Source organism: Archocentrus centrarchus, unplaced genomic scaffold, assembly GCF_007364275.1.
Source record: "Archocentrus centrarchus isolate MPI-CPG fArcCen1 unplaced genomic scaffold, fArcCen1 scaffold_141_ctg1, whole genome shotgun sequence".
NCBI lineage: Eukaryota > Metazoa > Chordata > Actinopteri > Cichliformes > Cichlidae > Archocentrus > Archocentrus centrarchus.
In genome coordinates this window covers 1-51,414 of record NW_022060186.1, presented here as the reverse complement: position 1 = coordinate 51,414, position 51,414 = coordinate 1, and the positions used below count along the sequence as shown (strand labels likewise).

The window sequence follows — 51,414 nt, the reverse complement described above, 5'->3', positions numbered from 1 at the left end:
AATGGCATTTTTTTTGTTTTTGTTTTTGTTTGTTTCGGTGTTTTGTTCTTTGTGTATTTCTTCAGTGATGTAATTTTTATTGTATTTTTCTTTGATGCAATTTTTACTGTAAAGTGCTTTGGTCACCTTAGTTGGTTGTTGTTGAGCGCTATATAAATAAATCAATCAATCAATCAATCAATCAATATGAACATGTGAGTCCCACTGGACTTCTGGATCATTCCTCATCTGCACACCTGTTCCTGAATCAGCACAAACTGAAAACTGTGTTGCCATCTAATGGTAATACTGGTGTATTACAGCACAGCTGGAGATTTATGCAACAAAAAGAGACTTAGAAAATATTAACATGTCTAAAATGTTTTGTAGTTTCATATTACATTATTTACCAATAACTGACTCAGTATTGATCCTCATTCTAATCTTATACAAACAATTAAAATTGAACAACATTGTTTTCTACTCTGTTCTTTAAAACCACCTCACTTAAACCTCCTGCAGAAAACTTTTGGGGAATAAAGTCCAAATGCTATTTTGAGATTAAAGTTGTTAATTCAAGTCAAACATCTGCCACAGCTGCTACACCCTTTACAAAATTCCCCGGGTAGATGAGTCAGTGAACTAACTGGATCAGCTGTATTACTGTGTTTTATGACTCAGCGTATCCCCTCTGTACTGCACGAAGGTGCGGCTGTCAATATCATTGCATCTGAACAGTGCCTGTTTGTGTGGTTTGTCCTTCTAACCAGATGTAACTTTCTGCACCGTTTCTTTAACATCCTCATACTGATCAGTACATCGTGTTTGTGTGCCAAAAGAGAAATAATTTCCTTGTTACTAAAACTGATTCTAAAGTGTAGTTTCACTATCTCATCTACACAAGACCGTTTGGAGGGGGTACAGCAGACGTGGCAGTTGTTTGACTTGAAATAACAACTTGCTCAAAATAGTATTTTGGCTTTATTCTGAAAATGCACACTTGACTTTTTTTTTCTTCTTAATGTGGAGCAAATAATCCTTCGTAAGGTTCTGTAAATGTTTTCAATAAAATAAAAGTTTCCCCAAATGTTCAGAAGACATTTAAAGGATGTTTCTCATTGCATAAAAAGTACCTGTAAGGTTCAAAGTTTAGCTTAGCTCGGCCTGGACTGCATGATATTATTCCTAAATAAGCAGTTTTCATAAAAGCAGAATGTGTGTGTCTGATATTTCTTTTTTCTTTAAATGTCTGAGCTCAGTTATTTTTTCTTCCTGATCTGAGCTGCAGGACTTTTCCCTCCACTCTTCGACTCTCATGTTATGGAGGATTCGCCCTCATAATAACCACATACTCCAGCTGCTGTTGGTCTTTATTGTCTGATTATTACTGAGCAGCTATTAAAACCCTGTCAAGGTCACAGTTCCCTGAATCAACAGCCTAATGCTTATTCAGACTTCACTAATGAGGAAAATGACAGACTGATCTGTCTATTTGAATCCATCTGTGAGGAAACAGAAGCTCAGCTTGCACGGCTTCTCTGACATTTTACTTTAAGCACTTTTTCTCCTGTGAAGCTACCTTCACATCTGACTAGGATGCCTCCTGGGCGCCTCTTGGGTGAGGTGTTCTGGGCATGTCCCACCAGGAGGAGGCCCCGGGGCAGACCCAGGACACACTGTAGAGATTATCTCTCTCAACTGGCCTGGGAACGCCTTGGAGTCCTCCCGGATGAGCTGGTGGTGGTAGCTGGGGAGAGGGAAGCCTGGGCTTCTCTACTTAGGCTGCTGCCCCCTGCGACCCCGGAAAAGCAACAACTTTCAAATGAACAAAAGGAAATTATAGGATTAGAATTTCAGCACTTTTATCATCACTAGAGAAGTCCCTCAGTCTTTGCCAGATTGTTGTGTCTGCTAAGGTGCAGTACTCTGGCTCCCATCCTGGTAACAATCTCTCTGTTCATTCCTTGCATAACCCTTATTTCTATGCAGACTTGAGCTCCAAGGAAGTGTGTGTGTGTTTCTTGTAAGCAGAAATGTGATATGTATGCATGTTATCTACAGATGCATCTTTTTACTGTCTCCCTTAGATCCAGTCATGTCTGGACTTGAGCTGAATTTTTCCATGGTGTTTATCCTGATCAGCATGGACCCTACAAACCTGCTTTCCATTCAACACTATAGTTTTGTTTAATGTTATATTTTTTGCTTAGTTTATGCTTTGCTCTTTAGAGTTTTGTATTCTAACTTTACTTCCTGTTTTGCTTAGCTTGATTTTATTTTTTATCATCAATCTGTATGAACTGCGATTGCTGTTTGGCACAGTGTTTGTGTATTTGTGTGTTTGTGTAGCCTGTTCATTTTCTCTCTGTTGTGCTGTTTAATGTCTGGGCGGAGCGTCTCTGTGATATAATCAGGTGGGTTTCTTTGTCTTTCTCATTCACTCATCTGCCTATTCTAGATTTGGTGCCATTGTTCATGACAAGCTTTCAGTGCAATTTAAGGTGGTTTTCAGGCAAGATTTCAAAGAAGAGATAAGGTAGGCTGCATGTCTTGTTCTCCTCATGTTCTGCTCGTACAGTGTGATGGTAGATTTACATTTGTTGGTACTCATGATTGCAGTTTGATGGCTGTTTTCAGACAATATCAGACAGAGAAGATGCCCTGCTACAAGCTTTAGTTGTGATAAAACATCCCTTTATTTCTGAGGTAGGCTGACTTTGACTGTGCTTCACTGAATTTGTTATATTTGACTAAAACAAAATTAAATCTTAAGTCTGTGCCTGCCAGCACAGCTAAACCTCAGATATTCAGTGACATGCTCTGGTTGGGCCCATTCAGCAGGAACATGTCTAAAGTATGGGCTGATAAATTTCTGTTCTCTTCCAGTCTATTGGAAAAATGCCAATAGAAGAGATAGCCTGAAGTGCACTAAATGGGGCAATCGCAGTTGTAAACTGTGTCAACGTGATCTGTAGATTTCTAGGGATGTTACTTTGGAAGGTTTTTGAGGGGTTTGTGGTTACAAGGTAACTACGACATTGATTTAACCTGACCTCCCTTGTCATGGATTCTTTTCAGAAACCTTTTATTGCAAAGCAGGGAACGTCAACTGGTGGCACGCGGACCACATCTGGCCACAGGTACTATACGACAATCAATTATGTTGCATCATAACCCATTAAATACCCATCTCTGACTAGTCTGAATTATCAAAAGCCTCCAAACACGATGTCAGATTGTAAACACAGCTGAAAGTGAGTGTTTGTTTTATGTAGTAAAAATGTAGTAAAAATGTGTCTCAAGGAAGTAAAAGTTACAAGATTTCCATCAGTAAACCTGTAGAAGGATCGTTACTGGCTGCTGAGCGTACTGTCTGTGTGGGGCTCCGTCTCTTTTGCTGTCAGGGTCTATCACATGGTCTGCTCGGAGGGGGACCAGACGGGTTGGTGGCTCGACGGCTTGGCATGCACCCGAATGCATTCACCCTCATATACACATACACACATACACCTCAGCTGTGCATGTGTGTATGATCCAATACACATTCCATGGATCTTACTGCTCCATTCCTGTTTCTTACTCTTGCTTGACTCAGAGGCAGGGCATAGGTATATACAAGGGTTGGACAATGAAACTGAAACACCTGGTTTTAGACCACAACATCCCTTTCAGACAGCTTCCTCTTGCATCCACAGTTAATCCTGTTGATGTGGTTCGTCCTTCTTGGTGGTATGCTGACATTACCCTGGATACTGTGGCTCTTGATACATCACAGAGACTTGCTGTCTTGGTCACAGATGTGCCAGCAAGACGTGCACCAACAATCTGTCCTCTTTTGAACTCTGGTATGTCACCCATAATGTTGTGTACATTGCAATATTTTGAGCAAAACTGTGCTCTTACCCTGCTAATTGGACCTTCACACTCTGCTCTTACTGGTGCAATGTGCAATTGATGAAGATTGGCCACCAGGCTGGTCCGATTTAGCCATGAAACCTCCCACACTAAAATGACAGGTGTTTCAGTTTCATTGTCCAATCCCTGTAGTATATATGTGCATATAAAAAAAAAAACTTTGACAATTCTAATGAGCTTGAAAGTCAGTTTTTAGTATGACCACCTTTATTCTGAACTCTCTTCTTTCGTTTCTTTAAGTAGTCATCAGGAAATGTTCCATGCTTCTTAAAGGACGTTCAAATTAATGTCAAGATATTTAAATAAATTTGGTCCATTTTTTTTTATTATTCCATTTTGTCAATTAATTTCCTTCAATTAACCATAAAAATATGTATAATGTTTTACTTACATTAGTTAATTAAAAAAAAAAGTAGACAAGACAATAGACAATAAACAAATGGACAAGACATAAGAGAAGTGACATGACACCAGTGAAAGCTTACCCTTACATCCTTTATTTAAACAGGTAGTCTCATTGAGATCAAGGTCTCTTTTTCATAAGAGACCTGTGTACAAAAATCAAATATAAACATATAAAAAACTTATTAAAACAGTAAGAATACAAACACATTGGGACAATGAAACATTTCTTTATATTCCACTTAGCATTACATACCCTTTCACTAAGTCTTTATTCCCTAAAGGACTTAAATTCTTGATTCCTAACTTTAGATAATAAAAATTAACACATTTCCACATTTCTTGCTTTGATTGTTCATCCTTAAGATGAAAGCAATAGTCCATGTATTTTGTTATAACTATCTGAGGAAATGGATGAATTCAATAGAAGAACTATGGAAAAAACGTTGACATAATGTACAATCCAGCATTTTTGACCTTGACTATCAGATACTATCAGCATACAGCAACAGTTGCAGGTCAAAACATATTGTGAACAAAAAAAGTTAATACTGCTGTCGGTGCGTTTCAGTTGTCTCGATAGCACGATAGAAAGTCGCGTATCACATGACTTTTGGAACAAACTTACTGCGGAACTGTTTCGCATGAGAGGAAAAGCTGTTTTGTATTTGAGGAGAGATCATTTTGTGCTCAAGGACAGTTTGTAAAGTATGTTTTGTGTGTGTGAGATGTCTGAGTACAGTTTGTAAAATGTTTTCTTTGCATGCAACAGGTTTTATTTGTGTTCAGCGTGTGTTTCTTGTGTGTGCAGCATGTGTTCTCTGCGTGCGATCTTTTGGCAGGAAATGAACTCCATAGGCCATCCTTTAAAGTGTGAATAGAATAGAATAGAATAGAATAGAATAGAATAGAATAGACCTTTATTGTCATTATACATACGAGAGGGTCAGGGCATTATGGAGCCAGATCCCAGCTCACTAGCTCTTCCTAGCCAAAACAGTTCACTGATAGTGATGGATGTTTGTCAGCGGCTTTTGTACACCAGATCCAGATCACACAAATCACAGAGAGGGTTGTGGGGAAGAGCATCAGTCACACAGTGTCCCAGAGAGATATGATTACCAGCTCAAGGCCAGCTAGGGAGCCGAATTCCTGATAATGCAGATGTTGTTTTGGAGCAGGGTGCTTGTTATTTTTTCAACAGCCTTCAGTTTCACTGGGGAACCCATTCAGTAAATCCAATGAATCCAAATTGTTCAGTTGCTGTCCTCACTGTGCAGAACCGAACCTTGTCTCCAGATCTACTCCCTTTCGCCTGCGAGCACGTTCTAAGCTGGACTACGCATCTATCTTGGGGCTCAGGTCCAACAGGCTCTGAGTCTGAACGGCTCTGCACAGCCCATCCATCTGGTTGTGCAGACTTAGCAGATGTCGAACTGCTGCCCCGATTTTCTTAATTTCCTGGTAAATCAGGTATCCTCCAAGCCCAGACAGAAGAAGAGAAGACAGAAGAGATCCCGTTACCAAAATGCCGAATATGTATATGTCTTCCACGTCCTCAACCGACAGAGCTGAGAGACACACCGGTCTCCATGTACTCATGGAATCAATGACGTAGCCAACCAGGTCAGTTCCACTAAGACAAGCAGGCTCCCCTTTCCCTGATCTCATAGTGGAGAAAATACGTTCAATGGCATTAAGGGCCGAGTTTGCCAGATCCATGTTGCTTCTTAAGCTTATTCTTGTTCGATCGATGTGTAAGAGACGCACTTACAGTGAGCGGCAAGCAGGAAAGATGGGGGAGGGCACAGACAGGCAGGACAGAGATAAAATGCGACCGTCTCCATCAGAGAGCAAGAGGGAAATGCTACAATGCTACAATGCTCTCTGGTCACCATGGTAATGTTTAAACATACCTTCAAAATAAGATACACCTCAAAAACATGCATACAGTAAAAATTTGCTCAGTCAGGTTCAAATGCCCCATGGAATTTCATCTATTTAAAAAAACAAAAAACAAAAATACGTTATAAGTGTAACTCAGATAAAATCAGTTTCTTCAAAATATCCGACAGTTTGGGGTCTAATATCGAATTTCGCTGCAATTATTTCTGCTTAATCTTTGGATTTGCTTCTGCAATCTCATATTTTTACTTATAAGTATTAGTTTGTAGCTTACGCTTGCCTCCTGCTGCCATGATTGTCTCCGGTGAAATGAATTGATAGAGACACTAAAGCGTCTCCAGACGTTCTTAGTGTGTAGTTGTGCATGACTGAGCCGATGTATGGAAGTGGCCGGACGGGAGATGAGGAAGGCTTTAGCACCAAACTCATCCGACTTATGGATCACAAATAATACGAAATGTATTACAATGGGAGCAGGTTTTTTCATCCAACTGATTTTAGGTGATAATTTTATTGGAATTAATGTCAGGAAAAATCAGAACCCGCAGATGCCATCTGACTAGAGCGAAAATCCGATTTGCGCAACTTCAATTGAGGCGATTTTTACTGTATAAAGTGCAGTGGTGGAAAGTAACGAAGTACAAATACTTCATTACTGTACTTAAGTCGATTTTTCAGGTATCTGTACTTTACTTGAGTATTCATTTTTCTGACTACCTTTTACTATTTGTATCTGCACCTTCTACTTCTTACATTTTCAAAACAAGCTCGTTACTTCAGGTTTAACGCGTGTGAGAAACGTTTGCATTTCCGGTCAGTGTGGGAGTCGGCTTTTGATTGTGAGCGTTTTTTCTTGGAAGTCGGAACAACAGGGTGGGAGGGAACAGACACCCCACACGGTAGAGGGAGAGGCTCCTGCAACGCTCGCTCGGAGACCGGAAAGAGCCAGAGGAAGTTGCGCTTTACATAGAGGCTGCACGCCAGAACGGTGAGGAAAATAAATGACTGAAAACATAAAGGACAAAAAAAGTGTGCAGTTTGCCACACAGTGTGTCTGCTAGCTAAAAGAACAGCTGCTGTATTTTAAGGGAGAGCAAAGAATGAGCGATAACTTCACTCAGATGGAGGAAGATGTAAGAAAGAGGTAGAAACGTCCTCCAAGGAGCTACTTTTACTTTCTTTGAGTAGATTTCAGAGCCTGTACTTTTTTACTTTTACTTGAGTACAGAAGTTGAACCAGTACTTCAACCTTTAACAGAGTAGTTTTTAACAAAAGTACTTGTACTTCTACTTAAGTACAGAATGTCAGTACTTTGGCCACCACTGATAAAGTGCATGAAAAATTCAACTCACCATAATGCTGAATTAGTGCGATTAGTTCTCTGCTACTCATTTTTGCTAGCTTGTGGGTTGGCTGGGTTCGGCCGGCACACACCTATACATGCTTTGATGGAGAGTGGCTGCAGAGCCGCAGTGTTGAGCACCGGAGAGAGTCATCTTGATGGCTGGGTCCGCCTCACGGCTATCCCCATGTTACTAAATAAAAATGGTAAATGGACTAGTTCTTATATGGTGCCTTTCTGCTCTAGTTGAGCACTCAAATATTTAAATGAGTGTAATGTAGGTCAACCAACCTGTTTCATTGCACTGGTATGGGAACCAGCGAAGCTTGTGGGTTTAATTTTAGCAGTGACTATCACGTGCCCAATACAAGCGTCTTGACACATGTCAAGAGAGAGTCATAGACAGATGTATCTCAGACAATCCGCCAAATCTTCAAAGTAAAACATCATTCAGACTAAGTAAAACAGAAATAATTTAAGTTATTTAGTCTTTAAGTGTGACCTGGTACCAAATGACCCATGGTCTGGTAATGGTCTGGGGCTCGGGGGGTTGGGGACCTCTGTTGTAGAGGGTGCAGCCGTGGAAGTTCTTGGCAGTATTGCCAACTTAGCAACTTAGCTAGATTTAGTGGCCTTTCAGATCCTCCTAGCTACTCTTTTTCCAAAAAGCGACTAGCGACAAATTTAGCGAGTTTTCGCGGTGACGTCAGTGACTTTTGGAGAGTTTTTTGTTAACCTGAAATCCTCCGCTATCGCCTTGTTTTGTGTACATACAGCCTTCGTACTGCATTCGTTCAGATGCTTTGGCATCATCCGGACCCCCAAGAGTACCTGGCTGCTGGTATGTACCGTAAGTTACGTGACCTTAATAGTGGAAGTGGGTCTGTTCGTGTCCTCGTGATGCAGCCGGTGGATATGACGGGTGCATCGCGATATTGAGCAGGTGAGCCTGTTGCTGTGATATGTCAGCACATATGTCTATGGATTTACTGAGTTGGCTGAAATTCTGCTGAGTGAAGGATGGAAGTTTGCTCATTCACTCTGTTTACATGTTTTGTTATCTTACACAGGAGGAAGGACTTTGGTGAAGTCTACTTCACTGCAGACTGGCTTTTTAAGAAATCAGTCAGCCTTTTGCTATTTTTGCTCTGTATCTTTTCTGTTTACATTTTAATAGCACAGCTGTGAGTCTTTTGTTATGGAGGAAAACAGCATTATTTTATTTGAGGAGCATTAAGAAGAAGAAGAAGAAGAAGAAACAGCCTTTATTGTCCCACAGAGGGGAAATTTGGGTGTAACAGCAGCCGCAGTTATTATAAATATAAATAAAGATATAATAATTCACACTATTAAGAAAAGAATATATATAAAATCAACAAACAATATTAACCTTAATACTACTAATAATAATAACACTATATACAATGTGCATGATGTGCCGGACTATTTACAGTATATTATATATTATCCTACATTGTGTAGGTTATTGTGGTTTTTCAGAGTGATGGTTATAAAGTCTTACAGCTGCTGGGAGGAAGGATCTGCGGTAACGCTCCTTTGTGCATTTAGGATGCAGCAGTCTGTCACTGAAGGAGCTCTCCAGCTCAGCAACAGTTTCATGCATGGGATTATTATTTAAATATGGCGGTGGTTTATTTTTGAGCAATTTCTCATATACATTTACAGCTGAATGTTAATAAAAGTGTCTGTGTGACATTTGGGACATGTCGCTTTGACTCAGAAGTGCCTTTTTCTTTATATCTTTGGGAAGAAAAAATATCAAGATATGTCTGTGTAGATTCTCAGTCATCCAGGTCATAGTAGTCTCTGGAGCTTGAAAAAGGCGACTGGACTTCTTTTTGTTTCTTGAACAAAAGAAGTCCAGTCGCCTTTTTCAAGCTCCAGAGAATATCAAGATATATTTCATATATTGCCATTCAGGTAAAAAATATTAATATATTATTTGGTCCATATCGCCCAGCCCTAGTAATTCTAAACATATTTAGGGTGTTTTTTCTTCACTTTTTGTCTCACCAAAGATGTTATTCTTCTCTCCTGCAGCATGGATTGCAACTACATGCAAATAACCAATTATGCAAATTAGACGATAACGTCATATGGTGACTTCTAGTGACTTTTAGGGCAGCCAGTAGCTACTTTCCTTACTGAGGAGTTGGCAACAGTGGCTGTTGGACTTGAAATGATGACTTTAATCTAAGTTCTTTAAGAGCAATTTTTCGGTGAGTTGTCTGTTATGTGTAGACAACGATTTTTCATTCCGTGACTTATGTGCTTTTTATGTTTGCATTATTCAAAGGCCAGTGTTGAGTGGACTAAAAATGAGTGAAAAAGTCAGTCCGTTAATTTCCTGGCAATGTGATGTTGTTGTCATTAATTAATTCATCCCCATTAGCATCCCACCACAGGAAAAGTACTGGAAGTGTAAACATCTCACAAAACTGCTGCAATTATCATTGTCTCCATGATGCAGTCAAAGCTAAAAGGGCTGTCCATTCAATAAGACAAACTCTTCTATAATTTTGTACAAATTGTTATTTTTATATGCAACATAATTCAATCTTAGCACACATACCTTCTGAATGTCTTACCACTGTATTAGTACACATAACTAACTGCACTTTATATTCTGACTACACTCTATCCTTCCTCTTTATATTGTACTTGATTTATTTATTTTTATGCTTATTATTCTTTCATTTTAGTTTAGCTTTTTTATTGTAATTGTGCGTGGGGGAAACTCGCAATGTAAGAATTTCATTGCCCAGCTTAATTTTGATTTTTTTTTTAAATAGCTGTGGATCAGAGGCAGCAATGCTGTATATGAGGATGAGACACACTTGGCTGCGATTGTTCTGTAAGTATTTGACAGATTTTTCTCTGAATGGAAAATGGTTCTCTACTCTGAGAATAACATTTAAACAATTTCCCTGAGATCTTGTGTGACGCTCACTTCAGAGCTATTTATTTTATTATTATTTTAATTTTATCAATGTCATGGGGTTTTCTCACGGAAAAAACTCCTAATAACATAAATAAACAGCGAAATGTGTGAATGCTAGTGTATGGATGCGTATCCATGTCCGCTGCCCATAATCAGTGACCACAGCGCTCCGTGACATCATCCCCCTCCTCCTGGAGGTTGAAAAGATGCAGCAACCTGGAAAGGTAATCGGCCACCACGTTAGACTTGCCAGGCCAATGTTGAATGGTAAATCGGAAAGGCTGCAGTGAAAGGTAACACCGGGTCACGTGACTATTGTTATCCTTCATGGAATTGATCCAAGTGAGTGCTCGGTGATCAGTCTCCAGGTCAAACTCTTGTCTAAGCAAATAATACTGTAGCTTCTCCAATGCCCACTTAATAACTGAGGCTTTCTTCTTTGTGGTGGAGTACCTGGTTTCACGTGGCAGCAGCTTACAGCTTAGGTATAGGATGGGATGCTCCTCTCTAGGGTCTCTCTGGGACAGCACTGCTCCAAGGCCGACCACGGAAGCATCCACTTGAACCAGGAATTTCTTGCTGAAGTCAGGGCTCTTGAGGACTGGGGAAGTGTAGAGGCTTACTTTCAGGGTAGCAAAGGCCATTTCACATTTCCTCGTCCAGGTTACCGGGTTTCTCTGGTCCTTCTTGGTCAGTGCGGTAAGAGGGGCGGCAATTGTTGCAAACTGGGGCACACAGTTTCTGTCCCACCCAACCAGTCCTAGGAAGGATCGTACCTCCTTCTTGGTGTGAGGCTGAGGGCACTTCTGGATAGCCTTGATCTTGTTCACCTGGGGTTGGACCTTCCCTTGTCCTATTTGGTAGCCAAGGTAGCATGTCTCCTGCTGTGCCCACTGATATTTAGAGGGGTTGAGTGTCAATCCTGCTCTTTGAATCCTTCCAAGGACCTCTGTCAAATGTTACATTTGCTCTTCCCAGGTGTTGCTGAAAATCACCACGTCATCCAGGTAGGTGGCACTGCAATGTTCACACTCCTGCAGTACTCTGTCCATCAGCCTCTGGAAGGTAGCCGGTGCTCCATGTAGCCCAAACGGCATCACAGTGAACTGGAACAGTCCAGCTGGTGTTCGGAAGGCTGTGTATGGTCGAGAGGACTTTTCCAGGGGCATTTGCCAGTATCCTTTACACAAATCCAGGTTGGTGATGTACCTGGCAGCTCCGATCTTCTCCAACAAATCCTAGATTTGTAGCACGGGGTATCCATCAAACTCGGAAATGGAGATGAGTTTCCTGAAATCAATACATATGCGCATGGAGCCATCCTTCTTGAAGATGATAACCACTGGACTACACCACTCTGAGCAAGAAGGCTCAATCACCCCAAGCTCCGACATCTTCTCCACTTCCTGTCACAGCTTTCCCACCAGCTGTTGTGGAACCTGGTAAGGACGCTGGCATATGGTCCATCCATCTTTTAGGCGTGTGATGTGTTTGACGAGGATGGTTCTGCTGGGGTTGTAAGAGAACAACAATGGCACCTCCTGGAACACCTGGAGTAGCAGGGCCACCTGTTGCGGTGCCAGGTGCGCCAGCACAGGGAATAGCTGGGATGTTTCCTGCTCTGGCCCCACTTCTGGCTTTAGGGTCACCTCCCTTACCAGTAACGCTTTTCCTGCAGGCTGGCTTGGATGCTCCTCCCACTCCCTAAACAGCTCTGCTTCGGCTTCTTCTTTTTGGGGTGATGGATCTCATATTTCACTGGCCCCATCCTGTGGATAACCGTGTATGGCCCTTGCCATTTCCCCAGCAGTTTGCTGTTTGCCATGGGGGAAGGAGTCTCCCAGCATCTCCGGAGCAGATCCAAAGGGCCCTGTACACCCCAGCCATAGAGCAACTGAAAAGGAGAGAAGCCAGTGGAGGCTTGAGGAACCTCTCTATAGGCAAACAGCAGAAAGGGCAGCCACCATTCCCAGTCTTTGCCTGTGTCTGCCATAAATTTCTGCAACATCCTCTTCAGAATCTGGTTGAACCTTTCCACCAAGCCATCTGTTTGCAGGTGGTAAGGTGATGTCTTGATTGCTGAGATGCCTAATTGGTTGTGGAAGAGCTGCATCAACTTGGAGGTAAAGTTTATCCCCTGGTCTGTGAAATCTCATCCGGTATTCCGACCCTGGAGAACAACTCTAACAGCGCACGTAGAATGTTGGGTGCAGTGATGGTCCAGTTGGAAAGCCTCTGGGAAGTGAGTTGCATAGTCACACACAACCAAGATGTACTGATGACCACTGCAGTTTTTCACTAGAGGTCCCACAGTGTCCATAGCTATCCTGCGAAATGGAATGAGGTTGACGGAGAGTGGTTTCAGAATTCCACGGTTTGACAGGGCATGTTTTCTGACATGTCGGGCAGGTACTACAATATTTCTGTATGTCTGTGTACATGGATGGCCAAAAGAAACGTGGACTAACCCGCATGTAGGTTCTTTGCCAATCGAGGTGAATGTGTGAGCTACGTGCATGATAAGGTTTCTACAGCTAGTTGAGATCATGAGGTGTTGGTGGTCACTGTCAACTGTATACAGCACATCTTTATCAACAATGAACTTCTCATTTCCCAGGACACTTCCTATTTCCCTGTCATTAACCTTAGCAAAATAGCTTTTCAGTGTGTCATCATCCCTCTGTAACACTGAGATATTATCTGGTGCTCCCCACGTGGAAGTTTTTCTGTCAGGTCCCATCATCCATAATTGCTTTTCAAAGCAGCGTTGGTGTTATGTAGCGACTCCAAAACCTTCTGCCACTACACTATTGAGCAGGGAGATCTGCACTGCTGACTCGCTCTTGGTTAACCAACAAGTAATTCAGTTCCAACATTGCACTTCAGGTTGTTTATTTGCATGTTTTAACATTCACACAGCAGTCAACCCGAGCACATGCAGGCTACTTCATGGCACTCCATACAAAGCAAGGCATTGACAAGCACATAGAAAACGTGAAGAAAGTCCTTGAAAAGCGGTCAACAAAAATACATTCTCCCTACTCACGATACTCCATGCTGACACACCAGTGACCAGGTGATTATATTTCCTACCCATTAACCAAACACCTCCCACGTGACCTACGTGCCTACCGTAATCCCAGGCATAAACATGCAACACTGTATGTTCACCATAACACCACTAAGTTGTATATGGCTCTTACAGTTGGCAATGGAATTTTCTAGGCCACTTGGTGCCACCCTCACACACACTACTGTCAAGATCTAGAAGGGGCTGGCCGCAAGCTTTTGCCTGGGCTTGAGTCATCACTGGGCCAGTAACATTCACTTCAACATTCCCCCACTTCCCCAAATCAGTTTCTTTTCGCAGTTCTTGTTCTTCCTGCAAGTCCAGGATAATAAACAATAATAATAAACAATATCCTTACCAGAAGCTGGTAGGTTTGGCACTGGTCTGGTGTTTTCTGATGGACCGGGGTTACTCTCTCTCTCTTTGCCGGACCTGGCTTAGCCATCTGAAGCTACACTCAAGGTGCGGCACCCATGGAACATGCAGATGGAGCTCCTTTATGTGCGTTGAGGTGCTGTAGTGCCAATTTAGCAGCTGTTAGTCCATCTGCTGGCTCATGCTGCTTCACCCAGGTCCTCACCTCTCCTGGAAACACTTAAAGTCGCTGCTCCAAGATGATTGCCTCCCCAATCTCCTCCTTGGTGTGCTGCTCTGGCTGCATCCAGTGCCTGTAGAGTCCCTTAAGGTGGTAGTACGTTTCCATGGGGTTCTCACCTGGTGGGACTGGAACTTCTGTTGGTAGATCTCAGGTGAAATGTCAAACTTTGTTAGCAGTGCCCGTTTAAGTCATCAATGTAATGGGCTATCTCCTCATCTATTGCAGTGTAGGTCTCCAGCACCTTCCCAGAAAGCAATGGAACTAGTCGACAAGCCCACTCACTCTCTGGCCATCTCCAGGTTTTGGCAATACGTTCAAAACGTAGCAAATAGTTCTCAATGTCCTCTCCTGTCTGGTAGGGGAGAATCTTTGGCCCCGTATAGTGCCTACCCTCTGACACCGGTTGGTCCAGTCGGTTGCTCAGCTCTTGGGATTAACGAGAGGGGGACTCTGCTGCAGGATTCCAGGGTAGTCTTTGAAGCACCGGTGTAGGCAGGGCTAGTCTGGGACGGCTTGCCATCTCTGTGGTTGGGGTCACCATTTCAGCTGCCCTGTCCTCCCCAGTTTTGGATGAACAGGACTTCCATGCACCTGTTGCAGCTGGTCAGACAGAGGTTCTCAGTCCTCTGAGTTCTGCCAAAAAAACCCTCCTCCCTTCTCTGCTGATCTGCCAGGAAATCCCTCATCATGGCCAGCAGTTCCCCACCAGTTCCACCTGGCATGGACGATGTCCTAGGTGCTGCAAGCCCTGACCTGCCTGGCTTCATGTTATCCTCCTCTGCTGATGAAGCTGAAATGGGTGCTGACTCCCATGCTGGAGGAGGGCTTCTCCTCATGGAGTTCTCCCCGTTGAGACCTCAGTCCTGTGCGCTGAAGTGAAAGGCGGGTTCTCCTCATCCAACTAGCCATCCCACTCCTGACAACATCTGTCACGGGGTTCTCTCACGGAAAAAACTCCTCCCAAAAAATGATGGCGTAGCTGGGATGTACTAAAAGTAGAATTTTATTCAGCCGGCCTCCCAAAGTGCACAAAAACTATTTACAACGGTGCAACGATTACAACCATCACCAGACTGACCATTTGCATTACAGCAGTACTCTTTTAAACCTGCAGCCCCTCCCATTAAGCATCAAGATCACACTTTTCCCACTAGACAGTATGTCTTCACATTTATGATGCAAAATAATTAAACAAAGGAAACATATTTATGTCAATATTTACCTGTAAATCAAACAGGCGAGTTTAAGGGAAGAAAAGAAAAAATAAACAAACAAAATAATGCAATTCATGTGACCCCAAATGTGCATGCAAACCTACTATTTCACCACTGAATATTCTGAGCCTCATCTTGAGCTTCAAACTCCCCAAACAGAGGCACGTGGCAGACCACGCACATCATCCTGAAGACATGTAAAAAAAAAGAAAGAAAAAGGCTCACTGTCGGGTTCTGTAGCATGGAATGTAGACGTTCTTACTCTGACAATTCACTAGCAACCTACCTCTATGATAACGGTGATCTCTAGTCCCTGATGTAAATAAACAGTGAAATGTGTGAATGCTAGTGTGTGGATGCGCATCCATGTCCGCTGCCCATAATCAGTGACCGCGGCGCTCTGTCGCAATCAAAATAACTGTTTAAATAAAATATTGGCCCCCTCATTGCAAAGCAAATGTTGATGAACAGTTCACCTTTTTGTCTATTATTTTGATTTTCTGTCAGTTTGACAATATCCTCATTTGATCTTTTTTCTAGTGCTTATAGCGCTCTTCTCTGGCAGTGTTGGAGGTAAAAAAAAAAAAAAACTGTCTTTTTAAATACATAAACTATCTCTCATTTCCTCACTCTAAATAACATTTTCTCTGTGTTTATATTTTACATGTGTATGAATTAATTCCATGTATCTGCACTGGATTTTAAAATGACAAGCTTATCCCCAAGATTGTGGCCACATGAGCCTTTATGCAGAATAGTGTTGTTTTTGCACATTTATACAAAACAAGTAACAATCACCCCCTCCCCCTTTCCTCTTTTCTCTAAACCCTACTGGAAACTGGAAAAGCTTGCTACTCTTTTGGAGTACCCCGTGCCATACTGACACCAAGAAAGTATGAGATACCATTAGGAGGAAGTGTGACACTGAGCTGCTTTGTGGAGGACTATCCTAACTGGATGATTTCCTGGTACAAAGGTGCTTCATACACTTCTGAACTGGAGCTTATGAAAGAAAATGAAGGGAAAAAAGCTATTAATGTCTCACATGGCGGTATCTACTACTGCAAAGGAAAAAGTGATTCAGGTTCATCCTCATGCCAAAGTGATCAAGCCATCATTGAAGAAATACGTGAGTTTAGCAATTTATCCAACACTGTTCTTTTATAGGTTAAAGTTCAGTCATTTACATTATGTTATACTCAGAATTATAAACAGTTTGCCTGAGAATCATCTGGCTGTTTTACTTTTTACTCTTCTCTTTTCTTATGCTTCTGTTTTTCTCCGAATTTCATATTTCATTGTGAATAGTTCCTATTGAGGCCACTGTGACTCTGCAGCCCAATTGGACTCAGATATACATATATGAATCATTCACCATTACATGTGAGATCCCAGGAAGTGAAGAAACTTACTGGAGCTATAAATGGAGACCAGAAAGGTTTAGAACATATTACACAACCAATGAAAAGAAAATCACCAGAGCTGTGTGGTCTGACGGTGGAGAATACCAATGTAGGGGGAGCAGGGGGGTTTTCGTCACACAGTGGAGTAATATCATCACCGTGACTTTGTCAGGTAAGTTGGACATCTTTTATCTATGTAAACTGTAGCATCAAAATCCGTAAAAGAAAACAAAGCTCTTTTCTGAAACTTTATAGTCATTTGTCCTGTGCAGTATATTTTGTGCATCTGTGTTTTTACTCTAGCAACAACACAATATATGGGTAGAAATCTTGTGTTTGTGTGTGCTTTTTTTTTAACAGAAAGATACTCAGTAACATGTTAAGTATCAAACAAAACATACACTCCTGATCAAAATCTTAAGACCAGTTAAAAAATTGCAAGAATTTGCATTTTGCACTATTGGATCTTAAGAAGGTTGTAAGTAGAGCTTCACAATGCTAAAAGAAGAAATCGACACAAGAGACAAAAACTTTTGAGCAGGGAATTTATTGAAAACTGCATTTACACTCAAACATGATTTTTTCAGCTGATCAAAAGTTTAAGACCATAGCCTTTAAAAGCCAAAAGCTGTACAAAAATTTGGATTCCAAATGTCATTTTCTGTCAAGTCTTTACACTGTCAAGACCTCCTAATGGCAAAAGCAAAAAAGCTCACTGACTTTGAACATGGTAGGATTGTTGAGCTGCATAAGCAAGGCCTCTCACAACGTTCCATTGCTGCTGAGGTTGGACGCAGTAAGACAGTCATTTTGCATTTTTTAAATGATCCTGAGGGTTACGGAACAAAAAGTCAAGTGGTAGACCCAAAAAAATTTCTCCAGCACTGAGCCACAAGATACGATTGGCTGTCCATCAAGACCCGGGACGATCCTCTACCCAAATTAAGGCCATTACTGGTGCTGACTGCAGCCTAATAACCATCAGACGGCATATCCGTGAGGGAAGGGCTTCAGAAACAAAAAACGTCTTCAGAGGCCACGTCTTCTTCAATGCCACAAAATTGCCCGTTTGGACTTTGCAAGGGTTCACCAAACATGGGACACTGAAAGGTGGAAGAAAGTTGTCTTCTCTGATGAGAAAAATTTAACCTTGATGGTCTTGATGGCTTCCAACTTTACTGGCATGACAAGGAGATCCCACCTGAGATTTTTTCTACACAGCACATTGCGTTTTCCTTCAATGGAACAATGGAGCTTCAGGTTGTGCAGGGGCGTCAAACAGCAGCTGGCTATGTGGAGATGTTGCAGCGGGCATTCTTCATGACTGAGGGCCCTCGTCTGTGTGGTAATGACTCAGGCCCGCCTGACAAAGGATTTCTTCCAGGAGAATAACATCACTCTTTTGGACCATTCTGCATGTTCCCCTGATCTAAATCCGATTGAGAACATTTGGGGATGGATGGCAAAGGAAGTTTACAAAAATGGACATCAGTTCCAGACAGTGGATGCCCTTCGTGAAGCCATCTTCAACACTTGGAACAACGTGAAATCAAAATGAAATCCTTACACATGTGTAGTATCATATGTAAGAAACCCTTTTTTTAAGCATGCAAATATATCTTTAGCTGTTTCAGGTTTGTGAAAGAGTCTGGTCTCATGAGAAATGCATAAGACCAGCTGCAGTGTAATGAAAGCTGAACTGCAGAGTGGCAGGGTTTTATTGCAGAGACTCATAATAAATTTACTCAAAATAAAATAAATTAATAAATTGGTCAGTGCATGAGTCTCAGAGGACCTTTTTTACTATTTAGTAAATTTAGAAAGGTTCCATTCCAAAATTCTTACAACTTATTAGTATTTGGATAACAAAGTTGTTATGGCTCAGATTGAAAGAACGTAAATATTGCCACGTGCGTCCACATTGCGCTGGAAATGGAGATGGCGGACGGCGCAAAAAAAAATTTTTTAGGAAAATTAAAAATTAGACGGCGCAGAGTGGTGGAGTAGGTGGAAAGGCGCCTGCCACCAGCATAATTTGAAAGCCCTGTTTACTATTCAGAATGAACGCTGATATTAATGTGAGGAAAAAATAGGAGCACACGTAGCTGCTCCTATTGTCCTTCACTTGTTAGCTAACATAACTGAAATGGCGGTGCTTAGCAAACATCATCCACAAGAGGTCGTTTCTGACAGGTAAACTAAAAGAAACTTTACTGTACAAACATTAACAGGTATCAACGACACACTAACGTACCCATCCAGAGCTGACGTCACAGCTCCAGGGTGCCTGTGTTTTAAAGAAGATGTTTCATGCAAAATTTTCCTTAAATACAAATTTTCTGTGCTTTGAGTGTGTAGGAGTGCAGACAATTTAAATGTATTCTCTCCCGGTGCTGTGTAGATGTCTTTATATTCTTTCTGGGTCATAATTTTCAGTCTGTTCAGTTTTCTCTGGTGCCCGGTACATTTTCTTATCTGTTACATCACAGTATTTGCTGTGGATCTGCTAAACAGGTACATGGACAACCAGGTAACCAATTTTTTGAATCCTTCTTTTTTTTTTTTCGCAGCGATTTTGTAGTCTAAGTTCAGTTAAGTTGCAAGTAGACAAGTCAAAATGCTTGGTTGCTGGGTGTATTAACCCACACGATTCCTTGCATCACTGCCTGGCATCAGAGCCTCTTCGAAGTACCTGTTTCTCTGCCGATAGCTAATCATATCGCTGCTATCAAACTACAAAAATGGCCGAACGGGCTGGAGTGGAATGCTCTGCGACCTGGAGGGGGCAGGGCATGAAATGTCTCATCCACATTTAAAGAGACCGCACCAAAATGAGCTGCTCCAAGGAAACTGCCTCAGAAAAGGTGCAAAAGAGGGGTCTGTGGAGCTACAATAACGAGGAATTCAGACCAAAGCATTGCAGTTCTACTTTATATAGACCACAAGTGAATGATTTACATATGAAAAGGAAGGATTTAAAAGCATGATATTCCGAAGCATATTCATTCAACTTTATTTTGTTTTCTGTCAAATGCTCCTAGACCTTTGACAGTCTGTCTCCATGTTTTTTAATTTTTTCCAAAATTTCACGTCAAAAAGTTGGGGGCTGAGTGACCATGACCTGTGAACCCATCATCTAGAAATGTTGTTTTAAAAAAATTCTAATCTGTTTTCAACAGCTAAATCCCATCCTGTCCTCACTGTGTCTCCGTCATGGCTGGGTCCCGAAGCCTCAATAACTCTGAATTGTGAGATTGAATATCCTTCTGAAGGATGGACCTTCTCCTGGTATAAAGCTCTTCCTTATAATAGCCTATCACAGTCCTACACTTATGAGCTACTACCTGATGGCAGCATGACTGCTCAGGCTTCTTACATCATTAAAGGACAAACATGCACAGCAGGATATGTGTGCAGAGCTGAAAGAAGAAGCACACAGTTTGACACTGTTTACAGCAACCCAAATTTTGTCTGGTCTGCAGGTCAGTTTGTTTCTCTCTCTTTTCAATAATTATTATCTTTTTTGTTTGTTTGTTTATCATGACAGCTAAATGACCATACATTTGAGCTCCCTGCAAGAAGGATTAAATTTAATCAAAAAAGAAGCATACCTATGTGATTAAAAAGTTTTTATCTGTTATGAGTACTTCTCCTTGTATTAAAGCTCACGTTAATGCTTGTAATATGCTTTGTTTGCTTATTTTCATTTTGTGCTATCTTAGCCTGTGCTCTGACTTCTCACTGCATGCTGTTTCTCAGATGTGTGTTCAGCAGCGTCTCTTACAGTCAGTCCTCATATAGTGCAAGAAGTCAATGACGACTCTGTCAAACTGACTTGTGAGGGAAAATCTACTTTCTGGAAAGTGAGGAAGTTCCCTGAGAAAGACACGCCATATTGTGCCAAATGGTGGCGATCAGGAGAATCCATATGCAAAATAAGTACAATATATTCAGATGATGGCGTGTACTGGTGTGAGTCAATATCAGGAGAGTTCAGCAATGCGGTTAACATCACTCTACAAGGTATGGCAGAATATGCTTTTTATTTTTTCTCTGTGCTGTATTATTTGTTGAAAAACTCGAAAAATTGAAATGTTATTAAATTTGAGTCATCTCAACTCAGCAGTATAGTACTCCTGGTTGTATTTCACTCTTTTTCATAAATCAAATCACCAAAATTTCCCAAGTACCAATACCAAATAAGTATATTTGATTTATTGATTGATTGCTTGCTTGCTTGCTTGCAATAAACCATTAAGGAGTCTGTGTAGGTTCTCAATCATCCAGGTCATAGTAGTCTCTGGAGCTTGAAAAAAGGGGGACTTTTTGTTTACTGAAGACATTTTACCAGTGAGGACACCAGAGATAACAAGTTACCATTCCTGGACTGTGCGGTGCTTATCGAGGAAGATGGAAGCCTCAACATTGAAGTTTACCGGAAGCCCACACACACAGACCAGTATCTCCTCTTTTACCCCTTTTCCACCGCCGACATTCCGGTGCCAGTGCCGGTGCCGGTGCCCGTGCTGTTCCCAAAACAACCGGCGAAAAGCTTAGGAACAGGCCTGCGTTTCCACCGGGTTTGCAAACTGCTCCTTTATGTATGAGTGTGGGCGGGTCCTCGTCTGGACACGGAAGCCAAAGCGCACAAACGTGGGAGAACACGCTCCCCTTTTTTGTGCTCCAAATAAGTTTTAGGTCCAAACCAAACTACTGCAGCATGTGTGTGCAGCACAGAGGGAAACACAGACAGAAAATACAAGCAAGATGACAAGTACGCACTTTGTGTCCTTTTATCTGTGATATGAACTGATACAAAGCAGCAAGTTCAGCCTTAGAGCCCAACCTAATTCACAGCCGTGAAAATCACTTAACTTTTCTGATGTAATACACATGTAATATGGTAGAAAACTTGTTGTTGAGATGGCAAAGTCACGCCCTCCTGCCGCTTTCATCACGCGTCCTTGGTTCCAGACCAGCTAGCTTGCGGGGCCCAAGTTGAACCCATTTTTCTGCCGAGCACCGAGTGCGTTCGTGGTGGAAAAACTGCCTAATGGTTCAAATACTGGCACCGGAACCCTGTTGGTGGAAAAGCGACTTTTGACTCCCACCACCCTCTGGAACACAAACTTGGGGTGATCAGGACCCTACAGCACCAGGCAGAAAGTGTTCCCTCTAAGGCAGAAGGGAAACAAAAGGAACACACACAGGAAAAACCTCAAAACATGGTTATCCCAACTGAACTTTCATCAAATCAGCCAAGATGCACAGGAATGAAGATCAAACACAAACTACAGAGAATAACAAGAGGGAGAACATTGTCATCCCTTATGTGGCAGCTTGTCAGAGAAACTCAGAAGAATTTTCTCCAAGCATGACATCCCAGTGTGTCTCAAACCAAGTCACACCCTAAGACAAAAACTGGTTCATCCCAAGGACAAACCCCCCAAACACAAGATCACCAATGTAGTGTCTGCTGTCCAGTGCAGTGAAGAGCATTGTTGTTTTTGGCAACCATTTTAGTTTTAGTTTTAGTCTTTTGGACTTAAATGCTTCTTAGATTTAGTCAGTGTTAGTCATTTCTAAATGTGATAGTTTTAGTCAAGTTTTAGTGGGGAAAAAGAAGAAAGTATTAGTCTTTACAAATTATTTTTAATAATTGGTGTTAACTGTGGAATCACTTACTCCAAAAATGCAGCAAACAAAAACATTCTCACTTTGGCAATTGGGGATTTATTTCTCAGAATTTGCTAAAGTGCAATGAACATACATATGTCCAAGGGATGAGGAACACATGCTTAACTTGGCCTTGTCTGCCAGGGCAATTAAGTTGGATATTATATATAAAAACAGACACCATACAACAGTGGGCTATCTTTAACTAGTGCAAAATATCAGGGTGGTGAGCTTTCAGGTGCCGCTTAAGATTTGTGGTGTTTTTTCCAACAAGTTTTAATCCACAGTTACTGCTGTCTCCCTGGACCAGTGTTAATTTCAAAATATTCTCGTCAGTTTTCATCAACTACCCTTTTTTTCATGACGATAACAAGACAATGACTAAATAAAAACTACCTAAAAGGATAAAAATGATAACGAAATTAATTGACATTTTCGTCAACGAATGAAAACGAGACAAAAATGCTTGCTTGATTTAATTTTGTGACGGGGCGGGACAAGTTAGGAAACCATCCAATCAAACGCACAGATACACAAATTTGCTCTAAAACCAGGAAGACCAAACTAGCCTGTGAGTTTTCTTTACTGCCGATAGAACTAAGTTATGTAACCAATGTCAGCAGGGAGAAAGAGAAGAGCCGATGTATGGACACATTTGTCCTTTGACGTTGTGACAAAGAAAACGATGTGTAAACCATGTGGGGCGACTATCTCGGGTAAAAACCCGACAAATCTTAAACGACATCTGCAAACCAGTCACCCAGATCTCCATGTAAATGTCAGCATTTTAATGTCATGCAGGGTAAAGTGTTTTTCACAGTTTGTGTTTGTGTTTAGAGAAAATCTCCACACCGCGGTGGATTAGCCTTTCCTAATCTTAGTCCTGAACACTGCCCTGTACCTTTCAGAGCGTCCTGCTGTAAAACGCTCGTATTATCTCAGTAAGGTGGTGTTAATGATCAGGTGTGTGGTAAGCAGGTGAAACGCTAATGTTAATATTATTAATAAGATTCCATAACTTTTAAATAATGTTTAATTTTGTGTAAGTGTGTATAATGACTAATTCAAGGGAACTGAAGAAAAAGCATTTACATTTTTACACCCTTTATATTTTAGTCGACTAAATCTACTGTAGATTTAGTCGACTATATTCTTATGATAATTTGTCAACTAAAACTAAAACTATTCAGAGGACTAAATTATGACTAAAACTAAATCAGAATTTGCTGTCAAAATTAACACTGCCCTGACAATGCACTCAGTTTTCCTTTCAAATGTGTTATATTGAGAATAAGTCAATAAGTGCTGACCAGGGTTATAATAGTTTTGGATTTTACATTATCGTTTAGTTTTAGTTCGTTTTAACTTTTTTTTCTTTAATTCAGTTAGTTTTAATTAGTTTTCAGAGTGGTTTCGCTCATTTTTATTAATTTTTATTTTTGGTTTATTGCTTAGTTTTAGTTTAGTTTCGTTAGTTTCAGTATCAGTTTTAGTTTTTCATACTTTGTCAGGTGCAAGATTCAAGGTACAAGAGTGACTCTTGTGTAATAAAAGCTCAACAAAAGATCCTCTTAAAAGGAATTTATTCTACAACCAACTGTTCACAGACAGCAGCACTACGCGCTAAATGTGTGTAATATTAAGGACACACATGAACATCAACAGAAACAAAGAAAAACATGAACTCCCAAACTCAATAACTTCTACAATAAACTCTACAATAAAGTTCAGCGTCAGTGCAGCAGATTAACAGCAGCTTCTGTTTTGGAGCTAGCTTGGTTAGATGCTGATATGTGGCCTCATGTCGCATTTCTGCTTGTGTAGCTGGATTGTGTGTTCATTACCTTACGGTTGTGTGCTGGTGTTTTATAAGCGGTGCCAGCTGGGACTTCTTTTGGTCGTCATCTTTGTGCTCAGTTTTTTGGCTGCAAACATATTTGTCCCTGTTTTTTCACTTTCTTCATTCCCTCGCGTCCATTCAGACAGTTTTAGCAGCTCCCTCCAGGAATTTACTGAATATGCTATATTTCAGGAGAGCACACATATGGCTTTTTCTTAGGTCTGTTGTGCAGCCTCTTTTTCTCCTGGTTTCTCCTGGTCTGATAGTTTGTCCAGGTCCCGACACGGAGGAAAAGGAAAAACTGACTAACGGTCACATATTTCTCCTGTCTCTGATGGTGTTCGTTATTTCCCAAGGAGGCTGCCACACACCGATTTGATTACACTGGTGTGTTTCCTCCAATTATAAATTGCTTTTTCAACTAAGATAGACTGGTGATCTGCCATAGAGTGATTCTCACTCTATGGCAGATTGAATACATTCCTTTTCTAAAAGTCCACATCAGCTGATCTTGTTGAAACAATATCATCTGACTGTTTTTCAGATTATTATTCTGGTCCTATCCTGCTGAGTCCCATTGATCCTGTGAATGAAGGAACTTTTGTTAGTATTCGCTGCAATTTGAGAAGAAAAAAAATACTTCCCAACGTTGTTTTTTATCACAATGACAAACTTGTCCAAAATGATACCCGAGAGGAACTGAACATCTTGGCAGTGTCAAAGTCTGACGAAGGCTTCTACAAGTGTCTGTACTCCGGGAGAGAGTCACCATCTCGTTGGGTGTCAGTTAAACGTGAGTAGCATTTAAACATCTTGATATTTGAGAAGGAATGCAGTCGTCATGTATTATATTAGCAAATACATGCTGCAGATATCGATTTTTGTGGGTTTTGAGCACTGAGGAAATCTTGGTCTGTTCTTTGGAGAATGTTTATGAACTTGTATTTTGAAAAATGCCTCAAAATGAAGTCTATTAATACTGTTAATGTGCGTTATCACACTAGCTGCTCTGGGACCTGAAAGCTCTTCATCTCACGTGTCAGCCAGAATGAAAGTCATGACTACAGTCGTCTTCATCCTGGTCAGTATTTAAATATACTCAGTGTATAAAAATATTGCATTGTCCTGATTTTTATTTATACAACATTAATCAAAATCTCTAAGCTTTAAAATATTTTCTTTGCACTTCTGTTTGAAAATGTGATATTTATTAATTCCAATGTCTAAAGTCTAAAATATTTACAATGTTGCTGGATTTCATATGTATTCATTAATTTAGGTGATGCTGCTGTCTATGGATCAGTAATACAAATGGAAGACACTGGAAATGGTGCAGTATATGTTTTGAATATCATAGAGCGGTTAGAGATGAAACTGCTTAAAAAGGATTTCAGGTTTTAGCTCACGATGACATCATTAAACATCTTTGTGTGAATGTGTTTCAGGTCAGTGAGGAGCAAAGCCAAAATGAAGCATGTTATGAAGCCACTGTTGCTCCTGCGCTGCACTAATATCACATGCTTTGCATTTTATACATTTTGTTTGAAGATAATGCAATAATACAGACTTCATGTTCTTTTTTAGCACAAATGTTAATAATGACATTTTTAAAATTGTTTAATGTTCCATATAATGATTAAAAAAAACATAAATACAAGACCTTTAGTGACTGATAATGCAGCTCCATATAATCTCTGTATACATTGTGTCACAGAGGGTGACAGCATGTGGTTAGACAAAGTGCACCACTGACTGTTCAGTAAGTGGTGCAGAGAGTGGTCAGAAATATCTGTGATGATTGCAGTTTGTTACTCATAATATCATGTTTGATTTTATGCCATTAAACATTTAAAAGAAATTCACTGTCCACATTTATTTATTTATTAATGGGTTTATTTACGTTTGCTCAAAATTGGCACAGATAAACTACCATAAAAATGAGAGACTGTTCATTTCTTTATAAGTGAGTAAACTTACAGCTTCAAAGGTTCCCTGAGACTAAATGTTTTACTTGCAACATTCTGCAGATGTTTAGAGAACGTTGTTCGGGTTATAAATTTTACTAACCACTCCTACAGGGTTTCACAGTTAAGATTCATTTATTCACTGTTATTATGTAACATTGTGGGAATGTAGAGTTATAATTTGGAAGTTATAGAAGAACATTTCACAAGTACGTTAGTTGAAATGATAAAGTTCCTTCTTTGAACCTTAGCTTAAAGCTTCTCTTGAGGACATCTCTAGAACTTGTTGGTAATGTTTTCCAGGTTTATGTGACGGTCTCCTGCATGGATGGAGCATGGATAGCTCAGTCTGTCATCCTTAAATGTGAAATGGTTGGACTGCAGCTATTCTTTTTTTTTTTTTTTTTAAAGCCTGTCATGTCTGGTAGATCTTGCAAGCAGAACTGTGATCTGAATGCGTTGTTGTGCCAAACATATTTGCTATTTCAAGATGAGCTCTATAGGTTCTCAATAGGCTCTTCTTGTTGATGTTTTAACCCTTTATTTTATTTATCTGAGTTATTTTTCCACATACTATGTAACAGCCAGAGCTGACAGGCTGAAGAAGAGGAAAATAAAGAGAAGAAAAAGGGAGAGAGAAAGGGAGCAAAAAAAAAAGGGGAAAGAGCACAAGTCTATTAATCAGATACTTCATCACTTTAACATATAAAAAAATACTATCAATACTTGCAAAAATAAATTTGTGTGTGAAAAACAAAACTAACAAAGCATGTTACGCACACCAACAATTTTGTTGAGTTGTGATTGAGTGGGCGTTTGTGTCTGTGTCATGTTTGTGTCTGTGTCATGGAACGTACTTTCCAATGAGGGCAAAACGCTGCAGCTCCACCCATCAGAAGCCAGAGGCAGGTACGGAAAGCCCCCAGAACCCCAGGCCACCAGCAGCCCACCAAGAGGAAGAATCCTGGAAGAAGAGAGCCGCTGGCTCAATAGGCACCCCGGCCTCCCACACCCCAGCACAGGGCAGGGGGAGGTGAGCCCGGGGCCGCGGTGACAGCATCCCGGAGCACTGCAGCACCCGAGGTTGGCGCCCTCGCCCCCACTGCAGAGGGCGGCCCGCTCCCCCTAGATGCCCATTCACTCAACAATAGACACAAACAGGCGACAGGACATACTGGCCTGGGCATGGAAATGCAGTGCCCAGTCCCCCCCAACCACCCCACCGCGGCCCCATCCCCCACCCCACCCCCCTGCAATGCAGGCACCCCAGGGCCCCAAAAGCGTAGACCGGACATCCCGACGTCAGGCCAACCCACCCCACCCGGCGGCGCGGCCGGGACAGCAGAGGCCCCCCCCGCGCCAGGGGGGGCCCACCGGGAGCCGGCGCGGCCCCAGTGCCGGGGCCCCAGACCCCAGACTGCAGCTATTCTTGATGCTCACATTCATCAACACTGTCAGAGTTTTCCTCTAAAGCCATCAGATCGAAATGCCAGCGTTGGTGACTGTATTAACATTATATTTTAGTTCACCTAAAAGGCATTTCTTTATTTTCTGAGACTGTTCTGAGACTTTTAGCCTGTGCAGAGGAACCTGGAGACAGGTGTCGAGGGGGCCAGAGAGCAGCAGCAGAGTGAATGAGGCAGGACTACAAGTAAAGCATAAAGATCACCAGCAGGTGTTTTCTTGTAAGTCATGTGACTTAGGTTTACTGCAGTTTTTATGAACAGGCCTGTCTGGGCTTGAGCTGAATTCACCCATGTTGACTTACAAAGAACATAGATAGAAAATGCTCTGCATACCTGCAGGAAACAAGCACACAGTGAACCATGACCATAACTTTACAATTTCAGGGTTTCCCATATATACATTTATTTATTTTTTTTAAAAAAGATCATTTATTTCTTTTTTTAAAAAGATCACAGCTGTACCTGATTCAGACATTCCCAGGTTTGTTCAGTCCCCACTGCTTTAACAGCTTTAATGGAGCTCTGAGTGTCTGAACTACAGACAGAATGAGCTCTGATTGTTCACAGTTAAAGAAAAGTTTGTAAGGAGTTACTTCAGAGTAACATCCTTTAAACACACTGTGCCGGTTGCATCAGTGAGCAACTTAGGGTTCCGTTTCATGCCCAAGGATACTTTTGCATGCAGACTGGAGCAGCCAGGGATTGAACCACCAGCCCTCCAATTAGTAGGCGACTGGCTCTATCTTCTGTGCTACAGCCACCCCAAACCCTGACGCAGACTCTTCCGTCAAACACTGCAAAGCACACTTCCACGTGTGCTATGGTCTTTATTATGTGGTCAAAGTGACCGCAGTAACATCGCTGTCACTTTGAGATATAAAAGTATAATACTTCTTATAAAACTTCAAAATGACAGTAAAGACACTGCTCTGCTCTCTAAAAGCTGCTTTTCTGCTTCCACATCCTGTTCCAGAAAGCAGGTTTAACAAACTCTGAGCCTAAGGTTAAACTCTGAAGTTTCTGTTCCAGGATCAGTTTGTTTATCCTGAGTCAAACCGTCATCAGTGGAGCTGAGACATGAACCTCTGAGCTTCAGTTGTTGTGTGTCTCTGTGAGCAGCTGGATGCTTGTTTATCATGACTGAAACAGATAAGATGATAAGACTCAAACATCTACATGTCTGATAAGACAGGCTGTAGACAAAACCCGACATGTCTCCATGTCTGGAGTGAAACGTCCACACAGTACATCTGTTTCTGTCTCTGCGCTCAGGGTTAAAGCAGCTCCTGTTTCTGGTCTCTCTGCAGTCTACATGTGGGCTCTGGTTTTTCTGAGACTAGTTCACCTGGATTCCAGTAAGATTAGAGCTGTAACAAGTAACTGTGACGTGCGTTCTGATGCAGTTTATTTACCATCTTTTTGACCACATGTCAGTGGTCTGAACAGAGACAAGCACCAAACCAACTGAAGCCCTCTGCCTCACAGCTGACCTGCAGTCAGTTACAGGAAGAAAAAGTTTGTTTCTATCAACCTGCAACAGGACTGATAAAATCAATGTTTTCAATAATCATTTTATTTTATTTGCAAAAAGGAGCTGCCCCCTATCTGTGCGGCACAGTTTTCACCGTTATTTTCACTGTGCATTTATGACCGATCACAAAGAATAAACATGTCAAACACATTCATTCAGTGTATTAGACAGACTGTGGAACATCAGCATGTGCAGCACATGTGGAATCAAACATGTATATTAGTGATATAAAGAGAGACAGCAATGGGCATGCGCCAACTGCCTGCCTCATTTATTGTATGTGACACAGCGCCCCCAGAGGTGAGCCACAGCAGTGCACTGCCTCACCCTGCAATTCTTCCATGTGTTTGAACAGGCGATGAGTAAATTCTGAGATTTTGACCATTAAAGTGTTGAAATCATTCATAAAACAGTTTCATAGCACAGTAAAGAGGTCAAATGTATTTTCTGATCATTGTTAGTATTTTACTTGTCATGATGACAGGGAGGCACTGTCTCACCTGCCTGCACGTCACTGCAGACACCTGAACACCTGTTCACATGTCAACAAATGACTACAACAGAAGACTGTGACAAACTGACTGTGAGCCAACCTACAAGCAGGACTCACAGAAGAAACATGAAGCACACTGGATCATGACAGGGACACATTTATGAAGAACATGGAGCAGCAGACTCTTTCAATCCTATCACTAAAGCTGATCTCCTGACACTTTAAATGATGCCATATGTTTTAAAATCAAACTTATATGTATAAGAAATCATATCTCTGTAATAAGATATCCTTATTCACCATTCAAAGGCACTGAATGAAAACATGTTACTAAAGTATTGGGTTTGTGGGTTGTGCTGAGTGACCCTCTGACGTGTGACGGTGCAGAAAGAGGAATAAAGAGGTTTTTACTGGCTGTGAAACTGCTGCTGAGCTCAGTGACGTCTGAAGGATCTCGAGGAGGAGACACAAACTTTAGATCTGAGATCGTGCGGACCTTGTTGTTTTTTCAGACCTCCATCCGCAATATCTGAGCTTTTATTGGACTTCCTTGTATAAAAGTAGCTGGAATGACTCATAAGGATGTGCAGTGAAGGTATCAGGTCACCTCAGTGTGTAGTTTGATGTTGGGCAGCCACACAGTTTATTTACTGTCTCTCTGACCTCAGAGCCAGAAAAGGAACAACAAAACCACCTGCAGCTCACTTCCTCTCAGCTGAGCTGCTGTCACTGACAGGAAGATCAACCTTTATGTTTGAGATCGTCCTCGTCTCTGAAAACTCCTCCAACTTCCTGATGAAAAGGATCAACTTTACATCAGGATGGAGGAAACATCTCTGCTGTGGCTGCTCTGTAAGTTCACTCTGTGTCTGTTTCTAGAAGATTCAGCTGATGAAATCTATAAAAGCAAACAACAACAGTCCTTAAACAGCTGGTTTTTAGTGATGTTTGACTCTAACATCAATGTTTGAAGTGTAATATTTGTAATCAACAATCTTCCTCCTTCCTGCTCTGATTGTGCTTCAGTATTTTCTCACAGTAACCACAGAGATGCTGTCTGCTCTGCTCTCTGATCACTTCACTCTAAACTGACCTGAGACTCATTTCTCTTTAGTTCTGACTTCACTGCTGAGCTGCAGCACAAACCAAGGTCAGTAACTTCATCCTGTAACAGATTCAAACTGTTACAGGGTTTTTCTGCATGTTGTTAGTTTTGTGTTATTATATGAAAACATTTTAGCACAGATCTGTATCCTAATGAGGACAAATATGACATCTTTGTGCTTTACTATCATATTCATGAACTTTGGTGCAACCAGATTCAAAGTAACATGAATCTCGTCCCCTTTGGCTGCTCTGTGATTTTTGTGCTGTGATCTTGATGAGCTGAAGTCAGGTGATCACTGCTGAACATTTGATGTTCATGGAGATAAATATAATTCTATCAATATCAATATAATTCTTTGATTATTAAATGTAAGCTTCTGATTGAATACAGGGACACTTATGCATTAAATTACAATTTTAGAGACATCTGTGATGTAATTACTGACATAAATGACTTCTGGGGATGTGTGTCACTGAAACAATGAAAAATTATTGAATTTAGTTCATTAATTTGATTTAATCAGAATAAACTGTATTTTCCACAGCTCGTCTGACTGTGACTCCCAGCAGCTCTCAGTTCTTTAAAGGAGACTTTGTGTCTCTGAGCTGTGAGGAGGACGACAGCTCTGCTGGATGGACTCTGAGGAGAAACACAAGCAAAAAGCAGAGGACTCAGTGTGGAGATGGGTGGGGAAGATCAGGTAATTCTTCCTGTACCATCAGCTACATTATCAAACGGGACAGTGGAGTTTACTGGTGTGAGTCCAGAGAGGGTGCCATCAGTAACATGGTTAACCTCACAGTCTCTGGTAAGCTGAGTGTGTGGAGTTAGTGTTGATGAAGCTGTGTGTAAATGGATGAAATGCTGTAGTTTGTCTCTGTGTTGAGGTGGATCAGTGATCCTGCAGAGTCCTGTCCTCCCTGTGATGGAGGGAGATGACGTCACTCTGCTCTGTCAAACAAAGACCACTCCCTCCAACCTCCCAGCTGCTTTCTATAAAGATGGCTCCCTCATCAGGAAGCAGCCTACAGGTCACATGACCATCCAGCATGTTTCCAGGTCTGATGAAGGCCTCTACAAGTGTGACATCAGCGGTCATGGAGAGTCTCCGTCCAGCTGGATCACCGTCAAAGGTGAGGAGCTTCACTCTGATTTCACCTCTTATTTCATCCACAACTTCACCTGAACAGGTGGGATTCTCTCTGCAGGTACACCTGAAATTACAGAACTGCCCACCACCTCTGTCTCCCCCCTTGTGATCAGGCTGGTCTTCCACCTGGTGGTGTTTTGTCCATACTTCATTTCCACTCTCATCATGGTGTCTTTATACTGTCAAACAGCCTCAGGTAAAATTTAATAATTTACTGATCAATCAATATGCTGATGAAGTCTGAACTCACAGCTGAAACATGTTCTGTATTTTATATTTTACAGGAAATGACCTTTGTCCCTCAATCCTGCTCACTCAGCCTGAGCAGGGATTGAATGATGAGTATGATGATGTCATCACTGATGTCACCACAGAGCATCACTTCTGAATCAGAGCTCTGTTGTTCCTCACTAACTTTGTCCTCTCCACCTCTGCTGAATAAATGGACTCTGATGTTCATCTCTGGATATTTTTATAAACAGCAAATATTCCTGCTCAGAGGAGGATATCCATCATATCTGTGTGTGTACCACTGCAGCTCTCTAACTAATGTACTGAACAACATATTCAGCTTATTTCAAAATGAAACCTGCAGCTGATTTTAGGTCAGATATTTTGGCATTTCCTCTTTCCATTTCCTGATCAGCTGATCACCACTGGACTCCTGATGGTTCTGACTGACACTTCCAGGTGTATGCTCCGTCTGCCTCTCACTCACCTCAGAGTCCTGAAGTGTTTTGGTGTCTAAACTGCAACTACATGAACATGTGAGTCAGCCTGGACTTGTGGATCATTTCTCATCTCCTCACCTGTTCCTGAATCAGCAGAAAGTGGAGCTTGAAGTGACCTTGATTTGCATTTCGAGTCTGCTTCCATCTACTGGTCATACTGCTGTATTACACCACAGCGGCAAATTTACTTCTTTTTCAAGTTTACTTTAAGCTAAAGAAACACAGAAACTTTATTTTCACTCTTTGATCAGTGCAAAGAAAACAAAAGTCTGCTGTCACAAACATTCAAATTGATTTAATTTGTGTTCCAATGAACTGCTCCTCAAACCTCCTCACTTACACCTCCTGCAGCATCTGAACTGATCCAGTCAGTCACTCTGCACAGACTTTGGATCAAAGTGTTGTATAAGTGTATCCAGCAGGTGGCAGCAAAGGCAGTTCAGTTTCCCCAGCATCACATGATGGTTTTCACTCTGACCTTTGACACAGGAGGAAAATCAATACTGTAAATATGAAGCAGGTTCAGAACATGAAGCTCCATCATCACAGCTGAGAGCAGAGCAAGAATATGTTACAAGAACTGAATGTGTTTGTAATATTTAGAAGTATTTTTACATAAGAGCAGCACTGACAGAGAGAAAGTCTTCATTTATGACCTGCAATAAATAAACAGCTGAAAGCTCTGAAAGCTGACACGTGGATCATTGTGTGGTTCTGTGTCTCTGAGCAGCTGCAGCCTCATTTATTCCTCAAATTTTTGTCCAACTCTTTTTTTCATTATCTCACAAGTTTAAGTGTGGAGACCCTGAATGTTTCATCAGCTGAAATGAACACAGTCATAATGAAGCTGAGAGAATCAGGAAACACCTGCAGCTATTTCTGAGACTCAGTATCAGAGTTAAAGCAGGTCAGTGTCCATGTTTTCTATCAGCTCTGAGTCTCTGTGAGCAGGAATCTGATTTATGAACATTTGTATTTCAGATATTCAGAGATCCACATCACACAGTTTCCTCTGAACATTATGGGGGATCATGGCCGGCTCCACATGCAGTATTTTAACACAGCTCAGTGTGTGCAGCTCTCTCTGCTTCACACCTTTACAAACTTTAAACAGAGTGTGACGTGGACTCTGATGCTGTGCAGCCACACAGTTTATTTAGTCTCTTTCTGACCACATGTGAGTGGCTGAAACACAGAAGCACAAAACCACATCGAGCTTGTTAACCTCAGGTTCTGCAGTCAGTTGTAGATTTTTTTTTTTTTTTTGCTTTTCATCTTTAATTCATGTTCATGTTTCATTTTAACATTGAAAACTTTATGTTGCTGCGTTATTGAAACACAGGAAATAATATATTATGATCATGATGATCAGGACTAAGGGGAAACCACAACACTTTCACTCAATCATAGACAAGGAAGAGGAAGAGGAGGAAGAGGAAGACGAGGGTTTTATTGCTGTGAGCTGGTCTCAGTGTTGGTGTGATGTCAGTGAGCAGCAGGATGGAGGAATCGTCTCTGCTGTGTCTGCTCTGTAAGTTCACTCTGTGTTTTCATGGCTCTGCTGTCTTGTTGAATGTGAAACTCTGACCTGAGTTTAATTTCTCTTTAGTTCTGATCTCACTGCTGAGCTGCAGCACAAACCAAGGTCAGTAACCTTCTTCTGTCACACTTTAAACCTGCATCACTCTGACAGCAGAGTGTGGGACACATTTATGAAGAACATGGAGCAGATAACTGCAGACAGACTCTTCTTCATCATATCAGTGTGATCTTACTCCTCCTGACAGTCTAATGAGTTATTTTTATTTAATCAAACATACCTTTAAGACCTGCTCTGTGACAGTGAGTTGAATGACAGAAACATTCGTTAGTTGTTGCTAAGAGCATGTGAGGAGATCAGTGGTTGTAAAAGACGTCTGATTGCCAAAAACTTGACATGAAATTGCTGCCATAGAAAAGTGTTTGCTCTCTTTGTGATTTTCTATTTTTTTTTTGTTTGTTTGTCACATTTAAATGTTTCAGATCATCAAACTAATATTAATATTAGATAAAGACGACCCAAGTAAATACAAAATGGAGTTTTGAAGTCATTGCTTCATTTATTAAGGCAAATACTTTTCACAGCACTCTCCGTCCTCCCCTTTCCCTCACAGCTCCTCTGACTGTGAGTCCCAGCAGCTCTCAGTTCTTTAAAGGAGACTTTGTGTCTCTGAGCTGTGAGGAGGACGACAGCTCTGCTGGATGGACTCTGAGGAGAAACACAAGCAAACAACAGAGGACTCAGTGTGGAGATGGGTGGGGAAAACCAGCTGGTTCCTCCTGTAACATCAGCTACATCATCAAAGGGGACAGTGGAGTTTACTGGTGTGAGTCCAGAGAGGGTGCCATCAGTAACATGGTTAATCTCACAGTCTCTGGTAAGCTGAGTGTGTGGAGTTAGTGTTGATGAAGCTGTGTGTAAATGGATGAAATGCTGTAGTTTGTCTCTGTGTTGAGGTGGATCAGTGATCCTGCAGAGTCCTGTCCTCCCTGTGATGGAGGGAGATGACGTCACTCTGCTCTGTCAAACAAAGACCACTCCCTCCAACCTCCCAGCTGCTTTCTATAAAGATGGCTCCCTCATCAGGAAGCAGCCTACAGGTCACATGACCATCCAGCATGTTTCCAGGTCTGATGAAGGCCTCTACAAGTGTGACATCAGCGGTCATGGAGAGTCTCCATCCAGCTGGATCACTGTCACAGGTGAGGAGCTTCACTTTGACTTTATCTCTTATTTCATCCACATATTCACCTGAACAGGTGTGATTCTCTCTGCAGGTAAACCTACAACCACTTCACCTCTTCCCCTTGATTCCTGTGTCCTCCACCTTGTGATCAGACTGCTCCTCCACCTTTCGGTGTTCTGTCCGTACTTCATCTCCACTCTCCTCATGGTGTCTTTATATCAACACAGACCCACAGGTAACACTCTGAATCATTCACTTATCAGGGTTGTCTCTACAGGGGGCATGTTGTGGCAACAGCCACTCTTCAAAATATGATTTTTATTTTCTTTTTTCCATTTTCCAGTTTTCTCTTTTGCTGAATAATTGCATCATTATAGATCAACTTTTTTAACAATGTATGAGAATTTAAGGTCAAGACATACCAGGTTGATATAGTCGGGTTCAGCTAAATGCACAGCTTTGGCTCTGGAGCCAGTCTCCTGAAGATGAGCTTGACTTTGTTCCACTTTAGAGTTGGCCCTGGTAAGAGGTTAGTGGGCAGGTGTTGGTGTACTTGCATTTCTCCAGTTCAGTGTCTGTATGCTTGGTTTTTCCCTGATGTACAAGAGTATAGGTTCAGAATTGGGAACTGACTGCCATTTGCAGTTGTGCACCAAACAGTAGTTCAGATTACCTAGCCATCTTGCCGTCACTTATGGGTGGGTGCTCCATCTGTGGACTCCATCATCCATCTGTGGGAATTCATTGTTCACCTGAGCAATGACAGTGTGACCTGGATGGGAGGAATGGCCTGCTTGATCTGAGCCTGAGCTGTTGTGCCTATCATGGTTGTAATCTCTGAACCAGCTGGTGGCCACAGAAGGTTAAGGGAGTTGTTAAGCTGAAGATGGAGTCCTTGGTCAGCCTGTGGGACTCCAGAGGCAGCTGACAGGTACCAGAAAGCCAGGAAGAGTGTGACTCTGGAAGTAGCTGAAGCAAAAACTGTGAGAGGAGTGAGGTGAGGCCAGGAAAAAGACCTTTGAAAGGATTATGGCAAACTGTCAGGTGACTTGAGAGGGGAAGGTGGTGCTCTAATCACAGGCTGTATAGTACAAGTGAGGTGCTGCTGACTTCAGCTGGATCTAGTTGGGTGGTGGCAGGAATACTGTGTCTGTGGTTCAGGAAGAAGAGCTGTGTGGTTTGATGCCTGGCTGCTCCAGTCTGCATGCCAAAGTGACAATGGGCAAGATACCAAACCTCAAGATGCTCCTGATGCATTCATCAGAGTGTGAATGTGCATAAATGTTAGATAGAAAGCACTTAAATATAGAAAGTACTTGTGTGAATGTAGATATTGTATAAAATGCATTGAGTGCTATATAAGAATCAGTCCATTTATCACATAATGAGTGCATTTACTTTAGATATTTTTAATACAATTATTAATACAACTGGTGCACTAAGATATTTAAACAGGATCACAGGTTTTACTAACACACATTATGTTTAAACTCTTGTGCAGTGCCAGTTTTCACACAATGAATCTGAAATGGGACACAGAGCTGAACAGGAGCCCAAATTTCGGCACTGTTTTTATATGTGAAGACACACATGTGTGATTTCCTGTGTCTCTCACTCCCACCTCCCCACCTTGTTCTTGGCCCCTCTGTGCCACCCCGCTTTAAACAATCCTAGAAACACCCCTGTCACTGATCACTCAATATGCTGATGATTAACTCCTCTCTCTGCCTGAACTCTTCATGTGTTAACAGCTGAAACACTTCCTACATTTTTACAGGAAATGACCTTCATGCCTCAATCCCCCCCACTCAGCCTGATCAGGGATTAGATGAAGAGTATGATGACATCATCACTGATGTCACCACAGAGCATCACTTCTGAACAGAGCTCTGTTGTCTCTGTGGATCTCACTAACTTTGTCCTCTCCACCTCTGTTGTGGAGATCACTTCAGTAACTGGACTCTGATGTTCATCTCTGGATATTTTTGTATCAACAAGAATTCCTGCTCAGAGGAGGAGATCCATCATACACTGTGTGTGTACCACTGCACCTCTGTGACTAATGTAGCATACATACCATTCCACTTATCTCTAAATTTAACCTGCAACTGTTGTCAGAAGTCAAGCTAAATCCTGTTTTATTTTCTTTTTTCCTGTGTCTCTGTGTTTTTCTCCTGCTGTGGCTGGAACAAAGCTCAGAGGGTGTGATGATGTTCTTTCGGAGAAAATAAACAAGAAATAATTAAATGTGGAATAAAAATCTTTTAATGAATCCAGTGTTTCAGCTCACAATTATTATCAGATAAAAGAATCAGAGCAAAATATTCTCACAGTTATTATTCACTTCTTCAAGCTCAGTAAAAATAAAATGTCTCAAAAATGTAGAACACAGGTAAGATATTTGATTCCATTTTCCACTGATGGAAGGCTAACAGCTCCTGACAGTACAAAAAATGATGAACATCAGCTGCTCATTTTCTTGTGTCATCAATGCCTAATTGTTAAAGTTTGAAGTAAGTGATCCTCCATGTCTGAAGCAAATTAATCTTCAGTAGGTGTCATTAATGTTACAGCTGAAGTTACAGGATACCTGACAAGGACCACCCAGTCCTAGAAGTAAACAACACCTTTGAGAGTAAAAACTCTGTAATGATGGAAAGAAAAACTGCTGCTGTGTGCAGTTAATACTGAGCTGCTTTCATAGGAACTGTGAAACATTCATGAGAAACTAATCGGTGTGTTATTGTCCCATTTCTGTGACATTCAGCATGATTTTGAAAGTAAACAGTCTCTAATTTTTATGGTAGTTTTCTGTTAATGGTGCGAGGCAGAAAATCAACCAAAACTCTGAAAAAAAATAGTGGTTGGATCCCTGCTTCTGTCTGCATGCCAAAACATCCTCAGGAAAATATTGAACCTCAAGTTGCTCCTGATCTGTTCATCAGAGTGAGACAGTGTGAGTTAATGTTGGATAGAAAGCACTTCTGCTTTAATGAATGTGTGTTTGTATAGATGAAAGAGACATGCCTCATGGGGTGATCATGAAAAGGGTGGTGGATCAGCTGAGAAATACACAGGATGAGCTTGTTAAGGATCTTAAGGCAGTTAGAAACACCATCACCAAGAACACAATTGGTAACACTCTTTGCTGTAATGGACTGCAACCTTGTAGTGCCTGCAGGGTCCCCCTGTTGAAGAAGACACATGTACAGGCCCATCTTAAGTTTACCAGTGAACATCTAAATGATTCAGAGAAGGATTGAGAGAAAGTGCTGCGGTCAGATTAAATCAAAATCCAGCTCTTTGGCATCAGCTCGACCTGCCTTTATGACCCAAAGAACACCATCCCCACAGTCAACCATGGAGGTGGAACATTATGCTTTGGGGCTGTTTTTCTGCTGAGGGTAAAGGATGACTTCACCTCATTGAGGGGCTGATGGACGGGGCCATGTACCATGAAATCTTGGATGAGAACCTCCTTCCTTCAGCCAGATCACTGAAGACTGGTCATGGATGAACCTTCCACCGTGACATTGGACCAAAGCTTACGACGACCGAGGCAGTAAAGGAACAGCTAAACAAGAAGGTCATTAAGGTCATGGAGTGTCCGAGCCAGTCTCTCTGACTCTGCCTGTGTTTCCACCTGCAGCTACAGCTCCTCTCTGCTTCATACCTCTGAAAACTTTAACTAGAGTATAACACACACTCTGACGCTGTGCAGCCACAGAGTCTATTTATTGTCTTTATGACCACAAGTCAGTGGTTTAAACAGAGAGATGCAGAATCTGCAACAGGACTGAGAAAATCATTAATGTCAAAAATGCAGTCAATTTTATTTTTATTTCATTTTATTTATTTCAAAATAATTTCAAACACTCCCCTCAGAGGTGGTCAGAGAGTCACTGAAAGCATCACACAGGTCCTGATGTTACCTTCAGGTTCTGCTGGCAGTCAGCTTTACTTCATGTTCTAGTTAAACTTTATATTAATGATTTATTTTTCTGATTTATTTCAGCCAAAGAATAAAACTTTCTTACGATGTCCAGTCTCCAGCCACAGCTGGAGGAGGTTTGTTGATCTCATTCTTGGTTAATGTGAGACTCTGACTGCAAAACATTCCTTCTTGTTTTAGACTCCTGCAGGTTTTAGTTGCAGTGAAGCCAGTTTATAATGTTTGAGCTGAGCTAAAGTCACTGTGTCATTACTGATGCAAAGTGCAGTGAAGGTATCAGGGCACCTCAGTGTGTAGTTTGATGTAGGGCAGCCACACAGTTTATTTATTGGCTCTTTGACCTCAGAGCCAGAAAAGCAGCAACAAAACCACCTGCAGCTCACTTCCTCTCAGCTGAGCTGCTGTCACTGACAGGAAGATCAACCTTTATGTTTGAGATCGTCCTCGTCTCTGAAAACTCCTCCAACTGCCTGATGAAAGGATCGACTTTATGTCAGGATGGAGGAAACATCTCTGCTGTGGCTGCTCTGTAAGTTCACTCTGTCTGTTTCTAGAAGATTCAGCTGATGAAATCTATAAAAGCAAACAGCCCTCTGTAGCTGGTTTTTAGTGATGTTTGACTCTAACATCAATGTTTGAAGTGTAATATTTGTAATCGACAATCTTCCTCCTTCCTGCTCTGATTGTGCTTCAGTATTTTCTCACAGTAACCACAGAGATGCTGTCTGCTCTGCTCTCTGATCACTTCACTCTAAACTGACCTGAGACTCATTTCTCTTTAGTTCTGACTTCACTGCTGAGCTGCAGCACAAACCAAGGTCAGTAACTTCATCCTGTAACAGATTCAAACTATTAAAGGGTTTTTCTGCATGTTGTTAGTTTTAATGCTATTATATGAACACATTTTAGCACAGATCTGTATCCTAATGAAGACAAATATGACATCTTTGTGCTTTACTGTCATATTCATGAACTTTGGTGCAACCAGATTCAAAGTAACATGAATCTCGTCCCCTTTGGCTGCTCTGTGATTTTTGTGCTGTGATCTTGATGAGCTGAAGTCAGGTGATCACTGCTGAATATTTGACATTTATGGAGATAATTAAAATGCTTCCTGTATCCCAACATAACAATATAATTCTTTGATTATTAAATGTAAGCTTCTGATTGAATAAAGGGACACTTATGCATTAAATTACAATTTTGGAGACATCTGTGATGTAATTACTGTAATAAATGACTTCTGGGGATGTGTGTTACTGAAACAATGAAAGATTATTAAGTTTAGTTCATCAATTTGATTTAATCAGAATAAAATGAATTCTCCAACAGCTTGTCTGACTGTGAGTCCCAGCAGCTCTCAGCTCTTTAAAGATGACTTTGTGTCTCTGAGCTGTGAGGAGGACGACAGCTCTGCTGGATGGACTCTGAGGAGAAACACAAGCAAAAAGCAGAGGACTCAGTGTGGAGATGAGTGGGGGAAACCAGCTGGTTCTTCCTGTAACATCAGCTACATTGATCCACTGGAGAGTGGAGTTTACTGGTGTGAGTACAGAGAGGGCGCCATCAGTAACATGGTTAACCTCACAGTCTCTGGTAAGCTGAGTGTGTGGAGTTAGTGTTGATGAAGCTGTGTGTAAATGGATGAAATGCTGTAGTTTGTCTCTGTGTTGAGGTGGATCAGTGATCCTGCAGAGTCCTGTCCTCCCTGTGATGGAGGGAGATGACGTCACTCTGCTCTGTCAAACAAAGACCCCTCCCTCCAACCTCCCAGCTGCTTTCTATAAAGATGGCTCCCTCATCAGGAAGCAGCCTACAGGTCACATGACCATCCAGCATGTTTCCAGGTCTGATGAAGGCCTCTACAAGTGTGACATCAGAGGTCATGGAGAGTCTCCATCCAGCTGGATCACTGTCAAAAGTGAGGAGCTTCCCTCTGATTTCACCTCTTATTCTAGCCACAAACTCACCTGAACAGGTGAATTTCTCTTTGCAGGTACACCTGAAATTACAGAACTGCCCACCACCCCTGTCTCCCCCCTTGTGATCAGGCTGGTCTTCCACCTGGTGGTGTTCTGTCCATATTTCATTTCCACTCTCCTCATGGTGTCTTTATACTGTCAAACAGCCTCAGGTAAAATTTTAATAATTTACTGATCAATCAATATGCTGATGAAGTCTGAACTCACAGCTGAAACATGTTCTGTATTTTATATTTGACAGGAAATGACCTTTGTCCCTCAATCCTGCTCACTCAGCCTGAGCAGGGATTGAATGATGAGTATGATGATGTCATCACTGATGTCACCACAGAGCATCACTTCTGAATCAGAGCTCTGTTGTTCCTCACTAACTTTGTCCTCTCCACCTCTGCTGAATAAATGGACTCTGATGTTCATCTCTGGATATTTTTATAAACAGCAAATATTCCTGCTCAGAGGAGGATATCCATCATATCTGTGTGTGTACCACTGCAGCTCTCTAACTAATGTACTGAACAACATATTCAGCTTACTTAAATAATAAAACCTGCAGCTGATTTTAGGTCAGATATTTTGGCATTTCCTCTTTCCATCTTCCTGATCAGCTGATCACCACTGGAGACCTGATGGTTCTGACTGACACTTCCAGGTGTATGCTCCGTCTGCCTCTCACTCACCTCAGAGTCCTGAAGTGTTTTGGTGTCTAAACTGCAACTACATGAACATGTGAGTCAGCCTGGACTTGTGGATCATTTCTCATCTGCTCACCTGTTCCTGAATCAGCTTAAAGTGGAGCTTGAAGTGACCTTGATTTGCATTTCGAGTCTGCTTCCATCTACTGGTCATACTGGTGTATTACACCACAGCGGCAAATTTACTTCTTTTTAAGAAGAAGAAGAAACAGCCTTTATTGTCCCACAGAGGGGAAATTTGGGTGTAACAGCAGCCGCAGTTATTATAAATATAAATAAAGATATAATAATTCACACTATTAAGAAAAGAATATATATAAAATCAACAAACAATATTAACCTTAATACTACTAATAATAATAACACTATATACAATGTGCATGATGTGCCGGACTATTTACAGTATATTATATATTATCCTACATTGTGTAGGCTATTGTGGTTTTTGTTGGGAGCAGTGATGGTTATAAAGTCTTACAGCTGCTGGGAGGAAGGATCTGCGGTAACGCTCCTTTGTGCATTTAGGATGCAGCAGTCTGTCACTGAAGGAGCTCTCCAGCTCAGCAACAGCTTCATGCATGGGATGGGAGACCTTGTCCATCAGTGATGTTATTTTGGTCAGAGTCCTTCTGTCTCCCACCACCTGCACTGAGTCGAGAGGACATCCTAGGACAGAGCTGGCTTTCCTGATGAGCTTGTCTATCCTCTTCCTCTCAGCTGTAGACAAGCTGCTGCTCCAACATACTGCTGCATAGAAGATGGCTGATGCCACCACAGAGTCATAGAAGGTCTTCAGGAGTGTCCCCTGCACTCCAAAAGACCTCAGCCTTCTCAGCAGGTAGAGTCTGCTCTGACCCTTCCTGTAGAGCGCATCAGTGTTATGAGTCCAGTCCAGTTTATTGTTTAGGTGAACACCCAGGTACTTATAAGAGTCCACTATCTCAATGTCCACTCCCTGGATGTTCACCGGTGTCCGTGTGGTGGGTCTGCGCCTGCGGAAATCCACCACCAGCTCCTTGGTTTTAGCGGCGTTGATCAGGAGGTGGTTCCGCTGGCACCAGTCCACAAAGTCCTGAGTCCACTGTCTGTACTCTGAGTCATCCTCACCTGTGATGAGGCCAACTTTGGCAGAGTCGTCAGAGAACTTCTGCAGATGGCAGCGTGGGGAGTTGATGGAGAAGTCTGCAGTGTAGAGGGTGAAGAGGAACGGTGCCAGCACAGTTCCCTGTGGGGCCCCCGTACTGCAGACCAGCCTGTCAGAGACACAGCCCTGTGTCCTCACGTACTGTGGGCGGTCAGTGAGGTAGTCCAGTATCCACTCGGAGATGTGGTGGTCCACTCCTGACAGTTCCAGCTTGTCTCTCAGAAGTCCTGGCTGGATGGTGTTAAAAGCACTGGAGAAATCAAAGAACATGATCCTCACAGTGCTTCCCGGCTTCTCCAGGGGGGGCCGAGCTCGGTGCAGGAGGTAGATGATGGCGTCATCCACCCCGATGCCAGGCCGGTAGGCGAACTGCAGCGGGTCCAACGAAGACGACACCATGAGGCGTAGATGGTTGAGGACCAGCCTCTCGAGGGTCTTCATTAGATGCGATGTCAGGGCTACCGGCCTGTAGCTGCTAAGATCCTTTGGATGTTTGGTCTTTGGTACCGGTACCACACAGGAGGTCTTCCACAGTTGTGGTACTTTCCCCAGCTTCAAGCTCAGGTTGAACATGTATCCCATGATGCCACACAGCTGATCTGCGCAGCACCTCAGGAGCCTGGAGCTGATGCCATCTGATGCCGTCTTTTTCAAGTTTACTTTAAGCTAAAGAAACACAGAAACTATATTTTCACTCTTTGATCAGTGCAAAGGAAACAAAAGTCTGCTGTCACAAACATCCAAATTGATTTAATTTGTGTTCCAATGAGCTGCTCCTCAAACCTCCTCACTTACACCTCCTGCAGCATCTGAACTGATCCAGTCAGTCACTCTGCACAGACTTTGGATCAAAGTGTTGTATAAGTGTATCCAGCAGGTGGCAGCAAAGGCAGTTCAGTTTCCCCAGCATCACATGATGGTTTTCACTCTGACCTTTGACACAGGAGGAAAATCAATACTGTAAATATGAAGCAGGTTCAGAACATGAAGCTCCATCATCACAGCTGAGAGCAGAGCAAGAATATGTTACAAGAACTGAATGTGTTTGTAATATTTAGAAGTATTTTTACATAAGAGCAGCACCGACAGAGAGAAAGTCTTCATTTATGACCTGCAATAAATAAACAGCTGAAAGCTCTGAAAGCTGACACGTGGATCATTGTGTGTTTCTGTGTCTCTGAGCAGCTGCAGCCTCATTTATTCCTCAAATTTTTGTCCAACTCTTTTTTTCATTATCTCACAAGTTTAAGTGTGGAGACCCTGAATGTTTCATCAGCTGAAATGAACACAGTCATAATGAAGCTGAGAGAATCAGGAAACACCTGCAGCTATTTCTGAGACTCAGTATCAGAGTTAAAGCAGGTCAGTGTCCATGTTTCCTATCAGCTCTGAGTCTCTGTGAGCAGGAATCTGATTTATGAACATTTGTATTTCAGATATTCAGAGATCCACATCACACAGTTTCCTCTGAACATTATGGGGATCATGGCCGGCTCCACATGCAGTATTTTAACACAGCTCAGTGTGTGCAGCTCTCTCTGCTTCACACCTTTACAAACTTTAACCACAGTGTGACGTGGACTCTGATGCTGTGCAGCCACACAGTTTATTTAGTCTCTTTCTGACTACATGTGAGTGGCTGACACAGAGAAGCACAAAACCACATCGAGCTTGTTGCCTTCAGGTTCTTCCTTCAGTTGTAGATTTTTGTTTTTTTTTTTTTGCTGTTCATCTTTTCTTCCTGTTCTTCTTTCATTTTAACATTGAAAACATTATGTTGCTGCTTTACTGAAACACATAAAACAATGTTTTTTATCCTGATGATCACTGAACAGGAAACCACAACACTGACACTCAATCATAGACGAGGAAGAGGAAGAGGAGGGTTTTATTGCTGTGAGCTGGTCTCAGTGTTGGTGTGATGTCAGTGAGCAGCAGGATGGAGGAATCGTCTCTGCTCTGTCTGCTCTGTAAGTTCACTCTGTGTTTTCATGGCTCTGCTGTCTTGTTGAATGTGAAACTCTGACCTGAGTTTAATTTCTCTTTAGTTCTGATCTCACTGCTGAGCTGCAGCACAAACCAAGGTCAGTAACCTTCTCCTGTAACACTTTAAACTCACCTGGCTCCTTCAATGAACATTCAACAATCAGCACGAGTAGCTGATGTGAGCAGTTCAGTGGATGTGACATGTGTGCACTTATTAAAAAATGTACATAATCTATATGTCCTCTCCTCTTCTTGACAGCTCGTCTGACTGTGAGTCCCAGCAGCTCTCAGTTCTTTAAAGGAGACTTGTGTCTCTGAGCTGTGAGGAGGACGACAGCTCTGCTGGATGGACTCTGAGGAGAAACACAAGCAAAGAACAGAGGACTCAGTGTGGAGATGGGTGGGGAGAAGCAGCTGGTTCTTCCTGTAACATCACTGTTTTCCCATTGGACAGTGGAGTTTACTGGTGTGAGTCCAGAGAGGGTGCCATCAGTAACATGGTTAAGCTCACAGTCTCTGGTAAGCTGAGTGTGTGGAGTTAGTGTTGATGAAGCTGTGTGTAAATGGATGAAATGCTGTAGTTTGTCTCTGTGTTGAGGTGGATCAGTGATCCTGCAGAGTCCTGTCCTCCCTGTGATGGAGGGAGATGACGTCACTCTGCTCTGTCAAACAAAGACCACTCCCTCCAACCTCCCAGCTGCTTTCTATAAAGATGGCTCCCTCATCAGGAAGCAGCCTACAGGTCACATGACCATCCAGCATGTTAACAGGTCTGATGAAGGCCTCTACAAGTGTGACATCAGCGGTCATGGAGAGTCTCCATCCAGCTGGATCACTGTCACAGGTGAGGAGCTTCACTCTGATCTACTTCTGTGATCCACACATTCACCTGAACAGGTGGGATTCTCTCTGCAGATAAGCGTACAACTACGCCTCACCCACCACCCTTCCTCTTCTCACTGACTCCTCATCCCTTCACCTTGTGATCAGACTTCTCTTTCACCTGGTTGTGTTCTGTCCATATTTCATCTCCACTTTCCTTAGACTGTCTTTATATCGACACAGAGCCACAGGTAGCTTTCTGATCAATCAATACGCTGACGATTAACTCTTCTCTCTGTCTCAACTTTTCACGAGTTAAGAGCTGTTACAGTTCTTAATATTATTTTTTACAGGAAATAACCGTTGTCCCTCAATCCTGCTCACTCATCCATCACTGATGATATCTTGATACCATTGGAATAAAAGCCCTAAAATACAGTACTATCCGAGGTATGTTACCTCTCTATTCATCACAGATAGGGACAATATCCTGAAGAATGCGCACTGTATCTTTGATGGATACATTTTTGAAATTTCTCCAGAAATGGACAAGATTGGACCCTGAAAAATCCAAACACTGAATTAACATCCATTTAATATCCGCATAATATCTATTGAAACACCCATGACAGATCAGCTCTTTCCATAGTCTGTCTAGAAACATTATGGATATGTGGCAGATCCAACTTTATGGATCTGCCACATATCGTTCTGGATACAGATCCTTTTTTTCCAGTGTACCACTGCAGCTCATTAACTTAGATGCTTTAGTTCTGTTTATTATTTTTATTATGTTTTCACACAATAAACACAATAAACACATTCAATGTTCCTACATAAGAAAACACTGTATTATTAGAACAACTAACAATAATTCAATTCTTTCAGTTTTTTCACACTCATTGAGCTCAATAGCATCCTATAATGTCCTCTAAACAGACTGTCCATACCAGTTTATATGCTTAAAGTTCACTTGTGTCAAAGTGTTTAGACTAGAGTTCAGTTACTCCTAATTTTTTTTTTTTTTTTTGATGCATCAGTTATTTATGGAATCAGTCTTGACCCAAAGAAAAGTAGCAAATAAAATTTCTGAGATCTCAGGTAAACAAGGGAGAATTAACAAATCCTCTGAGGAAGGGGAAAAAACGAAAATCCTTTCAGGTCCTACCACCCTCCTGGGAACAGGTGGCCTTGGTATGGGACATCCTGGGTAGAGATCTCCAGCATCCAGTCCTCAGGCGTCCCAGCTCAGTCCTTAGAAGCAGATTCTATAGAAAAAAAAAAAAAAGAAAAAAAAGAGCCTGCATACAACATGCAAGCAACTCTTGATTCCTTAAATAAAATAATTCAGTAAATGAACCATCTCTTAGAAAATGTCCTTTCTATATTGTTACTAGTCAGTTAACAAAATAATTTTGTCAAAAAAATAGTAATAACAGCAACAACAGAAACAATAGAAATCCAGAGCACAATCAAATCACCCATGGAAGCTAGGCACCTGTTGAGCTCATATCCGGCTCACAGTGATACCCGGGAAAAAAGTTACAACCATGTGGCTGCGCTAGCTTACATTCCACAGGGCTAACAAAGCTCACAACTCATTAGCAGCTCATAGTTTCCACATTTCACACAAAAACATATCCTGGCTGGTTTTTCTCTTTTAAACTAAAACGAACTCCAATCTGCACCATGTTCACACAGAAAAAAAACACGAAATGAATGTTGCAAATAAATGTACTGACTTACCAGGAAATTCTTCATAGCTTAATCCCCCCTTTGTGGCATTTACACATCACTGTACCAACTATATGGTTTCCGTGCTTACAGTTACAGACTAAATTTATCGAATCTCTAAGTTTCACAGCCGTTCTGCTCTCCCGACCGTGAGAAAAAATGTTTTCTCCCTCGTAGACAAGAGGAACCGTGGCAATGAAAACGGTGCATTCATGGAACATGGGAAAAAACAAAAGTTATTGAGCAATGATACATTCACAGGAAAGACCTATACAATGGCAAAAAACAACCTGGGTTAGACATATATTCACCTGAACAGGTGGGATTCTCTCTGCAGGTAGACCTACAACCACAGCACCACCTAGCACCACTGCTCTGTCCACCACCTCATCTTTGCCTCCTGATTCCTCCATCCTCCAACTTGTGATCAGACTGCTCATCCATCTGGTGGTGTTCTCTCCATATTTCATCTCCACTCTCCTGATGGTGTCTTTATATCGACACAGAGCCTCAGGTAACACTCAGAATCTTTCACTGATCAATCAATATGCCGATGATGAACTCCTCTCTCTGTCTGAAATCTTCATGAGGAAAAAGCTGATACATACTCTACATATTATTTTTACAGGAAATGACCTTTGTGCCACAATCCCACCCACTCAGCCTGAGCAGGGATGGGATATGGATGATGAGTATGATGATGTCACCACAGAGCATCACTTCTGAATCAGAGCTCTATTGTGTGTCTGTGGGTCTCACTAACTTTGTCCTCTCCACCTCTGTTGAACAAATGGACACTGATCTTCATGTCTGGATATTTTTATGTAGATAAACAGCAAATATTCCTGCTCAGAGGAGGATTTACTGCAGCTCTGTAACTAATTTACTGTACAAACCATTCAGTTTATTTCCAAATTAATTCTGCAGCTGTTTTTCAATCAGATATTTGGGAGAAAACCTAATGTGTGCTACATTCTGTTTTATTGCTGGTGTTTCCTCTGTGCATCTCCTTCCTGACCAGCTGATTGGACAAAGTTATCATTGTCCTTTGTCTCTGACCCAGCATTTTGAGTTTGATACTTTAGTTCTGTTCATTATTATATTTTCTATTTAGTTCTTCATTCTTGTTATGTTCAGTTTGGTATTCTAGCTTATATCTCCTGCTTTGTTTTCTGTGATTTTCTTCTCTTTTACTTCTGTCCTTTTTCATAAATTGTAATTATAGTCATTCTTTATAGTTCATTTCCAGAGTTTCAGTTTTCCTGCCCTCCTGTACTCTTAAGACCCCTTTTCTTTCAGTAAACTCGTCTGTGACACTGTTCAGTCTTGCCCAACACCCAAGTTTCATCACTGCAGCAGGAATCCAGCACCCTAGCCAGTTCCTCGCCAGTCTTGGGTTGGTTGATGTCGATCCCTGGCCTTGGTGGCTGATACTTTCAGCTGTTACAATAACATCTTAGCTTGTGGATCTAAATCACAAGCTGTCCTGTCAAGCTTCAGCTCAGCCCCCTGAGAGGCTGCAGCCTCAGGCCCCGTTTACACGACACCGTTTCAAAATGAAAACGGCGTCGTTTCGATGCGTTTCGGCCTTCCGTTTACACGACAACGGAGTGAAAATGATGTGTTTCGAAAACGGGGTCCAGAGTGGAGCATTTCAGAAATGCACCAGCTTCCGTTCCCGTGTAAATGCTTGAAATCGGGGTGATTTGAAAACGGGTGACTCGCACATGCATTCTATGGTTGCGATGGGCACAGTTTTGCGCGTATGTGCAAATTGATAAACAGTACTCGCAGATTCACGAGTGTTTCTTGTGCTTTTCTTGTGTTTTTACCGTTTTGTAATTCAGCATTGTGTGCACCAGTGATCCAATCTCATCGTCAGTCCACGCAAAACCTCTCACATTGGCCATTTTGTAAGTAATGAACAATTTGCCGCGCTTCCTACAGTGTCACTCCACGCACACGCGTCGTGCGTAAACAAACTTTGCAAAGAGAAAACCAACACCAACTTGTGACCTGGCATTGGAACTACATAGTTTTCATCGTTTCTCTTGTGTAAACACAGATTGTTTCTGAAACGCTATCGTGTAAACGGAAGGCTGAAACGCATCAAAACAACACCGTTTCCAGTTGAAATGGCATCATGTAAACAGGGCCTCAGAGCTGGTCTCCTGCCCTGCTTTGTCAGCACGAGCCCCCTGCTGAGAGGTCAACTTTCCCACCAGCTTCCTGAGGAGACACATCTCCTTCATCAATGTTGGCTTTCAGCCAAGCAAGCAGAGGGTTTTTGTTGGTCTCATTGTCAGGCCCCATTTACACGATGTTTCCAAATGAAAATGGCTAAGTTATGATGTGTTTCGGCCTCCAGTTTACATGAGAATGGAGTGAAAACGATACATTTTGGAAATGGGCACCAGAGTGGAGCATTTCTGAAATGCTCTGGCCTCTGTTTCCCTGTGAACAGACAAAGCTTTTTGGAATCGGGGACACTCGCACATGCGCACTATGGTTGCGGCTCCTATATCCACACCGCCAACTTGTGGCCTGGAAATAGGAACTGCACCGATTTCAGCATTTTACATTTCTATGTAAACGGAGATTGTTTCTAAAATGTCTCTGTGTAAATGTGCTACACTTTGGAAACGACAACTGCAAAAAGACACGACACTGTCATGTAAACGGGCCTCAGCCTCCGGCTGGAGGGTCCCCAGAACTGTTGCAGGGCCTTGTCCTTCACCACAGTTTGACTCTCCTGTACTGTGGTTCTGAATTTTGGACTTGTTTGGAATTTTGGACTCCCTGTTTTTCATTTTAGTTTTTGCTAATACTGCTGTGTTACAGTAGAAATGTAGTTTTTCTGTTTCTCTGCACCTCTTTTAATTATGACGCACTCTGTTGTTACTGAAGACATGATCTGCTTCCAGCTGCTGCTTCATTAGCCTTTTTGTGTTGTAGAATATTTTATTTTCTTCCTAAACTACCTTGTAGGAATTTTTCCTTTCTCATGTTATGGAGGATGTCCTAACACTCCAGCTGTGATGGACTGTGAGGTTTTTGTATTAGTTAATATTTGGGTTCTGGATTCAGGTTCATTTTTGGTTTTGGTTTATTCCTGTGTTCATGATCCTTACAGAGGTTTGAATTTCTGCTGAGTTTATAAAGTTATGTGGCAGTCTTTCCTGGTTGATCATGTTTATTGTTATAGTCTCAGTTTTAGTCTTCAGTTATTGGTGTGTTTAAATCTAGTTTCTGTTTATGTTCAGAGCTGCAGTTTGTATTTGATTCCTGGAGTTTCAGTTTTTCCAGCCTCCTCCGTGTTCCCTTGGATCTTGCTAACAAGTTCCTGTCACTATGTTACTCGTTTTCCACTTCTTCTGGAAGTCTTCTGTGTCTTTTTCCTGGTTTAACTTCCCCTGTCTTGTTAACCTTGTGTGTGTGTGTGTGTGTGTGTGTGGTGTTGTGTGTGTGGTGTGTGGTGTGTGTGTGTGTGGTGTGTGGTGTGTGTGTTGTGTGTGTGTGTGTGTGTGTGTTCACCTTTACTTCCATTAGCACAGCTTAGACTGTGCAGCTCATCTGTTTCACAGCTTTATCCAAAGCATGAAGTGTAGTCAGATGTGTGCAGCTGC

The 51,414-nt window shown here is 41.9% G+C and overlaps 4 protein-coding genes across 4 annotated transcripts; all 4 read left to right on the top strand.

Annotated features, from left to right (window-relative positions):
- Nucleotides 1–14,861: 14,861 nt before the first annotated feature.
- On the top strand, nucleotides 14,862–27,909 carry LOC115775460 (low affinity immunoglobulin gamma Fc region receptor III-like). Its single transcript, XM_030722997.1, has 5 exons — nucleotides 14,862–15,039; nucleotides 20,551–20,814; nucleotides 24,852–25,100; nucleotides 25,312–25,388; nucleotides 27,847–27,909. The coding sequence occupies exons 1-5, from the start codon at nucleotides 14,862–14,864 to the stop codon at nucleotides 27,907–27,909; spliced, it is 831 nt and encodes a 276-aa protein (XP_030578857.1).
- A 2,673-nt stretch (nucleotides 27,910–30,582) lies between these two features.
- LOC115775457 (low affinity immunoglobulin gamma Fc region receptor II-like) lies at nucleotides 30,583–32,444 on the top strand. Its single transcript, XM_030722993.1, has 6 exons — nucleotides 30,583–30,613; nucleotides 30,876–30,911; nucleotides 31,414–31,677; nucleotides 31,757–32,002; nucleotides 32,078–32,215; nucleotides 32,304–32,444. Exons 1-6 carry the CDS (start codon nucleotides 30,583–30,585, stop codon nucleotides 32,405–32,407), a joined length of 819 nt encoding a protein of 272 aa, XP_030578853.1. The 3' UTR covers nucleotides 32,408–32,444.
- Nucleotides 32,445–34,111: 1,667 nt separating this feature from the next.
- On the top strand, nucleotides 34,112–35,473 carry LOC115775459 (Fc receptor-like protein 5; the record flags this gene model as incomplete). The annotated part of the gene is made up of 3 exons (XM_030722996.1): nucleotides 34,112–34,238; nucleotides 34,904–35,167; nucleotides 35,247–35,473. Coding segments are annotated over exons 1-3 (618 nt in total), but the record flags the coding sequence as incomplete, so codon positions are not given.
- A 4,453-nt stretch (nucleotides 35,474–39,926) lies between these two features.
- On the top strand, nucleotides 39,927–41,755 carry LOC115775458 (Fc receptor-like protein 5). The gene is made up of 6 exons (XM_030722994.1): nucleotides 39,927–39,957; nucleotides 40,211–40,246; nucleotides 40,761–41,024; nucleotides 41,104–41,349; nucleotides 41,425–41,562; nucleotides 41,652–41,755. The coding sequence occupies exons 1-6, from the start codon at nucleotides 39,927–39,929 to the stop codon at nucleotides 41,753–41,755; spliced, it is 819 nt and encodes a 272-aa protein (XP_030578854.1).
- Nucleotides 41,756–51,414: the final 9,659 nt, after the last annotated feature.

What these genes read in the sequence shown, in the direction of transcription:
- LOC115775460 (XM_030722997.1), top strand. Translation starts at nt 14,862, where the DNA reads ATGGCCAGCAGTTCCCCACCAGTTCCACCTGGCATGGACGATGTCCTA. An exon ending in GGTTAACATCACTCTACAAG is followed by an intron (nt 20,815 to 24,851) that starts GTATGGCAGAAT and finishes ACTGTTTTTCAG; the next exon opens with ATTATTATTCTGGTCCTATC. An exon ending in TCGTTGGGTGTCAGTTAAAC is followed by an intron (nt 25,101 to 25,311) that starts GTGAGTAGCATT and finishes TTATCACACTAG; the next exon opens with CTGCTCTGGGACCTGAAAGC.
- LOC115775457 (XM_030722993.1), top strand. Translation starts at nt 30,583, where the DNA reads ATGGAGGAAACATCTCTGCTGTGGCTGCTCT. An exon ending in ATCTCTGCTGTGGCTGCTCT is followed by an intron (nt 30,614 to 30,875) that starts GTAAGTTCACTC and finishes ATTTCTCTTTAG; the next exon opens with TTCTGACTTCACTGCTGAGC. An exon ending in GGTTAACCTCACAGTCTCTG is followed by an intron (nt 31,678 to 31,756) that starts GTAAGCTGAGTG and finishes CTCTGTGTTGAG; the next exon opens with GTGGATCAGTGATCCTGCAG.
- LOC115775458 (XM_030722994.1), top strand. Translation starts at nt 39,927, where the DNA reads ATGGAGGAAACATCTCTGCTGTGGCTGCTCT. An exon ending in GGTTAACCTCACAGTCTCTG is followed by an intron (nt 41,025 to 41,103) that starts GTAAGCTGAGTG and finishes CTCTGTGTTGAG; the next exon opens with GTGGATCAGTGATCCTGCAG. An exon ending in CAGCTGGATCACTGTCAAAA is followed by an intron (nt 41,350 to 41,424) that starts GTGAGGAGCTTC and finishes TTCTCTTTGCAG; the next exon opens with GTACACCTGAAATTACAGAA.